Source organism: Rutidosis leptorrhynchoides, chromosome 4, assembly GCF_046630445.1.
Source record: "Rutidosis leptorrhynchoides isolate AG116_Rl617_1_P2 chromosome 4, CSIRO_AGI_Rlap_v1, whole genome shotgun sequence".
NCBI classification, from domain to species: Eukaryota; Viridiplantae; Streptophyta; class Magnoliopsida; order Asterales; family Asteraceae; genus Rutidosis; species Rutidosis leptorrhynchoides.
The window spans coordinates 29215138-29287226 of NC_092336.1; the positions used below are offsets into that span (position 1 = coordinate 29215138).

The window sequence follows — 72089 nt, forward strand, 5'->3', positions numbered from 1 at the left end:
TCATCTGAGTTTGATCAGCCTGCTCACAATTCAGAGAAAGGTAATCTATAGTTAGTATATGTGTGCCAATACATTTAATAGTCAGCTTGGTTTGCAATGATGTCGTATCAATTTGGGTGGCAGAATGTTGTTGGGGGACAAGTCATTTCGTTATGTTTTTGCATAAGTTTGGTTGACTCTAAACAAATTCAATCGAAGGTTTTTTAATCATCACAGATGATAATGCGTGATATATTTTTGTTTGAAAACTCAAATTTCGGAGATTTCTGCAACTGAATAGGATACTCTGCTTGTTCAATCCATTTGACCTTTTTTTTGTGTGAAAATTGCTGAATTCTTGGTGCAATTGAATAGGAGACTCTGCTTGTCCAAAATTTAACAATGATGCGCGAGTTGGATCGCATATCATTATCTTTTTTCTATACTTTTGAGTTCACATAACTGGAAGCACAGATAACTTAATAATCAACATTGCTGTTGAATAAGATCACGTATTGTTCCAAGAAAGAGACATCATCAGGGAGGTTTCATATTGATATGGTCAACATCAGGTAAACGAAAATTCATCAATGTCCATATGTGATTTGCTAAGCTTGAATTCACACTAGTAATGTGTTATTTGTGACTGAATTTGTGAATTGCTTTCAGTGGTGCACATTTGCAATTTACTGGCTTGAATTCGCACTGGTAATGTATTATTTACCAATTAATTTTTTCATATGTTTGCAGAGAGTATATAAATTTTTGTCTTGTCTAGTTAATTGTAAGATTAACAAAAAAGTTATGTTATTTTTTACTTGTAGATCAGAAAAATGGTTGACTCTAAACACTAGTCACGTATTCTTCAGCCGGAAGGTATGTTTTTCTTTTGAAAGCTGTAGTTTGGTTGCATATCTTTATATTATCCAACTCTTAACATTCAATAGTAGGCAATATTCTACTGGCTTTATTAGCATTTTAAGGGAAGGGAGTTATGCCTCATATCATATATATGTATACAACTAGTACCATTACAAGCCGCCGTATATAAATTTACTTTTTTTCTTCTCTTTCCTCAACATGGCAATGATATCAGCCATCACTATTACTGAGAAAATATTCCACAACTCTCGTTTCCTTTTACTCTCACACCTATCAACTACTGCTATTGGAAAATCATGATCCAACTGTTTCTTATACCAAAACCTGATTGGTTATGACTTATGTGGATGGATCATGGATCGAGTACTTGCCCCCACCACACCTTACATCAACCACTTCACCTGCACCTGAACTTGTTAAAAACTGGAATTATCAGACTTGGATTTCTAATGATCAACATGTTAGAATGTTCCTGTGCCCTCAAGTTCTTCAAGTCCAGATTCATGGATAAGTCAAAGTCGATTTCATTTACCACTACGTTCTATCTACTATATCATAAGCCTATTTTCATGATCCCACATCAATCCAAGGTGCACATTTGGTTGGGTGATGTTTATAAGCGTGGTTGTTTCTTCCTTTTGTTTTGAAAGGCAATAATTTGTTAAATAAAAGCAAGACTAGCAAGAAACTAGTAATTACCCGTTTTCCCTCCTTTTTCAAGCTAGCTTTTGGGAGTGAGTTATACACTTTGGTTTATTGCTTGGCATGAGCCTAGTATGAGATAGGTTCTTAACAAATGATATTAGAGAAACTCATCCTTCTAGGCGTGACCAACGAGGACGTTGCCTCTTTAAAGGTTTGGTATTGTCATGATCTCACATCGGTCTAAGGCATACGTTGGGTGATGGTTTATAAGCTTAGGTGTTCCCTCCTTTAACTTTTGTGAGTTAGTTTTACACTTTGGGCTTTGGCTTGGTATGAGCCTGGTACACGAGTCTAGTATGGGTTCATAACACCTCTTTTTGCCATGTACAAGGTGAAACTACACGTGATCTATGGGTTGCCCTAGAACGTGCATATGCACCTCAGACATCTTTCGAGAGTACACTTTGAAGACACAACTTCTCAGACACGTTCACCACTATCTCAACTCTTTTCGGACTCATGGCTTCGGATACGTACAAAGTCGATTTATACTTTCGCTGCCACAATGCTTACAACCGTGCATTTTTTTCTCGACTAAATAACAATAAACCACCTTGAATGTTCTTGGTTCCTTTTATACGCTCCTCGTATGCCTCCTGGTCTCATCAAATAGCATCAAATCCAACTCGAAACATTCTTCTATTGAATACACGATTTGGAGAAAATATACAGTAACTATACAGACTCATAATAGCAAAGGATCAAACGACTTAGCTCATTTGACAGTAGGGTCAAATCATTTCCATAAATAGCATTAGGCTCCTTGCCTTGTTTAGAGGATAAAACCGTTGTAGCAGCTCTATAAATTAAGCCTTTTGGTTTCATCGTAAAAACATAAAAATTTAGTTATTATATACTACACAAAAGATCACTGCAATATTTAAAATTAACACTCACCAAATCAACTCATTTTCAAGGCTCCTTGCCGTTGAGAGTAAAGCGGTCAATTTTGTTTCAAAATCATCAACCGTTTCACCCTCCTTCATGTGCAAATTATCGAGTCCCGTAAGCAAGGTTGCTAGCCGAGCCGATCTCACCCAATTTACTCCTAAATATAGTGTTTTGAGACGTACCATCCCACGCTTACTTTGGGCTGGTGTAACTCTTTATTTGCAATGCCATGTGTATCGGTTGAAACGAATATGCAAGAGCTTGTTTTGACTTCCTTGGATCCGATTATGCACCCAACACCTGGATTCGAACGTCTCCCATACGTTATATGCATCATCATTGACTTTACTTTACTTTGACAGCTAACACAGGATTATTTTTTAGTATCATAGCCGGAATTTTATACGTCAATGAGCCTGGTACCGTCTTTTTAATCCTCCGTTTGACAGCTTCAACCCGTTCCAATCAGACTTGTTTCAATAGCCCTATCCCACCGATAAAAAAAAAACAAGCTACTATCTTTCGATTACGGATCTAGGAACCGCAATCACGGGTGTCACTAGTTAAAAACTAAAAAATAAAATAAAATTTACACTATCCAATAGTATCACTAAAAAAAAAATACATTATCCAGCGTTATCACTAGTTAAAAAACCCAAAAAATTTCCACTGCATCGTGTATTTTACTGATAGTAGATCCGCCCTTGCTATCTTTACGGTTATCTTGTACATGTATCGGTTAGTCTCCTCTTCCGCCCTTGCTATCTTTACGGTAATCTTGTACATGTATCGGTTAGTCTCCTCTTCAACATGTACAAGCTTGATTTCTGACCAAATTTAAACTTAATCTTTATATAATTCCAACTTGATAAGCAATGAATTTTAATAAATCTTGAACCTCCGGAAAGAGTTTTGCACAAGCTTTTGGTCACCCTTTTATTCCGACGATTCACGAACGTCATAACTTGATTTAATTGTTTAATTGTTTAATTATTGTGTATATATATGGATTTATATATATATTTAACTTGAAAATATGATAATTAAATATCTCATTAAGTATATTAACAAAGTATTATATATATATATATATATATATATATATATATATATATATATATATATATATATATATATATATATATTCATACTACTAATTTAAAGAGTTTTCAAACAATATATATATTACTATTTAAATGACGTAATTAACTTATGTTAAAATGTATTTACATATAATGTATTACGAGTGTAAATACATCCTTACAAGTATTGAATATACTTTATAATATACCAATACATATAAAGGATAACTATACTCGTATTTTCGTTCAATTTCCTCAAGAATTCTACTTGCATTCATACGGTATTTTTATCCGTATTATACACAGCTTCTAGAAGTATTTACTATTGGTATATACCAATAGAAATCTGCAATTATTTGTGTAATATGTCATCCATGACCTAATCAATTTAATATGTCATGCATGACTTAATACAATTTAACTTATCTTAGATATTTTCACTAAAAGCCAAAATTATAAGCTTATAAATAAGGATCATTTTAACTCATTTTTACTCCACATTTTCTTAAACTAAAAACACACAATTGAATGCTCTCATATCATACTTTAATCTCAGCAACTTTCCTCTTCATAATCAAGGTAAAATACTTTCAAAATCCTTGTTCAATTCCTTATATAGTTGCTATCTTATTATACTTATAAAACTTGTAAAAACTAGAACTTGTTTTGGTGAACACCAAGCTTGTTTGAAAAACTAATATAATCTTTCTAACTTAACTCTAATAACACTTATTTATATGTATTATGATGTTATATTAAGTTAATATAAGAACTTATAACTTGTACATATGAAGAACACCTTGAAACTTAACATATATCCTTTCATCTCCATTCGGTAAAAAGCGGGTTGTTTTTGGTTGGGAATTAAAAACCTATCTTAGACTTTGAGTTCGAGTCTAAGACTTTAGAAATATGTTAATATATGTAAATAAGACTTCCAGTAAGTGGAAGTATTTTATCAAAAATCATATATTGGGTGGATGCCGGGATTTTTCCAAATCTGTCCACCGACACAAAAAGAGGGTAAAGCTCTAAAAATTACTACTTGGAATGAACTTTTCGAATTGTTTTTGTAAAATTAACTTCTTAAGGAATCCATAGCAATTTGATTCACTTTAAACGGATTTGTAATGAATATTTGGCGAGCAAAACAAAATCTGCTAAAATTAACGTTGTATGGACGAAATTTATATTATAAAAACTATATTAACCATATCCTTGTTAACTTTTCCTATATCCTATATATATATGGACATGTTATCAGTAGTATAACAAAATATTATAATCTTGGTTAATTCTGTGATTGTATATATGTATAATAATATTCTTGGTACGTCCTAACACAATAAGTATACAATACGTTTTGATAAATCCTAAGACAATACGTACACAATACGTCTTAGTTAATTCTAAGACAATACGTATATAATACGTCTCTGGGTTGATGCAAAGACAATACGTATACAATACGTCGTGGGGTAATTCTAAGATTATATATATATATATATATATATATATATATACCGATTATCGGACCGTTGGACTTTTCGAACTATTTGGACTACTAACAAAAGACTACTAACAATGGACTACTAACATAAAATGTTAAAAATTATTATATAAGTATTCTATGAACTTGCTTTATTTTATTCATATGTCGTATTATTATCTGAATCGTTATTATTGTTATAGGTTCGTGAATCCAAGGACGACGGTCATATTTTTAATAAGTTGAAAACTTATTATTAATATACTTTTACTACTGTGAGTATATAGTCCCATTTTTAAACTCTACAAATATTTTGGGATGAGAATACATGCATTTTATGTTTTACGCCATAGACACAAGTACTTAAAATATATTCTACGTTGAGTTGTACCACTTTGCATATCTTCCCTAATAGCTTGGTAACTAATATTTACATGTTGTAAGAACATGTATACGCGAATCCTATTGATAGATCTATCGGGTTTGACAATCCTAACCGAGCTAGTCGCTCTAGTATCGTAAACGGTTGCATAGTACTTCGTTTTTACTACACTTGGTACAGTGTAGGGAGATTTCATAATAAAGGGAATATGCTACATTAATGGTTAAGTATGGTTACCGAAGCGCTCAACAACTTATAGAATACTTTTATACACTTGCGAGTGTACATATATTTATAACTATGAAGTCTTGTGGTCTATCTTTATATCGATGCTAAACCTATATATCTCACCAACCTTTCTGTTGACTGTTTAAGCATGTTTATTCTCAGGTCCTTAAGAAAGTCTTCCGCTGTTGCATTATCTGAACAAGCTGTGCATGGAGTCTCATGTTTTTGTTTAAATGAAGTGTTGCATTCAATAAAACCTTCGTCATGTATTATATTCAACTTTTATGTCACGTGTGTAGTATTTGGAAACTGATGTATTATGGGGATTATTTCTTAAATAATCGCCCACTTGTTTAAAACATGCATTATGTATAATAATGGTGTGCTTTTTATGAAACGAATGCAATAATTTCTAAAACGTATCATATAGAGGTCAAATACCTCGCTATGGGACCAATGAATAACGTACTGCGTTTATAGTGATATGAACGGGTCGTTTCATGATCAACCGTAGAAGCTGATAACCTTGCTCGTTGTTTAATGTTTATTATCTAGCTTGTATATGTTCATAAACATACACAATTAACACGGATATAAATATGATGAACTGTACAGTATGGTGGGGAAATCTCCAACTTTGGTTTGTGGATTCGACTATTCGTTAAGAATAAGATTTATGATGCTATGTGATTAAGTTCACTATGATTTTGGAATCTCAAGTGCTTATCAGTAACACGTTTTTTTTCTTTTACAAACAATTTTGCGATAATTAATTTTCACGGAGTAATTATTATATTTAATATTCTATCAGGATTATTAAATTGGAAATTTATTTTGTGTCTAAATTTAAACTTACAACTTAGTTTAACTTTTTTAAATGAAAGATAATATAATATAATAAAAATGGTTGTATTAATCTTTGTTGATAGTTTGAGACGTAACACTAATTTATATATGATTTTGAAAATGAAATGTGAGGTAAGTCAATTCTGGACTAGAATAACGTTTGACTTTAATGTCCAAGACAGATTAACATCAAATCAGAAAACAACAAGCATACATAATTATATACCTATATCTAAAAGATAATATAATTATATACATAATTATATTATTATTATTATTACTAATAATAGCCAAAGGTGCCAATGTAGTTTTGGCTTTAAAATTGTAGTTTTAATAGCAATTAAGTCAACAAAAGTGGCTGGGTCATGCATATTAAGTTGGGCCTTGGGCCATGGCCCATATACTAGTTACATATAATATACACACATACTCTCACTGTTGTAAACGGCGTCCGTTGCGTCCGTTGCGATGCCCGTTGCGGCGTTTTGGCGACTTAATCGTTTCGACCCGTCCCGTTTTCTTATAAGCCGGTCAAAGGTCAGAAGTCAGGTCAAATGCAGGAAAAATTGGGTCAACGCCGGTCAAAAGTCAGAAATTCTGTTAAAATCGGTCATAAATCGGTCAAATCAATCAAAATTGACTTAGTTTAGTATTCCATTTTGTATTATATTAACGCTAATAGCAATTATAGGTACAAACTTGTCAATGAAGGTTTTTTTAGCTCTAAAATTTGTATAAATATATATTTATATATATATAAGTCAACATTAGTCAACATCCGTTTCGACCCCGTCTCGGCCCCGTTTTTTCCGTTGCGACGTTTTGAGGTCGCTACCGTTTCGGCCCCGTCTCGCGTCTTTTTTAACCTTGCATACTCTACATAACATAAGTACACTTAAAATTTTCATTTATTAAATTATGATTGGATTTGTGAGTTTTATATATACACACATACGTACACTTAAACTTTTCACTTATTTGCAATATGGACCTCTTCCATTTTCAGGATGAAAAGTACTCTAGTACTCTCTTTGTTCTAAGTTTAACAATAATATTATCAGCAATCATCTATAAAATCACAAGAAAAAACACTACTAGTGCACCTGAAGCAAGTGGTGCATGGCCTGTTATCGGCCACTTAAACCTTTTTAGTGGTTCATCCGATCTTCCTCATGTAGCTTTGTCATCTATGGCTGACCGATATGGACCCATCTTCACGGTCTGGTTAGGCATACGTAGAGTTTTGGTGGTGAGTAATTGGGAGATTGCTAAAGAGATCTTCACAACTCATGATGTGGCTGTTTCTGACCGTCCTAAATATCTCGCTGCAAAGATTTTAGGACTAAACTATGCCTCGTTTTCGTTCACTCCTTATGGTCCCTATTGGCGGGAAATACGTAAAATAATCTCTTTAGAGGTGTTGTCTAGTAGTCGGCTGGAGAAGCTTAAGTTTGTTCGAGTGTCTGAACTAGAAAACTCGATTAAAAGCTTGCGTAACTTTTGGAGCGAAAAAAGAGATGAGGAAAAAGGGAAAGTTATGGTTGATATGCAAAAGTGGTTCGGGGAATTAAATATGAATATTATCCTTAAAATAGTTACTGGAAAACGGTTAGGTGAAGATGAGAAGGAGATTAAAAGGCGCCGAGAGTTATTTAGGGAATGGTTTCATTATACGGGGCTTTTTGTCGTGGCGGATGCTTTTCCTTTTTTAGGATGGTTAGATTTGGGTGGACATGAGAGAACCATGAAAAGAATTGCATCTGAACTCGACTCGATGGTGGGGACATGGTTAGATGAGCATCGAAACGAGAGGGCTTCTGATGAGTCTACAAAGGAGAAAGACTTCATTGATGTGATGATATCGGCGGTCAAAGGTGATAACTTGGTGGGTTATAATAAGGATACTATCATTAAAGCCACCTCCATGGTAGGTAACTATTATTAGTTCATGTTCAGTCTATATATTTGGTTGAAAAAAGTCTTGATACACCTAAAAACACCAAACCTGCATACATGACGAAGCGTTATATTTGGCTTCTCTGGATATACGCAAAATTGCAAGATTGTAAAACCACCATTAACACTGTAACGTCACAAGTATGGAGTGTACTTTCTAAGCAAAAAAGTGCAATTTTCCTGTGACATGGCAAAATCAAACCCTCATTAACACTTGTGTTTTGTGTCAAATTCGAGTAAGTTCCACCAGTTTTTTATTTTATTTTTTCTTTTTGATTAAATATAAATAAAATATATATTACATAAAATAAATACATATTAAATAATAATAAAACCTACAATAAATAAAAATTATTATACATATTAAATAGTGGGCTTTGCCAAAATAAAATAAAGAAAAAGGTTTGGGTTTTATCTTCTTCTTCCATACAATTGAAGCAACCACCTTCAAGATGCAGCCATTTTTTTAACAATAGCTTAAAAATAATAATAATAAAAGGATTAAATTAAAGAAGAAAAGGTCAACCAATCGAAAGAAGCCACGTCGCCCTGACGCGTTCGTTTTTTTCCGTCGATTTCATGACTGACGCCCCTAGCGCGTCAGCCCAGACGCTGCGTTTATGGCATCAGATGGTGTCATCGACGGAAGCAGTTTGACGCTCGGTTAATGGTGATCTAATGATCACGAGTCGGGGCAAGTCGGTCGGGACCCTCAAGGGGTGAGTCAGTCAACTCGGAGACGACTCGGGGTTGACCAACGTAGACTTTTAGTAGTGTAATAAATATTTGAAAAACTTTGACTTGACCGAATTTGACCGACTCAGGCCCGACTTTGACCTGACTTTCTAGCGTTGACCGACCTTTGAGGTGTTTTTGTAGGAAATGGGACGGGTTAGTCACCAAACAGACGCATCTCCCGACTAAGCCGACTTTTACAACAGTGTATATACATAAGTAGAGTTGTATTTAGTAATGCTTATTTATGATTCGAGTGGCCAGTTTAATAGGTCCAGCCATTTGCTTATATGATCTGGAGATAACTAGCTAGATATGCATATTTTATTTGTTCTATTTTTTATGCCTACTGATGTACATAGTTATTTATGTAGACTCTTATAGCTGGTGGCATCGATACTATGAGTGTGATGCTTACCTGGACGCTCTCGTTGCTACTAAACAACCGAAGCACCCTCAAATTGGCTATAGAAGAACTAGATATGCATGTGGGAAAAGGTAAACAAGTCAACGAATCAAGCATAAACAATCTTGTATACCTCAAAGCTATAATAAAAGAAGCATTGCGACTCTACCCAGCCGGTTTCTTAGGAGGACCAAGAGCTTTTTCAGAAAACTGTGTTGTAGCTGGTTACAATGTCCCAAAAGGCACTTGGTTACTAATCAATATGTGGAAGCTGCACCGTGATCCAAACATATGGTCCGACCCATGTGAGTTTAAACCAGAGAGGTTCTTAACTCCAAAGCATAAGGACGTAGATGTTATAGGAGCGGATTATGAGCTGATCCCTTTTGGTGCAGGAAGAAGGTCTTGTCCTGGGATAGCTTTGTCGCTTCAAATGTTACCCATGGTTATAGCCACTGTTTTACAAAACTTTGAGTTATCAACACCAAACGATGAAGATATTGATATGACTGCGAGCATTGGAATGACAAATGCAAAGGCGACTCCTCTTCAAGTTCTAATAGCCCCACGCTTTCCAGAACGACAAATAGATGTTTAAAAATGTGCGCTTAATTGTTAATTTCGACGAACATAATTATATGTTATGTGTGACTACTAATGTGTTTAGCATACGTCTTAAGTACCATGGAGTTCATAACTACTAGTAAGTTAATGCCTCTGTTTTTGATTATCTTACTGATCTGGGTAACTAAGAGTTGGAACTTAGGAACTAGTATTTGGTCTTCGACATTGTATCATTATATGTAATAAAAATAATTATTATACATATTCGTGTGCGTGCGAGCATGTGTGTTTACATTAAGCGAATTAGTGTAATCTGTGTAGGTTTGTAGTTTTAATCAGATTCAAGTTGTTTTTTTATTTGGACAAGGTTCTTGTTTCAAACTAATGCAAACCAAATTCAAATTTAGTTTGATTTGGGATGAAACTTGAAAGAAATTTCAAAGCGACAAACTCACGACAACAACACATACAAATGCCAATGTTAGAGGCAGAGGCACAAGAACAACACAAGCCAAAATAGTTCGTTACATACAACCGAAAAACATACTTGCGCTTTTAACTCAATGGCCATAGATATGTGATGGAAGCCTTGGGGTCAAGAGTACCTTCAACGGAACCTTTTTTGGAATAGTCATTCCAGGACTTTCGGTCATGTCCACCGGGAGACCTCCAGGTTGACCCAAATCAAAAGAATGAACAAGACGGGCCAAAGTCAAATGAAGCACTTGAAGCCCAAACGTGACTCCAGGGCAAGAACGTCGACCTGACCCAAATGGCATCAACACAAATTGTTGTCCTCTCAAGTCCACATGTTCATGTTCTGAACCCATAAACCTCTCGGGTTGAAATTTACTTGGTTCAGACCACACTGTTTCATCCCTTTGAATCTTCCAAACATTAACAATTAACCGAGTACCAGCTTTGACATGGTAACCAGCAACAGTACAATCTTCCATGGCCTCCCTTGGTCCTAGTAGTGGGCCTGCCGGATAAAGACGCAAAGTTTCTTTGATTACCGCTTGAAGAAAAGTGAGGTTTTTGATGTCGGATTCCTCTACTTGCCTATCTTTACCTACGTGCTCGTTTAGTTCCTGTTGCAGTTTCTTTAGAATGTTGGGATGGTTTAGCAATAACGATATCGCCCAAGTTAGTGTCCCAGCCGTAGTGTCGCTCCCTCCAAGAATCAATGCCTATTGTATCATATCAATCATAAACACATAGAATGTTTTAACGCGTGATCATTAGCTATCAACAGTTATTGTTTTAAAAATATGTTTAGAAGAAATATCTTAGGCCTAGTGGTATCTGGGTAATCCTTCCCGATTACGGGTTGAAATTTCATTTGGTATGATTCTATGGGTTTAGGATGTGACAATGTGTAAACGGATAAAAATTTTCTAGTTTAGGCTACCCGGGACGGCTAGTATTTTTACTCAGATGTACGCGGCTTAACTGGGTTATCCTGTGACAGTTTCCAACCTTTTCTTTGACGACCTCTTGTAAGGATATCAGGACCTTAACCGCTAGACTATCTTGTGATGGTTGACGTGACACTGTATTTGTGATGGTTGACGTGACACTGTATATCGCTCCAATAACTTAAAAATGTAAATATTACTTACTAAACATGTAGACTTGATGCTAGTATCCACATCATGCTCAGTACTTGAAAGTTTCCCTTCTTCTGCAAGTGACAACATCACATCTATAAAATCCTTTTGTTCATCTTTCTTTTCTTCTAAATCAAGTTTCCTTTTTCTCTTATGTTCATCAAGCCACCCTCCAAGCACCAAATCAAGATCTTTTGCAGTCTTCTTCATCTGCTTTTCATATCCTTGTAAATCCAACCACCAAAGAAAAGGTATCGCGTCAGAAACAACAAAAATCCCAATCAACCGAAAGAAATCGCTTATCGCCTTTTGACACCTTTCCGCCTCATCTCCACCACCTCCAACACCAAAGTACCTTTTTCCAGCCACCATCATCACAACTATATTCAACATCATATGTTCTAACCATTTATTCAATTCAACAACCACCGGTTTACACGAATTTTTCATCCATAAACTGTACAATTCGTTAATCCCAGAGTTAATCTCTGAGGCTCGAACATCTTTTAGCATCTCAAGGCGTCGGTTAGAAAGAAGCTCAAGAGTCGCGATTTTTCTCATTTCGCGCCAAAATGGAGTGTAAGGAGCGAAACCAAACACAGCGTAATTATATCCCATGTGTTTAACAGCGGCGGTTTTAGGCCTAGACGCAAGTGCTTTGTCATTCATAGTGAAGCAGTCTTTTGCTACTTCCCAATTGCTGACCACAAAAGCGCGACGTGTACCTAGGCGGATGTTGAAAGCGGGCCCGTATTTGTCTGCCATGGCTCCTAATGTACGATAGAGAAGTTGGTCACCACCACCAAGTAGGTGCAGGTGTCCGATGATCGGCCATGCCCCACCAAGTTCGGGAGCTTCATTCGCCGCTGATTTGGATTTGGTTCGAAGCGTAAATGTGTAGAAGAGGGACAATAAAGAAATGAATAGGAGAAATAGTTCGAGTGAATAACTCATTTTGTAGGTCTGTAAGATTTTTTTTTGATGTGGTTTAGAGAAGATATGACGAGATTATATATAGAGGAGCACGAAGTACACGCATATAAATTAATGATTCAGTCACATGTATTTAAAGGTTTGAGATTCTTTGACATATGCATTTTTAGGGATGAAGTGATGAAACATGCCTTAATTTCATAGTGTCATGAGACTTGAGGCTTGGTTTGGTTGAAACTTGATGTTCCATGTGAGGTAGGTAATATAAAATAAATTAAATTAAAGATTAAAATTATATAAATATAAATAAATTATTAATTTACAATTGTCTATCAATTTATCTATTTATAATGGGGGATGATTCTAACACACCCTTTTTTGATCCTCACACACCTATTTTAACCTTTTACTCTTCTAATAATACTCCATTTTTTTAAATTGGTGTGTGAGGATAAAAAAGTGTGTGTGAGAATCATCCCCCATTTATAATATCATATAAATCTTTAAAATAATGATGTCATAAATAAGGATTATTTAAGTTAAATTTTTTTTTAAAGTAAATAAGAAAAATCTAAGCCTCCATGATGATGTCATTAATATAACTAATTGTATTTAATAAAATATTAACTGTTATAAAATATCTAGATTGTGTTATAAAATATCTAGATTGGATGTTAATTTTATTATTATTATATTTCTTGCATAGTAATATTTTATACTATAAATAGACATGTATGGTAACCATTTAAGGTGTACCATTTCTCTTGAAATATCAATATCAATATTTCTTCTCTCTTTCTTCTCTCTTTTTCTCTCCTTGTTCTTATAACCATTAAAGGTAGTTATAAGCCTACTGAATTATAACACGTTATCAGCACGAAGTGCTCCATATAATCAAGGTTTATCTAAGCAAGCACAAATCACTAATCAAGGTAAGAAATTCTTTAACGATATCTTCTATTATTTATTAGTAAGGTCAATGGCGGAGCTAGTAGGGGGACTTTGGGGTGCCCAGCCTCCGCTAATCGTGTTAAGAATATAGAGTACTAATTATGTATATGGCGAAAAAATATTTGAAGTCCGGTCCTGGGAATTGCAGGTGGGGTTTGGTAAAAGATTTAATAGACACGATGAGTTTTTATTATCTTTTTGTTAAAATCCCTTAACTAGTGTATTCCACACTCTTTTACTCCCTCAAATTTTATAATATAAAAATTAAACCCCAAATGTTAATGTATACATAAGTACTCCGTTTTTGTTATAAATGAAACAGAAATCTAAATGTCAATATATCACATATTTCAACCTCATATAATTTTATGTTGTTTACACTAAAAATCTAAGAGTCAATTTTTATCACTATGTCTCACATGTAAGTTTACACTAAAAATAATTTCTCAATTTTCGCTTTTCAATTATGATACTTTTTATGTTGTTCGATATAATTTTATATTTCTATTTAAAAGTAAATGAAGCCTCCCTTAACGGAAATTCCTGGCTCCGCCTCTGAGTAAGGTAAATATTATTATCATCATAAGTAAAATTATATTTCTGCAATCTAACTTTTACTAACTTCACTAACATTTATATTTATGTTATTTAAGTTATATATATGGTCGGTTATACCACCTGAATTATAATTCCATAATCTAACTTTTACTAACTTCACTAACATTTATATTTATGTTATTTAAGTTATATATATGGTCGGTTATACCACCTGAATTATATTTTCTGTAATCTAACTCTTATTAACTTCACTAACATTTATATTTATGTTAATAAGACCTCATGATTGTACGCAACACGTCATTTGACAACACGGTACTTTATGTACGCAACACGTCATTTGACAACACGGTACCATGGGTCAAGATTAATTCCGATCAATACGAATACGATGGGGTCTTTATATGTTATCTAACATTTATGATTACTTATGCAATTAATCATTATTTATTTCATGCATACTAATGTTTATTCTTAAATTTATAATCTTAAAAGTTAAAATAAAATAAAAAGGTAGTTTGTATTTTTATTAAAAGTAAATCTTAAAAGTTAAAATAAGAAAAAGTAGTTTGTACTTTTATTAAAAGTAAATCTTAAAAGTTAAAATACAAAAAGTAGTTTGTATTTTTATTAAAAGTAAATCTTAAAAGTTAAAATAAGAAAAAGTATTTTGTACTTTTATTAAAAGTAAATCTTAAAGGTTAAAATACAAAAAGTAGTTTGTATTTTTATTAAAAGTAAATCTTAAAAGTTAAAATAAAAAAAAAAGTAGTTTGTATTTTTATTAAAAGTAAATTTTAAAAGTTAAAAAAAGGAGATACAAAACACACATACACAAAATGCTATTTTTCTTTCTCATTTTCAAGTAACCAAAATACTTGAAATCTATAATTGGGTTCGGTTTTGGTGGAAATAAGGAAGAAGAAAAGATCCGTTAAGTAGAAGGTATAGATCGAAGCAAGGTTGGAACTTTGGGTGTCTACCGTTTAGAGGAACTCTTCTTTGAGTTTTCAAATTCGATTTTCAAAAGGCTACAAAAGTTGTATTCTAATCTTCTCTCGTTCGATTTCGTTAATTTGTTTTGTTTACTAAAGTTTTGTACAATGATCCGTGGAAGAGTATGATTTTATAAAGTTTTAAAAAATGCTTCCGCTCGCTTTGAATTAGTATCATACTCCAATAGGTATTTGGTTCACTATCTAAACAAATTTGATTTACATAATCCATTTTCTTAAAAGAATTCACACTATTTATTTTATGATGAGAGATTATATGTGTTAATTAAGATGAAAGAGAAGTATAAAGAAAAGAAACACTGCATATATACTTATAAACAAACCAAATAAAAAGGGTACACAAACAAAGCATAGTAATGTAAAACTATTTTCTAATGCCTAATTGTCTAATAATAAAAGGGACACTAACTTGTCTAATAAAAGGAACTCTGATTTGGCGGTACAGAGCCAAACCTTCTAACCTTGAAGATAATGTTCAAATCTTAGAAATGAGACGAAGATTGTTTCAAAGAATGAGACAAAGATTGCTCGGTGTAATTGACTTTCAAAAATAGAAAAAATAAGTAAGGAAATGAAAATGGACATAAATTATTTATGTGTATACAAAGAGCCATAAGCATTATATTAGACTGTTTCTAACCGTGACGGTGACATCAAAGGCAAGTGATGTACTTTTTGGTGATGTGGCAAGGTCAAGAGACGAAGTTAAATAAATGGGGAGTTAAAAAAAATAGTCAAATTGTTTCAACGAACAAGGGTTCAATTGGATGTCTCTTAAAAAAAAAAATCCAAATTTCCAGTTATTTGATTTAAAAAAAAAATCCACGGGTACGGGTGATGGATCCAATGGATCCGCATCCACGACCCGCGGGTGCTATCCCTAATTGTGACAAGTACGAATCAACTAAAAGTCTAAAAGATAAATGCTCTTATAGGGATCAAATGTTTACAATAATTGCCTAAGCTAGATATGAAACAAATAGTTCATCAAAAAAAAAAAATATGCATCTAAAGCTTCTACTGAAAATTAATGTGCAAGGTACAACATATAACTATATGGTCAAATTCATTTGAGCCTTCGGAGTCACAAGTATATGATGTATATATATTATTCAATTAACAAAATAGTAAATCGAAATTAATTCATATGAATAGTAAAACGAAATTAATTAATTTACTATTCACATAAAAAACGCATATTATAAAAGCGCATATGATGAAAACCGCATATGATGAAAAGCGCAGCGTATATGATAAAAAGCGAATATGATGAAAAGCACATCGCATATGATGAAAAGCGCATATGATTAAAAGCGCATATGGTAAAAAACACAGCGCATATGGTGAAAAACACAGCGCATATGATTAAAAGCGTATATGGTGAAAAGGATATATGATAAAAAAAACACATATGGTGATTTATATAAAAAAAAAAACACATATGGTGATTAATGGAAAACACATATGGTGATTAATGAAAAGTATATTGTGAAAAAGAATCACAAATATTTCTTGAAAGAATTCAAGGTAAGATATATGAACCAATTCATCCATCATGTGAACCATTTTGATATTTCATGGTTCTAATAGACGCATCTAGCGGATGGTCTCATATTTGTATGTTATCAAGCCGTAATATGGCATTTGCAAAGTTTCTTGCACAAATTATTAAATTGAGAACACATTATTCTGATTACACCATTAAAAGGATGAGACTTGATAATGCTGGTGAGTTAACATCTCAAGCATTTAATGATCATTATATATCTACAGGGATTGTTGTTGAACATCCAGTTGCTCATGTGCATACACAAAATTGGTTTAGCTAAATCAATAGATAAACGCTTGCAGCTAATAACTAGACAATTGATAATGAGTACAAAACTATCAATATTTATATGTGGACATGTAAATTTACATGCTGCGACATTAATTCGCATTATACCATGTGGAAGTCATAAATATTTTCACTTACTACTTGATTTTGGCCAAGAGCCAAATATTTTCCACCGTAGAACATTGGTTGTACAGTGTATGTTCCAATTGTATCACCACAACACAATAAAATGTTTTTTTTCAAAGAAAGATGGTAATATATTTTGGATATAAAACATCTTCAATCATAAGATATACTGAACCCATGATGGGTGATGTTTTTACAGCACGTTTTGCTGATTGTCATTTTAATAAAACATTGTTCCCTAGATTAGGGGGTGAAGTAAAAAAAAAATAATAAAATGATGCTTCATGATGTGAACATCAATTAAGGTATATTGAACTCGCACAAAAGAATGTGAAACGAAAGTTCAAAAAATAATGCATATGCAAGAACTTGCAAATTAATTACTTTATGCATTTACAGATAAAAAAAAAAGGTGACTAAATCATATATACCAGCGATAAATGCTTCAGCTCGAACTGAAATTCCAAAAGCTGGCAATAATGTCACTGTTGAGTCTTTGCCACGCATCAAACGTGGAAGATCAATTGGTTCCGAAGATAAAAATCCTCGAAAAAGAAAATCAGCTGATAATGAGGTAAAAGAAAGTGTTCAAGAAGAACCACAAATCAATATTCCTTCTGCAGAGGATATTGATAAATGTAAATACTAAAATTGCGATAAATTATGCAATATTATGGAACCGAAATGAAATTAAAATCTCTATGAGATATTTTCATATAATGTTACAATGACATCATGAATAAAGATGATGATCTGGAACTAAAATCTGTCATTGAATATACAAAATGGACATGATTGAGCTCAATGGAAAGGAACAATACGAGCTGAATTAGAATCGCTCGATAAAAGAAAAGTTTTCGGATCAATCGTTATCACTTTTAAAGATGTGAAACGTATGGGATACAAATGAATTTTTATCCGAAAAGAAATGTGCAAATGAAGTTACAAGGAAAACTAGACTTGTAACTCAATATTTCCCACAAAGACCATAAATGAATTAGGAGGAAAACTTATCCTCCTGTAATGGATACAATTACTTATTAGATACTTAATCAACCTGGTAGTTATTTAAATGCATCTCATGAATGTTGTTACTACTTATCTGTATGGATCACTTAATAATGATATATATGAATATACCTAAAGAGTTAAGGTATCATAAGCATCTAATGTAAAACCCAAGGGAATATATTCCATTAAATCACAAAGATTTTTAAATGGATTTATACAAACGGGACGTATGTGGTATAACCGATTAGATGACTACTTGATAAAAAAAAGGGTATAAATATAAACTTATTTTGCACGTATGTTTTATAAAAACAATGTTCGGATATGAGATCGTAGTTGTTTATGTCAATGTTCTTAACATCATATTGTAAGACCCGAATAATTGAAGTGTACATATGTGTATATAAGTGTAATGTGCGGTACTCGAATCGGGGTTGGTAGTATATATTTTAAAAAGGCAAAAGAAGCTGGACTGGGAGGGTTGCGCGCCGCGCGGATTGGTGGCGCGCCGCGCCATATGACTGTGGCAGATTCTCCCTTTCTTTTAAATTAGATATTTTGTGGGTATTTTGGTAAATTCACCTCGGGGCCGGATTAAAGGCTTGGAGAGCAGATTTGGTAGAGCCATAACTCCACTTTTACCAACCTTATCTTCCCCAAATCAATTTTAGAGAGAGAGGTAAAACCTTGAGAGAGAAAGCTCATTGTGAAGGTGAAGGAGTTCGTTTCGGGTTTTATCGCAAGTCCTAAAGTTGTTCATCTCGTCATTATCTTCGTTTTGGTAGTTGTGGTATGCTCTAATCTTAATTCCTTTGTTTATTTTGATTTAGGGCTAGGGTTTGAGTCAAAGGTGAACATAAAACCCACTTTTGGTTAATTTTGGGTATTCTTGGGTAATTTGGGTCATATAGACTCAATATTGAGTTAACTAGGGTTTTGGAAGTGTTAATTGATGTTAGAGAACCCTAATTAGCTAGTAAGAGGGTTAGAACACCATGATTTATGTAAATGGGTGTAAAAGGGTTAGTGGTTGACCCAAAAATGGGTAGGTTGACTTTGAAAGTGCCAAATGGGTCAAATTGAACTTAAGCTAATTAATATGTGTAGTTGAAGCCTAAAACTAATGTTAAAATGTGTAAAGAACCTACTTTGGTTAATGATAGGGTTTTGTGATGAGTTAACCCGATTTTAGGGTTAAGGGTGCAAATGGGTCGGATTTGCACCATAGGTCAAATTGGCTCTAGGAGTGAGCTTTAGAGTGTTGACCAACTTGAGTTATGATTTTGATATTGTGATAAATGTAATAGGTGCGTTACATTGAAGTGTTCAAGCTCGGTTATCTTTCGACAAGAGATTTTGAGGTGAGTGGAATATCTATATATGTATGTATATGATTTATGTACCGTGTTGATGGTGTCACATAGCCGTTTTGTGACCAAGGTTGTGGGACTTAGCCGTATTAGTCCATGTTTTGTACTAAGGCACATAGCCGTGTTTGTGCATTTAGTGGCGAGTAATAGCCGTGTTTTACTCCCACGTTGTTATTTGAGTTACCCGTACACATAGCCGTGTTGGTGTACGAAAGCGTGAGTAATAGCCGTGTTCTACTCACATTGAGCAAGTGATGCCATAGCCGTTTTTGGAACACTTGAGGGGTGATGCCATAGCCGTTTTTGGAACACCTCGGGGGGTTAGCATGCCATAGCCGTTTTTGGAAGCTAACGAATGTTATGAACATCGATGACTTGTTTCGCGAAGTCGTTCCCTAGCGAAGAGATTGGTTAACCATGATTTATTGTTGTTCATACTAGCATTTGATTATTGTTATGAGTATTTATGCTATGATTATTGCTAGTGATACGTTTGGTGATACTAGCTTGCTTATCGAGATTTGTTATGTGTTATTTGATATCGTGGATGCGTGTGGGTAAGTTGTATATGCATGTATATATATGTTTTACTCACTAAGCTTTGCTTACCCTCTCGTTGTTTACTATTTTTATAGGTTCCGGTGTGGACAAGGGTAAGGGCATCCGGTTGGATTAGAGATCCCGTCTTGTTTAGTGACGCTTTTGGGATGTGATGATTTTGGAGTTTGACCGAGACTTGGGTAGTTTAACCCCAAACACCATGCTCGTTGTATCGTTTGGCAATTAAACTTTTCGTGGTCGAAACTCTAATTTGTATTAAACATTGTATTTTAAACTTAGTGGCGTTTTGGGCACGTGTGGGCCCCACCTTGTAAAACTTGTTCATACCTTAGTTATGTGCTAGTTTTACATATATGAATGTATGGTTAAAAGCGTTTTGGCTAAAAATGTCGAGAACTAGTCAAACATTTTCATTAAATTGACTTCCGGGGACAGCGGGCTGTCCAGGTGGTTTGGCGCGCCGCGCGGCCACCTGGCGCGCCGCGCAGATGGCCTGCACCAGAAATTTTTTTTTTTGTTTGAAATTTCGTCGTGTTTGGTCGGTTACGGTTTGGGTTGTTACAAGTGGTATCAGAGCATGGTCTAAGGGATTTAGGTGACTTGAGATAGGCGCCTAGACTTAGACTTTGTGTGCGTGTTTATGCGGGACTTGTAGGACTTTGGGTCGGATCGGTATGATTAGTGCATAGGTTTATGTGAACTAATCATGCGCTATTTGTTTGTGTTGTGTTTAGCAATCATCAAGCGAGATGGACGTTGTACTAGCGAGTTAGCGCGACGTGCTTGCGTGGTAATGACTAGCTACCATTACTATGGGTGCAAATCGGGTCAAACAAGCAATGTACGACGATTGTTGAGCAAGATGGGGTAGTGTGGTGTATACGTATGTAATTGGGTATAATTGTCCTTTCGTTTCATGGTTTAACCTAATTCGTTTTATAGAATGAAGACGAGAAACGGTCCTGATCATGAAAACGGGAGTACAAGTGAAGACGCCGAGTTCTCGACCAAGGTCGAGGCCGTCTTTAAGAAGTTGAAATCGGATTTTCTTGCGGATGTCCGAAGGGTCTTCCAAGAGTCGGTCGATGGGCAAGTGACCGAAATGATAAATGAACGATTGAAGGCCACTATTGAAGAGGCCCTTGATGCTAGAAACGTTTATCCTCGAGGTGAAGGGGGTGATGGAAAGAGAGACTTCCACTACAAAAATTTTAAGGATACTCAACCTCCGACGTTTAATGGGGTGAGGGATCCGTTGAAAAGTACTTGTTGGATTTCGGACATCGAGGGGGCCTTCCGTACCGCGGAGTGTCCTCCCGAGAAGAAGGCGAGGTTTGGGTCTAGCATGTTACGTGAAGAAGGCAAGTTGTGGTGGGATGATAAAATCAATTTGTATGGCGAGGAGCAATGCATGGGCTTGACGTGGGAGGAGTTCAAGAAAGAGTTTTTCAAGGAATACCGAACTTCATCCGATCTTGATCGAATTCGGGACGAGTTGCATCATTTGCAACAAGGTTCCATGGATTTAGTTACCCTCAAGTCTACATTCTTGGCAAAGACTCGTTTTTGCCCGGAGTATGTGGGTGATGATCATAAGCTTATGAAAGATTTTTATCGTACTTTGAATGCCGACTACAAGAGCAAGATTAGCCGGGGTATGGCTAAGACTTTCGATGAATTGTTTGAGTTGGCTCGGGGTTTTGAGCCGGAGGTGCCTAGGAAGAGTGATTTTGTTTTCTTGAAAAGGAAGTTTGAAGGTTCGAGCTATTCGAATTTTTCAAACAAGAAGTCTAGGAAAGGCACCGAGAGCGTTAATAGTGTGAAGAAAGGTGGCACGGGTACTTTTGCGCCCACTTGTTTTAATTGTGGGAAGTCGGGTCATTACGCCCGTGAATGCACGGCCAAGACGGTTACGTGTTTTAATTGCGGTAAAGTGGGGCACAATGTAACGACCCGACCAAAACCGTTATTGACGGCGCCGTTAACTTAGGTCCCGTTGCGTGGTCGTAGTCCCTATATGAGACTCGTTTGACCAAAATTATGTCGCATTCATTTGAAAGGCACAAGACTTGCAAGTTTAGTTTACAAAACCATTCGACAGCAAGTCTAAGTTTACAAAAGTCATAAAGTATAAATGAAATAACTTGCGACATAATATAAGTTGAAAAACACCGTTGCTATAAATAGCGTAAGTATGTAAACAAAAGTTTGAATCCAAAAGTGCTATCCCTAGCGTATGTATGTATGTATGCTTGACCCCAAGCAAGAAATCAGAGTGTATGCATGTATGCTTGACCCCAAGCAAGTATGAATGTACGCGGAAGCATGTATCAAATAGCCATGTATGAACCTGAGAAACATATAGAAAACTGTCAACGAAAAACGTTGGTGAGATCATAAATGTATTTGTAAAAGTATATTTTGAATCACAAGGTTTAGTATCAAGGCGTATACATCTCTAAAGATGTGTTTGTAAACCATAAGATTTAGTATAAAGTGAATATCAAGCGTATACATCCTGAAAGATGTTGTCTGTATCACGAGCACCCAATTACCAAAACTTAACTGAATCTTCCCTCTGAATTTTGAATATAGTGTTAGAACATACACTATGCACGTTGAAATTATATTTCATCCACTAACGGTAGCGAACCGTCTGAATGAGGGTTCGTTAAACCCGTATGGCCACACAACATAATCACTCGCTTACACTTACACCCTGCAAGTGGAACTAATGATAATTGGATTGAGGACTTTTGTTCTAACTCGTCTGTATCTTTGTATTCGTATTTGTGTTCCAAGTATAAAAGTATGAAAAGTATATATACATGTGAAATGTTTATAATTATGTAATGTATATGTTTCTCAGCCCACGATTTAAAAGAATAAAATTTGTTGAAAAGGTGGGACTATGATCTCACCTCGAGTGCACGAGTATAAAAGTACTTCACAAAGTAACGTATGCATGAAAGTTGCTTAGCCTTGACCTAAACAAATAAGTTGTATCAATTAACCGGTTACGACACAAGGTCGGGTGAAATGTGTTCAATTAGTCCTATGGCTCGTTACGACTCGAATAGTATAGCATGTGAATCACGTTGTCAAGTTTCATGCAAGAATCAAGTATAAAAGCATGTTAGAACGATTGTAATAAAGTTTGAGTTGACATTTCAAAACCTTACCATTAGAAAGGAAATCTTATTACGTTTCCAACGATATTTGATTCATCGAAAACGGAGTTACGGTCAAAAAGTTATGGCCAAAACAAGTTTGCTGAAGTTCGGATGAAACAGGCAATTGTCGCGGCGCGACAAATTGCTCCGCGGCGCGACAAATGCCTATTTTGAAGGTCAGAAAGCCTGAAAAACATGTTCTAAAATCACCCTTTGGGCCACGGCGCGACAAATTGCTCCGCGGCGCGACAATGGCCGTGGCCTGGTACCAGGTCAGTTTCAAATGTTCAAGTCTTGGTCAAAACTTCAAACAACCATAAAACGCAAACCGTAAACAACTAGAAGACGTATCTTATACCGTTGGAAAGCTCTTTTGACAAGGAACACAACTAAGCACTTATCATCAAACAAAAACAACATTTTCCATAACCGATTTCTCGTCAAGTGATCGTTTAAAAGTCCATTTTCAAAGTTTCAAGTTCATCAATTGCATTTTAAGTTTCGGGAATCCAATTCACACATATGATATGCCGTTTTGAAGGTAATGAAGCATACATTACTACTAAACACTAACAATTAACATTCCATGGCATTTAAACATCCAAATGTTCATGTCAAGAACTATCAAACCCTAGTCAAACATCACAAAATCATTAATCGGGTTTTTGAAGTTTTCTTAATCAACCTACACATCCAAACGAAGCTAGTGATACTAGTAACACAATTAAAACATGCACTTTAACAATCTAACAACATTAACTCATCCAAAATCAAGGATTAAGCAAACCCATTTCAAATGTTCAAACTAGTTACTCAAAACAACGAATCGAGCAAACAAAACATATATTCATGTTATACACGAGCCATAGACACTAACTAACACCATTTCAAGTCAAAAACACGAATTTATAGAAATCTAGAGTTTTTAGAAAGTTACCCAAACGAGATGAAGTTGGTATCAAATTGTAGAGGATGAAGAGAGGATTCCAAATATGTAATTTGTTTTGAAGTTTGCTTCCCGATCCGGATTTAGATGATGATTTATGTTTGTGTTCTTGAGAGAAAAAAAAGAAAGAAAGAAGGAAAAAGAAATGGATGAATGAGGGGTGGAGGTGGTGAGTGGTTGACTAGTCAACTACTAGCCACCTCTTTGGTCAAGTGGCGGAACTAGTCCCTCAAGTTTCAGAGCGGGTGCGGGAATTAACCAAACGAATATTTTTAAAACGCAAGTTAACGAGAGATGTTATAATTAAATGACGGAATTATTGTGAACGTTAGTCAACGGAAACTACGAATTTAAATAACGAAAGGTATTATTTAAAAGAAAAAGACGGTGTTAAAAATAAATTTAACGGAAAAAGGCGGGATGTTACATTATCCACACCTCAAAAGAAATTTCGTCCCGAAATTTAGTTGGAAGTAGTAGTCGTTGTTTCTTCCTCGAGATCTTGCGTTGTCGGTTCTACGAATAAGTGAAGGTACTCCCTTGGGTATTTCAACGAACTTTGACAGTCGGGATTTCACGTCGTCTTAGAGTTTGGGTTCACGATTCATGGTTTCGACCGGCCCTCCTAGGAATGAAGTTTATCGTCGATAGTGAGTTCATCAAAGAAGATAACAAGTTCTCGTTTCGCAAAACACGTCTTTGAGTTGATACATCGAACGTAGGATAAACGGAGACCCAAAATGAGTCGGAAAAGTCTAAACGGCTAGCGACGGGTCCAAAACACCCCAAGAATTTAAAGGATCAAAATATCGCGGATTTAGCTTCCTACGTGTTCCCGAAACGGATTGCACCTTTCCAAGGTGCGACTCCTAACGTGACGCGGTTTTCCCACGTGGAATTTGAAATGTTTACGTCTAACATCGGCGTAGCTCTTGGTGATTACGAGTCGCGTAGGGTTTTACCTGAATATGAATAAATTTTCTCGGTTGCTCATGAATAAACTCGGCCCCGGTGAATTGATCATCGTTTACTTGGTTCGACAAAGGAGAATGACGTTTCCGGTCACATGTGGTTTCAAAAGGAGTGATGTTAAAACTCGAATGAAAATCATTGTAGTACGAGGATTCGGTTAAAGGAAAATACTTTTCTCAAGTAAATTTGAAGTTGGTAATACAAATTCGTATTATGGTTTTCAAGACTTAAATCGTATGTTTGTTCGGTCCGTCGGGTTATGGTTGATGTGCGGTACTCATGTCTAAACGTGGTCCCGAGACTTCTTGTGAGGCACTCCAAAATCTAGAAGTGAAACGAGGATCTCGATCCGAAACGGGGTATATTTCCCTAAGGCATATTGAACACGTTTGCTAGGAATTGAAAACGTTAGCTAGGACAAGTTTCTCAAGAAAATTCGCGTCGCGGAAGATTCGTCGGTTTCCAAAAACGTTCGTCGGAACTATTCACCCTCGAGGTGAATACTAGTATAACGTGGCGAGTCTCCCTCCATTGAGAATTTAAAATGAAAGATTTCCTGAACCAGAATTACGAGTATAAGGCGAGAGAAGTTTCCGCCTCGATGCGAGCATAACGAGTAAATTGTAGTTAGTCAACAAGACTGCGCGAGGACGAGCTAGTATACCCGTGTGACATATGGTTGAAGTCGAATGGAATCGGTAATTCATTCGGAAGCATAAATATAATTTGACAATAATTTAAGGTGTGTTCCCGGTATGGTTGTTATAAATATTCTCGGAGTTTTCGGATGTCCGAACATGAACGGATGAAGTCATGTACATGGCACATGGTGGTGTTTAGGTTGATCGAGCCTAACCACCATCACGTGTCACTAGAACTTTGGTATGTCTTACCATAATATAACCACGTTGATCGAGTGTCGTTATATTACGCTAACTCATACCTCCATTCCCACATCACTCTATAGATTCAAGTTCGTGTCATCGCGAAAATCTAAAATAAACAAAATGTAACGACGTCTCAAACGTGACTCGTATTAAATCGAAAGAATTGGTGCAACTCTGAAGATGCGTTCCCCGAGGGAAGTGTATAGTTGATTGTTTACGTCAATGTGGTTCGAGTCAGACAATATGTATTTAGATATGAAAAGAGTAACGAGTCATGATAACAAGTAGTACGCAACCGTAGTGATAAACAGTGATGACGATACTCATCTAGAGTGGTGGTGGTAACTTTACAATACTCATGGATAGTAAGCTAAGACGGGGTGGATAACAACCAAAGAATTAGAGTTCCCGAGCTAGAGTGGCTAACGAAGTCGCGGTCATCCGTACGCGTATGAATCTTGAATTCACGTGTGTTACCAAAAAGTGGCGGAATACGAGTTCGTAGGATGAAGGTTGGGTACCATTAAAAAGTTTGCCTAAGAATGATTCAAGTATAATGCACAAGTAGTCAAGTAAGTGCTATTTATAGCAAATGTATGTCAGAATGCAAATGCTAACTATCCGGTTGTAGTCTAGACTCACTAATGCGTCCTAACGACTCTGTTAGACACACTAATGCACGTCCTAGTTCCCTACAACCAACGCTCTGATACCATCTGTAACGACCCGACCAAAACCGTTATTGACGGCGCCGTTAACTTAGGTCCCGTTGCGTGGTCGTAGTCCCTATATGAGACTCGTTTGACCAAAATTATGTCGCATTCATTTGAAAGGCACAAGACTTGCAAGTTTAGTTTACAAAACCATTCGACAGCAAGTCTAAGTTTACAAAAGTCATAAAGTATAAATGAAATAACTTGCGACATAATATAAGTTGAAAAACACCGTTGCTATAAATAGCGTAAGTATGTAAACAAAAGTTTGAATCCAAAAGTGCTATCCCTAGCGTATGTATGTATGTATGCTTGACCCCAAGCAAGAAATCAGAGTGTATGCATGTATGCTTGACCCCAAGCAAGTATGAATGTACGCGGAAGCATGTATCAAATAGCCATGTATGAACCTGAGAAACATATAGAAAACTGTCAACGAAAAACGTTGGTGAGATCATAAATGTATTTGTAAAAGTATATTTTGAATCACAAGGTTTAGTATCAAGGCGTATACATCTCTAAAGATGTGTTTGTAAACCATAAGATTTAGTATAAAGTGAATATCAAGCGTATACATCCTGAAAGATGTTGTCTGTATCACGAGCACCCAATTACCAAAACTTAACTGAATCTTCCCTCTGAATTTTGAATATAGTGTTAGAACATACACTATGCACGTTGAAATTATATTTCATCCACTAACGGTAGCGAACCGTCTGAATGAGGGTTCGTTAAACCCGTATGGCCACACAACATAATCACTCGCTTACACTTACACCCTGCAAGTGGAACTAATGATAATTGGATTGAGGACTTTTGTTCTAACTCGTCTGTATCTTTGTATTCGTATTTGTGTTCCAAGTATAAAAGTATGAAAAGTATATATACATGTGAAATGTTTATAATTATGTAATGTATATGTTTCTCAGCCCACGATTTAAAAGAATAAAATTTGTTGAAAAGGTGGGACTATGATCTCACCTCGAGTGCACGAGTATAAAAGTACTTCACAAAGTAACGTATGCATGAAAGTTGCTTAGCCTTGACCTAAACAAATAAGTTGTATCAATTAACCGGTTACGACACAAGGTCGGGTGAAATGTGTTCAATTAGTCCTATGGCTCGTTACGACTCGAATAGTATAGCATGTGAATCACGTTGTCAAGTTTCATGCAAGAATCAAGTATAAAAGCATGTTAGAACGATTGTAATAAAGTTTGAGTTGACATTTCAAAACCTTACCATTAGAAAGGAAATCTTATTACGTTTCCAACGATATTTGATTCATCGAAAACGGAGTTACGGTCAAAAAGTTATGGCCAAAACAAGTTTGCTGAAGTTCGGATGAAACAGGCAATTGTCGCGGCGCGACAAATTGCTCCGCGGCGCGACAAATGCCTATTTTGAAGGTCAGAAAGCCTGAAAAACATGTTCTAAAATCACCCTTTGGGCCACGGCGCGACAAATTGCTCCGCGGCGCGACAATGGCCGTGGCCTGGTACCAGGTCAGTTTCAAATGTTCAAGTCTTGGTCAAAACTTCAAACAACCATAAAACGCAAACCGTAAACAACTAGAAGACGTATCTTATACCGTTGGAAAGCTCTTTTGACAAGGAACACAACTAAGCACTTATCATCAAACAAAAACAACATTTTCCATAACCGATTTCTCGTCAAGTGATCGTTTAAAAGTCCATTTTCAAAGTTTCAAGTTCATCAATTGCATTTTAAGTTTCGGGAATCCAATTCACACATATGATATGCCGTTTTGAAGGTAATGAAGCATACATTACTACTAAACACTAACAATTAACATTCCATGGCATTTAAACATCCAAATGTTCATGTCAAGAACTATCAAACCCTAGTCAAACATCACAAAATCATTAATCGGGTTTTTGAAGTTTTCTTAATCAACCTACACATCCAAACGAAGCTAGTGATACTAGTAACACAATTAAAACATGCACTTTAACAATCTAACAACATTAACTCATCCAAAATCAAGGATTAAGCAAACCCATTTCAAATGTTCAAACTAGTTACTCAAAACAACGAATCGAGCAAACAAAACATATATTCATGTTATACACGAGCCATAGACACTAACTAACACCATTTCAAGTCAAAAACACGAATTTATAGAAATCTAGAGTTTTTAGAAAGTTACCCAAACGAGATGAAGTTGGTATCAAATTGTAGAGGATGAAGAGAGGATTCCAAATATGTAATTTGTTTTGAAGTTTGCTTCCCGATCCGGATTTAGATGATGATTTATGTTTGTGTTCTTGAGAGAAAAAAAAGAAAGAAAGAAGGAAAAAGAAATGGATGAATGAGGGGTGGAGGTGGTGAGTGGTTGACTAGTCAACTACTAGCCACCTCTTTGGTCAAGTGGCGGAACTAGTCCCTCAAGTTTCAGAGCGGGTGCGGGAATTAACCAAACGAATATTTTTAAAACGCAAGTTAACGAGAGATGTTATAATTAAATGACGGAATTATTGTGAACGTTAGTCAACGGAAACTACGAATTTAAATAACGAAAGGTATTATTTAAAAGAAAAAGACGGTGTTAAAAATAAATTTAACGGAAAAAGGCGGGATGTTACACACAAGAGGCCGGAATGCCCCGAGTTGAATAATGATCATGTTAAGAAGATTGAGAAGGCGGCGGGGTCGGCTAGAGGGCGAAACTACTTGATGACGAACGATGAAGCCAAACAATCCAACGAAGTTGTTTCAGGTACTTTCATGGTTAATTCTAATCCGGCAAGGATTCTTTTTGATAGCGGTGCAAATTTGTCGTTTGTGTCTCCTAAATTTGTGCCTAAACTTGATAGTCCGCTAGCTAAGTTAAGTCGTCCGGTAGAAGTCGAAATAGCGGACGGCAAGACGGTGCTAGTGGTGGATGTGTGTAAAAATTGTGATGTTGTTTTTGGTGCCGAAACTTTTAAAATTGATCTTATTCCAATGACCTTGGGCGACTTTGATATCGTTGTTGGTATGGATTGGCTCGATCGTTATAGAGCCAATATTGCATGCCATAATAAGTGTATTCGTGTGAAGACCCCAAGTGGGGGAGAAATGATTATTCATGGCGATAAGAGAAGAAGACCGATGCCGATATGCACTTTTGCACGGGCACGTCGTTCCGTTGTTACCGGTGGCATGGCTTTCCTTGCTTATGTTGTTGATACTCGTAATGAGCCACCACCTATTCGTGAAATTCCGGTAGTTAATGAGTTTGAAGACGTTTTTCCGGATGAGTTACCGGGTGTTCCGGCGGAAAGACAAGTCGAGTTTCGCATTGAGTTGGTTCCGGGGGCTACTCCCATTGCTAAAACTCCTTATCGTTTAGCACCAACGGAAATGCAAGAGCTATTGAATCAAATTCAAGAGTTGCTAGAGAAGGGTTTTATCCGACCGAGTGCTTCGCCGTGGGGCGCTCCGGTCTTATTCGTGAAAAAGAAAGACGGTAGTATGCGCATGTGCATCGATTACCGTGAGCTAAATAAAGTGACGATCAAGAATCGTTATCCGTTACCTAGGATTGACGATTTGTTTGATCAACTTCAAGGCGCGACGTATTTCTCCAAGATCGATCTACGGTCCGGCTATCATCAAATGCGGGTCCGTGAGGAAGACATTGAGAAAACGGCTTTCCGAACGCGTTATGGGCATTATGAGTTTGTGGTTATGCCTTTTGGTCTTACGAATGCACCGGCGGCATTCATGGATCTTATGAACCGGGTGTGCCAACCTATGTTGGACAAGTCGGTTATTGTGTTCATTGACGACATACTAGTCTACTCGAAAAGTATGCACGAACATGAACGTCACTTGCGCGAAGTTTTGAAGACGTTAAGAAAGGAGAAGTTGTATGCAAAATTCTCTAAATGTGAATTTTGGCTAAGAGAGGTCCAATTTCTTGGCCACATTGTGAACGAAGGCGGTATCCAAGTGGATCCGGGGAAGATTGAGACGGTGAAGAGTTGGGGACGACCGACTACGCCTACGGAAATCCGGAGTTTTCTCGGATTGGCCGGTTATTATCGTCGGTTTATCCAAGATTTTTCTAAGATCGCTTCTTCGTTGACGAAATTGACGAGGAAGAATGCGAAGTTTGTTTGGGAGAACGAACAAGAAATTGCTTTTCAATTGTTAAAAGAGAAGTTATGTCAAGCTCCGGTGTTAGTGCTACCGGAAGGTGTTGAAGACATGGTGGTTTATTGTGATGCCTCCTTAAATGGGCTCGGGTGTGTTCTTATGCAAAGGGGTAAAGTCATTGCTTATGCCTCTCGACAACTAAAGGAACATGAAACGAGGTACCCGACTCACGATTTAGAGATGGCGGCGGTAGTGCATGCGTTAAAAATTTGGCGCCATTACTTGTATGGTGTCAAGAGTACGATTTATTCGGATCACAAGAGTTTGAAACACCTTTTCACTCAGAGGGATTTGAATTATCGTCAACGTAGATGGATGGATGTGGTGAAAGACTATGATAGTGAGATACTTTATCATCCGGGTAAGGCGAATGTGGTCGCGGATGCGTAAAGTCGAAAGACTCAACATCCGGCGATCCGTGTAGCATCGTTACGTTTGATTATCACTAACGACTTTCTTGAAAAGATGGGTGAAGACCAAATAGAGGCTTATGTTCACGATAAGCACGCGGAGCGAATTGTTGGCCAATCGGAGTTCATTACTATGGGCCCGCGGGGTTTATTGTCGTTTCAGGGAAGGGTGTGGGTGCCTAAGATGGGTGATTACCGACGGGTGCTACTCGATGAAGCACATAAGTCGAAATACTCCATTCATCCGGGCGCGACGAAAATGTATCATGACTTGAAGAAAGATTATTGGTGGCCGGGCATGAAACGCGATGTTGTAAAATATGTTGAGCGATGTGTTACTTGCTTACAAGTTAAAGCCGAGCACCAAAAGCCGTATGGTAAGTTGCAACCGCTAGAGATCCCGAAGTGGAAATGGGAGCACATTTCCATGGATTTCATCACTAAGTTACCTAAGACGGCAAGGACTCAATATGATTCGATTTGGGTTATAGTGGATCGGTTGACGAAAAGCGCTTTGTTTCTTCCCATTAAAGAAGCAATATCGTCGGAGACCTTGGCTAAGTTGTTTATCAAGGAAGTGGTCGCTCGTCATGGGGTTCCTATATCTATTATCTCGGATCGAGATACCCGTTTTACATCTCGATTTTGGGAGAAGTTTCATGAAGATATGGGTACACAATTAAAGCTGAGCACGGCGTATCATCCCCAAACGGACGGTCAAACCGAACGTACGAACCAAACTTTGGAAGATATGTTACGGGCGTGCATTATTGATTTTGGTGGTAGTTGGGACGAGCATTTACCCTTGGTGGAATTCTCGTACAATAATAGCTTTCATACTAGTATCGGGATGCCACCTTATGAGATGCTATATGGGCGAAGATGTCGAACTCCCGTCTGTTGGGGAGAAGTGGGTCAAAGGGAAATCGGGAGCACCGATTTGGTTCTTGAAACGAATAACAAGATTGATACTATACGAGAACATTTGAAGAAGGCTCAAGATAGGCAAAAGTCGTATGCCGATAAGCGAAGACGAACGATCGAGTTTCAGGAAGGCGATATGGTGATGCTTAAGGTTTCGCCTTGGAAGGGTATTATTCGATTTCGAAAACGGGGAAAGTTAGCTCCTCGATTTATTGGGCCATTCAAGGTTTTAGCTCGTGTTGGCGAAGTTGCTTATCGATTGGAATTACCCGAAGAGCTTGTGGGGATCCATAATACATTCCATGTTTCCCACCTCCGTAAGTGTCTTGCGGATGATTCCTCATGGATGCCTTTAGACGAGATCGAACTAAACAACAAGTTAGAATATGTTGAAGAACCAGTCGCCATACTCGATGAGAAAGTTAAGAGGTTGAGACATAAAGAAGTGAGGACTTTTAAAGTCCAATGGCGGCGTAGCAAGGGTTCCGAGTTCACTTGGGAGCCCGAAGAGTTCATATTGGTTTATCTTCCCTCGTGTCATGCGGCTTGGATTGCGAGGACGCAATCCGAATAAGTGGGGGAGAGTTGTAAGACCCGAATAATTGAAGTGTACATATGTGTATATAAGTGTAATGTGCGGTACTCGAATCGGGGTTGGTAGTATATATTTTAAAAAGGCAAAAGAAGCTGGACTGGGAGGGTTGCGCGCCGCGCGGATTGGTGGCGCGCCGCGCCATATGACTGTGGCAGATTCTCCCTTTCTTTTAAATTAGATATTTTGTGGGTATTTTGGTAAATTCACCTTGGGGCCGGATTAAAGGCTTGGAGAGCAGATTTGGTAGAGCCATAACTCCACTTTTACCAACCTTATCTTCCCCAAATCAATTTTAGAGAGAGAGGTAAAACCTTGAGAGAGAAAGCTCATTGTGAAGGTGAAGGAGTTCGTTTCGGGTTTTATCGCAAGTCCTAAAGTTGTTCATCTCGTCATTATCTTCGTTTTGGTAGTTGTGGTATGCTCTAATCTTAATTCCTTTGTTTATTTTGATTTAGGGCTAGGGTTTGAGTCAAAGGTGAACATAAAACCCACTTTTGGTTAATTTTGGGTATTCTTGGGTAATTTGGGTCATATAGACTCAATATTGAGTTAACTAGGGTTTTGGAAGTGTTAATTGATGTTAGAGAACCCTAATTAGCTAGTAAGAGGGTTAGAACACCATGATTTATGTAAATGGGTGTAAAAGGGTTAGTGGTTGACCCAAAAATGGGTAGGTTGACTTTGAAAGTGCCAAATGGGTCAAATTGAACTTAAGCTAATTAATATGTGTAGTTGAAGCCTAAAACTAATGTTAAAATGTGTAAAGAACCTACTTTGGTTAATGATAGGGTTTTGTGATGAGTTAACCCGATTTTAGGGTTAAGGGTGCAAATGGGTCGGATTTGCACCATAGGTCAAATTGGCTCTAGGAGTGAGCTTTAGAGTGTTGACCAACTTGAGTTATGATTTTGATATTGTGATAAATGTAATAGGTGCGTTACATTGAAGTGTTCAAGCTCGGTTATCTTTCGACAAGAGATTTTGAGGTGAGTGGAATATCTATATATGTATGTATATGATTTATGTACCGTGTTGATGGTGTCACATAGCCGTTTTGTGACCAAGGTTGTGGGACTTAGCCGTATTAGTCCATGTTTTGTACTAAGGCACATAGCCGTGTTTGTGCATTTAGTGGCGAGTAATAGCCGTGTTTTACTCCCACGTTGTTATTTGAGTTACCCGTACACATAGCCGTGTTGGTGTACGAAAGCGTGAGTAATAGCCGTGTTCTACACACATTGAGCAAGTGATGCCATAGCCGTTTTTGGAACACTTGAGGGGTGATGCCATAGCCGTTTTTGAAACACCTCGGGGGGTTAGCATGCCATAGCCGTTTTTGGAAGCTAACGAATGTTATGAACATCGATGACTTGTTTCGCGAAGTCGTTCCCTAGCGAAGAGATTGGTTAACCATGATTTATTGTTGTTCATACTAGCATTTGATTATTGTTATGAGTATTTATGCTATGATTATTGCTAGTGATACGTTTGGTGATACTAGCTTGCTTATCGAGATTTGTTATGTGTTATTTGATATCGTGGATGCGTGTGGGTAAGTTGTATATGCATGTATATATATGTTTTACTCACTAAGCTTTGCTTACCCTCTCGTTGTTTACTATTTTTATAGGTTCCGGTGTGGACAAGGGTAAGGGCATCCGGTTGGATTAGAGATCCCGTCTTGTTTAGTGACGCTTTTGGGATGTGATGATTTTGGAGTTTGACCGAGACTTGGGTAGTTTAACCCCAAACACCATGCTCGTTGTATCGTTTGGCAATTAAACTTTTCGTGGTCGAAACTCTAATTTGTATTAAACATTGTATTTTAAACTTAGTGGCGTTTTGGGCACGTGTGGGCCCCACCTTGTAAAACTTGTTCATACCTTAGTTATGTGCTAGTTTTACATATATGAATGTATGGTTAAAAGCGTTTTGGCTAAAAATGTCGAGAACTAGTCAAACATTTTCATTAAATTGACTTCCGGGGACAGCGGGCTGTCCAGGTGGTTTGGCGCGCCGCGCGGCCACCTGGCGCGCCGCGCAGATGGCCTGCACCAGAAATTTTTTTTTTTGTTTGAAATTTCGTCGTGTTTGGTCGGTTACGGTTTGGGTTGTTACACATATGAACAAATAAAGAGATCTATGAAATCATTCAACTTCTAAAGAATTATTTTGAAATGAAAGATCTTGAAAAAACCAAGTATTACCTTGGATTGCAAATTGAGCATATGCCTAATGATTTACTTGTACATCAAACAACTTATACCGAAAAGATTTTAAAACATTTTTTTTAAAGACAAACTCATTGTTGTTAGATCACTCAATATTGACACTGATCTATTTCATCCCTGCGAAGATCATGAAAATCTTAACAGATCGGAAGTTCCATATTTTAGTGCAATTGAGGTTCTTATGTATCTTATAGATTGTACAAGACCTGACATTTCTGTTGCAGTTAATTTGTTGGCAAGATTCAGCTCAAATGACAATGGAGCGGGATCAAACACATATTTTGATACCCTTGAGAAACTGCTGATTTAAAATTATTTTATTCTAACGTTTCAAAACAAGATTTGGTTGATTATGTATATACAGGTCATTCATCAAATCCTCATAAAGATAAATCTCAAACTCGATATGTATTCCTAAATGGAGGTATCACAAAATCATGGCGTTCTTAAAACAAACACTTGTTGCAACATCATCAAATCATGACGAAGTGATTGCATTATATGAAACTACTCGAAAATGTGTTTGGTTGAGATCAATGACACAAATCATTATTGATTCTTGTGGACTAGAACGCTATAAAAGACTAACAACTATCTTCACCAACAACTATATATGAAGATAATGCAGCTTGCATAATACAAATGAAAGAAGAGTATCAAAAGTGACTGAACAAAATATAAATACTGACGAGGCGCCAAAGCCATAGACGGTCTTAACGGTCATAAGTTTGATGGGAAAGAATGGTATATTGGTAAGGCTCAGAAAAGACTACAAGGGAATAGGAATTGAAACAAGGGTTTGAGCAAACCATGAAGGAGACTGTAGACAAATCACAGGGGCTAAACTTGTACATAAAAGATTTAGATGATACAGTTTCAAATGAAAACCTCAGATTCTTCTCATATACTCAAGATCTCGTAAAAGACAACCAGATTAAAATGAGATACGTTCAATCAACAACTCTGCTGATCTTTATACCAAAGCACTGCCAACTGCTATTTTCAGAACACACGTTCATAATATTGGCATGAGGCATGTTCAGAAGATGTAACAACTCAGGCGTTGCCTACTTGAGGGGGAGTCAACTCTATGCTGCACTCTTTTTCCCTTAGCTAAAGTTTTATCCCAATGGGTTTTCTTTAGCAAGGTTTTTAACGAGGCAGTACTAGTTATTCTCTAATAAAATTGTCATCCAAGGGGGAGTGTTATAAAATATCTAGATTGTGTTATAAAATATCTAGATTGGATGTTAATTTTATTATTATTATATTTCTTGCATAGTAATATTTTATACTATAAATAGACATGTATGGTAACCATTTAAGGTGTACCATTTCTCTTGAAATATCAATATCAATATTTCTTCTCTCTTTCTTCTCTCTTTTTCTCTCCTTGTTCTTATAACCATTAAAGGTAGTTATAAGCCTACTGAATTATAACATTAACATGTTAATTGTATAATATATAAAGCATTATCAACAATCTTATTATTACAAAAACACCCCCATGATCATATATACAATATTTAAGGCACTATATACAACCTTATGGTAAAACACCCCATGACTATATATACAAACTTTAAAAAAATTGTAGAATCTTTTATAAAACACCCCATGAACATATGTACAAATTTTAAAGCATATTGTACAACTTTTATATAATAATTGTATTTTAATTTTTGAAAAAATGTCAAGAGTCATTTATTATTACTAATAATTATTATTAAAAAAATAAATACTCAAATTTAAAGCAAACTTTATTATTATAATTATAATTATAATATTATATTTTTATTATTAATATATGGGTTTCTTTTTATGGATTAATTACGTTACATATGTATGCGAAATACATATCTCAATAAAAGGCTGTAATATAAGCTTTTATAACAAAGAAAATAGTAATTGTGTGGAAATTGAAAGAGGGTGGTGGACTGATGAGAGAATAATTGTAGTTCATTTATTCTGACCGAATTAGGTATATCAATATGTTTGTAAAAACAACGACAAGTTTCTTAGTCGGAATCTTAGTTCCACGGTTCATTAAACTAATTGACTTTAGTATTTACATTCACTTAATACCTAAAACATATTATTAAACTGTATCGTGTAAACAAACCCGTGAGTCATTCACTACTGTTTTAGAATAGTCTATTCATGTCATTAACCCATATACTAAAATGTAACTCGTTTGACGACATCGGTTGACATCATCTATTTTATCTTTTTTAAGTTTTATTTTTTAAACACCCATATACTAAAATGTAAACAATAGGAACGGTACCCGGTTTGATGATGTCGGTTGACGTCATCTATTTCTTTCTTTTTTCTTTTTTGTTGGTAAACATGTGTTTTTTTACTCTCTTCAATTTGTTTCCTTTGCTTTAATTTCCTTTTTGTCTATCGAATTTTACAATTACTCTTATCGCCGCAATGCGACGGCACCCTAACTCGTTCAGCACCACTTTAACACTTTAAAATATAGTGACTATTGAACTTATGCTATCCATGAGACCTTTCTAAGAATAACACGAACTCTGTATATTAGTTAATCAAATCAAAGTATTGATTCGAAATGTAAATGTTAGAAGTGATAACTCATGTTCTCATTTACTTCTTCAGCGGCGAAAAAGTCGGGACGGAATTTGGGAACACGGTGAGAAGGAGCCACGAACATCACTAACAAGGGAATAACCCACTCATTCGAATACGCGCTTTCGGACGGAAATCTGAAACGCATTACAGTGACCCGATCATTAATTATCCCGAAGGGCAGGCGGAGCGAACCGAAATCCTGAAAAATTGGTCGGTAAAACCTCCCGGGGTCACTATAAATCGGGTAAATACCCTCAAACTGGAATGTTTTAATTTTAAGTATTATTTTTTCATTATACGGAAGTATCAATTTATGGAAAACATTATTGGTGAAAAAAGAGCCCAACTAAAATTAAAAATTAAAACATCCAATAAGCCCAGTGTAATCGATCAAAAATTCATGTCGTTTTCGTCTCTGGATCTATTGGATTTTGCAGGCGAGGTAAATAACGATGACGATGTTTCATTTCTTCAACTGTGCGATCTTAACGTTTGGACCTGACGCCGTTTACTATTCCGCTACTCCTCTGTTAGTTTCCGTCAATAATTGACCTAATTAATGCCCATAGTATAATTGAACAACATTGACTGTTAGATAATGAATAATTTTTCAGTTAACATATTTCGTGCCGCAATGTTGATTACGTGATGTAATTAGAGTGTTAAAATTAGGTTATGTAGTAACACTCAAAATGATTATGTTACTACTGTTACACTGTATTTTGTCATAGCTTTAACATGTTCTGATAGATATATGTATATTGATATTGATGTGTGTGTGTATATGAGATTTGGACGTTTTAACTTTGTATTTTTGGAGCTTATGTAGATAAATTGAACAAATGCGATTGTTGAGAAAATGGTTACGTAGCACTTTCAACTTTTGGATCCTTGATTTAATTATTTTTCAAGAACTTTGTTGTGGATTTTACTTTTTTAGTAATCATCATTTGAACTAGTTTAATGAAGAAATTTACTGATATGATATTATGATAGCTTCAAATACTGAATTGTTTATTCGGAGTTTAAAAAGTTAGGAAGGCTTCATTTGTATGAAATTGAAATATGGAAATCCTATCATGGTTCTGTTTTTATTTTAGAAAATCTTGCATTAACATAGAAAAGGATAAAAGCTATTTTAGAAAACATTGTTCTCTAAGGTATGTTTAGCCAACTAAGTTGCTGATACCTTGAACATTGTTATTCTTTACATGTTGATCAAATCGAAAGAATGGAATGTAGGTCAAATTTGAGAGTGGTATAAGGTGCAACAAAGTAATACAAATGACAGATAACTTTACTTGTAAAATTGAGCTAGGAGGGAATGGGCTAACTACGGTGTTGATGATTATAATAATGAATATAATGCAGAAGCAGAAGATATTTATATGAAAGTTACCCCAACTATGAAACTTAAAGATGTATTGTTCTCCCTGGAAATTGTACATATTTGCCCGCCCCTACCTAAGTTATAACATGTTATCTGACTAGTGCTATCTTTTGAATCAATAGAAAGAAATTAAGGATATCATATCTAGCCATCCTTTACTGTAATTTGAATGTCTTTTAGTTAATCGCATTGTGGTGCTATTCTTATTACATATCTTAGTATGATACAATTGGCACTTTAGTCAAAACTGCACTTGTCTATCTTGTCATGGCATTAGTGAAGGTATGATTCATATTCACTAACATGTAAATCACTAACATGTTATCTAATTATGTCGTTTACATTTGGTATTTGGGCAGCTTGTTTGTTTAGCTACATTTCTTAACGTGTCTGAAAGCGACATTTTTTATCCATCGTAGGTAACTTTTTTTTTTTTTTTTTTTTTTTTTTTTTTTTTTTTTTACTTTTATTCATTTAGCAAGTGTTAAATCTGTCGTATAGCGAGTTTTGGATTTTCTCCACTTTAAATCAACTTGTACAATCTTTCTTAAGTGAATGATTAATAAAATAACGAAACTCATTAGTTAGAAAGTATATGAAACTATTATTTTGTAAATATTTAAGTAATACTTAAGTTGTAAATTTTTCTGTTTTTTTTTTAATTTTTTAAATGAGGCATTTATGCTCCCCCCCTAAGTTAACAAGCGCCAAAAGGTCTTGCAATACTTGCTACACCATCTTGTCATTCTAATACACACCTATTTAAACATCTTTACTTTGAATACATGCAATCTACTTTTTTAAAATACAACGGTAAGTTTTTTGTCCTTGTGAGCAGTTTGCAACTCTTACTGCAGCTTAAATCAATGTCGAACACAATTTCCCTTATAGTAGTTGATCATTTTTTATTACTCGTACTATCTGTACCATCAGGATGCGCTTTTGCTGATTCGGTTTTACATAGGTTGGCACCCCTTTGGGTTGGTGCCAGAGGACTTGAATTCACTTGGGATTATGTTCTGCAAGGCCTTGAAGCAAATACAAATTTAGTATGTTCTCTTTTAAAACACACACATCTTTAAAATTTTGATGAATAATATTTGACAGAAGTACATTACATACATACATTATTGTCCTGATCCTTGATTATTTAGTTGATTTGAGCTTAGAATGTGTGTTTTGATTAATTCAGATGTTGAGTTTATCACTTGCTGCATTGGGATCATTGATGTGGCTAAGGAAGAACAAGCCCAACACATTGATTCCTATCATATATGCATTTGCAGGAATTGTGGCAACAATGCCTTCCATCACAAGGTCTGTTGCCTTTTTTATTAATAAATTTATTAAATTATTAATAATTAATAAGTAATTAATACGTAGTAATGAATAATGGTTGTTTGTTGTTGCAGCTATCTGAGGTGGGGGTTAGGATGGAATCTTCCAGAAGTAGTGAGTTTTCAACTTATTACCTCCTTGATCTTGGCTTTACTCAGCTAGCAACTCTTCTCAGCATGTCAAAAACCTTCTAACTGATTTCAATACTTGAGGGATTGAAGTTGCTTGCAGTGAGTTCTTAAAGGACTATTCTTGTACAAATGTAGACATCAAATTTATCAACAAATTACAACACCCAAATCTTAGTTGACCTTCCCTGTTACTAAGTTTCATATCATAAACTTAAACTTTATATAACAAATTGCATAACCAAAATTCAATATTCTATCATAACCACAACCATACAATCTTCAAGCTGGCCTAAAGAACTTCAACTTCAATCCATTATCAACAATGCTCCAAATACCTCCGATCGTAAACGCCACACTAAACGCGACACCGAGCCACCCAAGTGACCAATTGAAGTACCAGTTGAAACTATACTTTGCAGGCTTCTTGATTAGGACCCACATGAAACATGGGTAAGCAAACGTCACTGGTAGTGTTAGACCACCTAAGAGCCCGGCTAGACTCGAGAGAAATGGTAATGCTACCCCAATAAAAAAGTTAATGAACCCGTAAACCACACGAAAACCTGACCGCACCCAAACTGAACATGGTCTGTTTGTACGGTGTGTGTAACTAGCTTCAAAGTTATCGAAAACGGGCATTGAGTAGATTTGGAAGCTACTTAAACAGCTGAAGACGACTAGAAGAAACGTTGTTGCAAGTAACCATCTTGATATGTCATGTTCATGGAAGCCAAATAACGCGTTCAGGATCCCACTTGGTGGCATCTGAAAATTGATTTAAATTTGAATTTAGGTTGTGTGTTCAAGTCTCATTTTTAACAGTATAAAAAAAACCACTTACCTGGTTTCCGTAAGCCCAAAAACCGCCAATGGCTACAGGGAATAAACACATAGCGATGAAGAAGTACGCGACCTTTGCTCCTCTCCACATTGGCACGTGAGCAGGGTGCTTAAACGTTGATGGCATCGTTGACTACAAAATGTTGTGAAATACTTGGTAACATACATTTTGACTTTTGAGGTCAATCCAATTTTAATTTGAACTACAATTTAGTATTGATCTGTCACTAAATTATTACCAAAATCCTGTAAACATATACACTGTTTTGAATGTCTATTTATCCTGAATCAGCATTTTATTGAAGTGTTGAATGATGAAATGAATTTTCTGGTCAAAGTATGAAAATTTTGACCTTAAAAGTCAAAGTTACCTGAATCTCAAGGACAAGATTGTGGCCTCTAAATGCAAATGCTATGATACCAAGTGCATTAAAAACCGAAAATACCGAAGAGGTGAACGAAGGTAAGGGGATAGGTTCATAAGAGATGTTGGGTGGTCTTTGTTGGCTAACCGAAAGGAGCCAAACCATGGTTGAGTAAACAATGGCAGTAATGGCTCCAACTAGAGAGAGTCCGGCTATGGAGTTAAGGTTCGGAAGTTGAGACAACACGATGCATAAAGACGTGAATACAAGATACCATTCGACTGTTGTCAACGGATTTGATGTACAAGTTTGCCCACAAACAATTTCGAAGAAAAGTTTCATGGTTTCCCCTCCTACAAGAATCAATGCAGTCGCGGTCCCTGCAGATAAATAGGCCGTTGGAAATATTGAGAGCCATGCTCCTAATCGATTTCCTGAACAAAAATCAACATAAATACTATTAGAAATGCATAAACGTTACATTGCTTAAACGAGTCATAAGAATAGGATTAGATCGCGTCAAGATAATAAGTCTTACCAAATGCTGCTTCTGCAAGCTCGACGTATCGATTGTACCTCTTGCCGGGAATTGCTTCATGAAGCTGTACTAAGATCCACAAGGTGTATAGTTGCCAAATGTAGGCTATGGTTAGTGAAATGATACCCCAACTCCTGCATACACAATTGCCATATTTTAAGGTGATGGAAGTTTTGACTGTTTCGGTTATAAGTGTAAGTCACACACCAGTTTTTGATCCATACATACTTTTTACCATAAAACTTACAATAATAACCTTCAATTTATCTTGAAACTTGAACCTTTATTATTGTAAGTAAGGACATAATAGTCAATTAAGTGATGGATCAATATTGAGTGTGTGAGTATCATCCCCTAAGTGTAAACAGGTAAACATAAGTTTTTTTTTTATGACAGTTAATCGGCAGGGAGAAATTTTTTACTGTGATATATACGGTCTAATCTGTTTATCCTTTTCTAACTTACTTGACCACCCGTGCAGTGAAGTTTAAACTCGAAATCTCTTATGACGATAACACCAATTATTAGGCTATCATTATGATGGTTTGTTTCGGTTAAAAAGTGTATTGCTAGCTATAAATAGACCCTATGTAAACTGTACATTGTATGCACGAATTTTATCAATAAAATACTCTCTAGTTTGGTCCGTGAATTAAAATAATTACATCGGTTACAAATAACCGCATTATATCTCGTGTTGATTTTTCGTGTTTTACTTTCGTTTGTCGCTGTGAGTGGGTAATTGTGTTTAATCACCAACGTTGTTTGGGTCCAGTTAATCATTACACCATCTTGATCCGTTTGTTACAACATCTTGAGGGTGTTTACTCCGTATTATAAAGGGGGCAAGGGGCTATGTAAAAAGATGACTTTTTATTCAATACATTCTCTTCTTTTCCAAAAAAATAATGTATAGCTATCTATTCTTCTAAACAAGCTCCAAAATCTGGAGCCTTTTGTCGGCCCTACTAGTTTATATAAGAGACAAAATCAGTAAATCATCCATTATATTGGTCTTTAACTTTAATATATTGCAATACTTAAATGGCATGCCTTCAATTAGAGAGAAAAATAAATTTCAACCTTTTTTTGGTCAAAAACTATGATGCATGTAGACCCAAAAAAGGCTAATGATGTTTTACGACAACACGGCATGTCTCCGGGTGACGTGGCAAGACAAACAAAAATTAAAGTACAATTTTTAATTTCACCAACGTAAAAAAAATACTACAACAACAACAATACCCAATTTCACTAAAGTAGAGTATAGGGGAGGTTAGATGTAGACAGTCTTTCCTCTACCCTAGACACGGATACCTATCGGTCCGCGGGTAAAAGAAGTCGTCCCTCCCTATACTATAGGGCAGAGAGGCTGCTTCCCAAGGACCTCCGGCCAGAAGAACCGATGTTTTTAGGTGGATATTTACGGTAAATACACTTACACACATCAATAACCGTGCATGAGTGTAAAATGTGTAATACACCAAAAATCGACCCCCCATGAATATTACTCCGTATCACAATAGAAAGGAAAAAAAAAACAAAATGTTATCTAAGTATAATACTTTTATTAATACAAATATATCCACTTGTCTTGATTATGCATTTTACGGAGTACTATCTTTTTGTTTTGAACTTTGAGCGATTACAAATTAAGATATTAAAAGTTGCCCCTGGCCACCATTTTACCAACTCCCAAAATGATCCACAAAAATCTTGAATTAAATAAATTTGAAATGTAATTACGAGACCCAAAGTTTTAATGTACATATTTAGATCTTAAGATAGCACGTACTTATGAAAGTTTAGGCAACAAATATGTTGATGTAATATGATAAAATGACAGAGAAAACATGAAAAGAAAGCAACTCAGATTCATGTGTATTGAAATTGGTCATAGAATTATATAAATATAGATAGATATAGATATATACAAATTCACGGACAACTAATTTTGCCTGATAACTAGACAAATTAGTTGACTCAACTACAGTTATAGGATTCAGACAAATTTTGCCTGAAACGTTTAAGTGTTCCCTCTTAAAAATTTTATAATCGTGAATTTATACATATGTTTTTTTGTATTTGTAAATATTACATTTACATCTTTATTTACCTCACATCATATAAACGTTTCAAATCTTTAACATTACGTTTCAAATGTTCTAAAACATTTCAAGAATTTATTAACTTCTCCAAAACTGTAGTAATAATCTTACGAGTTCATATCTCGACGTCATTAACGAATTAATTGTCCAAACAAAAACAAGAATACAAAAGACTTACCACCCGAGAAACGAGAAAGCGACAGGCAAAACGAGAGCCTGAAATCCAACCCCAGCATTAAGGTTATGAAACGCAGCGTAATGTGCATTACCATTTCGCGACTCCGTTATTGGAAGCCAAGCATCTTGTGGATTAAGTTTAGTCAAGTGACCAACTTCTTCCAAATAACCTTTCATGTTCACCAAAACCTTTTTCATAGGTGTCCCAATGGGACTCAAAAACCTCGGTGAAATAAAAGACGTTGGAGTCCACGCTGTTGAGGACTTCCCGCCTTCTTTTGAATGCGGCCTAGGTGACCGATGTCTAGAAGGCGTGAGTATCTCTGGCGTGGACTCATGAGGAGTGGCCGGAATCGAAATTAACTCCGTTTCAGGACGCTCTTCCATTGATTATTAATTTTAATTTTTTTTTGGATATAGTCTAAGTGAATGGAATGGTATGAAAGTGAAGTGAAATGTAACTTAAATAAATAAATGTGTGTATGGTGTTATAATCATAAATAAGTATTCAAAGAATGTTTTTAATTTGGTGTGAAAGTTCGTGAAGGGGTGATCGTGACCGTAAAGAGTGGGGGGATTGAGTGACAAATCTCGAGACGGTTATAATGAAGAATAAGTGTGTGTCGGGAAAAAGTTAGAAATTGGAGCGGTAAACGTGATGATATGAAATTATGGAGTTCGAGTTCAGGCGTGAGTTGGTAGAACAAATAAAGTTTATTTTATCGTTAGTGTTGTTTTAAAGTAGATAATAAAGATAAAGATAATAAAGCGTTGTATAAAGTTGGTCAGAATAAGTTTATTCGATTCTATTAAAATGTACTCCTAGGATTTGGGTTGCTTTTGATTTGATTGGAGCGTTGCTTATGAACCAAATTGATATGGAGGTATTTTTTTTTTTTTTTTTTTTTTTTTTTTTTTTTTTATTTATTGAAAAACAAGGTATATATTATACTCACAAAACTTAGTACATTACATACTACATAGATCGAGTATGGCATAACAAGAACCATATTCGATGAAATACACATATTTGGGTTTGTGAGACTATCAAACCCAATCACGAATACAAAAGCTATAATCGAATTACAAAATATTTAGATATACACATGGATTACTTAGCCAAGTCAACCAATCGAGTTTCCTTCCATGTAATCGGTTCGAAATCCACTCGAAGGATGTTTCTTGGATCTCATTTAACGCAATCGGAGAGCTCCAACTTTTATCCCGAAAAACCTTGTTGTTTCTATTCTTCCACATATAGTACGAACATACCCATTCCGTTGCTTGCCAAATTAATTTCCCGATAGTAGATGTTTAGGTCGGGGTATTCCCTCGAAGAATCTCATGAAGACTAAGATTCGAGAAACTACCAAAACCCCACCATCTAAAAACTCGTTCCCAAAGTTCCATTGAATGCTTGCAAAATATAAAAGCGTGATCCACCGTTTCGATGTCGTCGTTGCATAATGGACAAAGAACACTATGTAGGTCAATGCCCCGCTTATCAAGCTCGAACCTAACCGGTAGTCGTTTTTTGATTGCTCGCCAAACGAAAACCTCCAATTTCTTAGGCACGAGCTTGTTTCTTAGGTTCTCGCGTCCCTGTGCTCAAAAGGATGGGTAAGTTCGGTTTGAGTGTTCATCGATCGAGTGAATCTTTATGCTCCGGGGTGGTGAGAGAGGAACTACGAGCAGAAATCAGTAGTCACTCTTCGACTTAAAAAACAATTGGAAAATGAAAATGAATTACAGAACTTAGTGAGTGAGCGGTTGTTCACGTCAAGAATCAAAGTTGTTGATGTAGTTGTTATTCTTTCTTTTTTTTCATCTTGATCTTTTTTTTTTTACGAAAATAATGAAAACTTATATAAAAACGAGGTCATTTTCCAAAGAAAAACGTCCTAACACGGGATTCAAAATAACGGGAGAAACGGAGAAGCTCGCACCTAAAACTCAACAATCAAAACGAAAACTATCTATAAACGAGCCTCCCTAGCAACTCGAAAAACCTTAAAAATAAACTAACCAAACAAAACCGAACACTAAAAGATAAAAACGGGAACCAAACCTAACGTACAACTCGAGACGAATCATGATGATAATTTACATATCTCGATAAAATTTGTGTTACAACATATCTTCGTAATATATTACGTGGATTGTTAATCGTTATAACCAGGGGCGGAGGGAGGGGGGATCAAGTGGGGTCAGCCGCTCCCGACGATCGAAATTTTTTTAGTGTATTTTGTGTTAAATTTGACTTTTTTTTCAATTTTTTACATTTTGCCTCCATCAAAAAAAAGTTTCTGGATCCGCCCCTGGTTATAACTGCAAGTTGTTGACGTTAAAGAACTATCAATGTAATTTTTATCAAACTTTAAATTTATTTAATAATTATTAATATCTAATTTATTGTTATTAATAATATTTTGGAATAAATTAATTATGCTAAATTATCTTAATTTTATGAGATTCATTCACACTTTCATGCTTTTGGATCTTATTATTTATTGATTTTTTTCAAGTGTAACCCCTAAGGTTATAATAAAAAATTAAATTATGCATAGATAATTATTCATTAAGTGAGTACTCAGGTGATTATTAAAAATTAGTGGGTAGTTATAAGCAATATACAACTAATTATACATTAAGTGAGTACTCAGGTGATTATTAAAAATTAGTGGGTAGTTATAAGCAATATACAACTCAAAGTTATATGTCCTAATTTCTTAAGTATGACTTTAAAAACAACACTTATAAAGTTTCTTACATTATTATTAGAATAATGCTAAGTAGAGATCTACGCTTACTTGGACTTTCAAATGGTGTGGATCCCGTCAGGCTGTCATTAACTCTAGCATTGCTGGTTTTTATGAGTTTTGGACTTTGTATTTTTTTTTGTAGAAAAATAAAATATTGGGCCATGAGCAATTGATCACGTTGCTCTCCTTTTGAACCGGCCCGTCATTAACTCTAACATATTGCTAGTCAAAGAAAAGTTACATTTTGAATTTTTCACAACAAATTGAATTTTATAGCCGTAGAAATTTTTATTAACAAAATCCTTAAATATTATTATACTCGTATTAGTTACTCCGTATAGAATTTTTGGAGGCACCTTCTCCCTTGTTCCTGTGGGGTGTCTGCTCCTAATTTAGATACGAGTATATGGTTAGATAAGTCATTAAATAGCACAACTAGAAAGCACCGTAACGTCCATTTATATTTATCTTTCTTTTACTGCATGCATTGTTTTTCGAGTATTTATAATTTATTATTAAAATCAAATGTATACACCTTTAAAAGTGCAATGGATTTGTAATCATACAGCTTTATAGAGTTTAATACATTTGTAATTACTACAACTTTTTAGAGTTTAAGGGGTTTTTGTAACTTATACAACTTGTTCTATAGATTTAAGGGCAAATGTGTGACGATCTGGAAATTTCCGACCAAATTTAAACTTAATCTTTATATGTTTCCGACACGATAAGCAAAGTCTGTAATGTTGAAATCTCAAAAATTTTGAACTGTGTTCATGTAATCAATTACCATTTGACCATGCTCGACGATTCACGAACAATAAAAATGTATATATAACTAATTATATTAACGAACTACTATGAGATTTAGTTGTTATGGAAAATAACTTCAAATAACTAAAACTAGTTTGTAATATATAGAGCATATTGAAGATAAATGATTTCAAACATAAGTCGTCAGCAATAACAAAGTATTAAATGTATAATGTTATACTTTAACTTCATTGTTTTAATATATATAATTAACATAGTTATCTATGTAATAAGATTTGATATTTAAAAACATAATTATATATTTAGTAGTTGGAATACATATATCTATACATAATTAGAACTATATGTATATTGTTAAAATGTATAAATATTAAATGTATATAATATATATTATGTAAATAAATAATACCATATAAATAAATGTAACTATAAGTTAAAATATAGATATCATGTTAATGTTGTTATTATTACTTTTATTATTATCAGTAAAATAAATACCAATATTAATATCAACATTATGAAGATTATTAATTTAATACATACATATAAAATTTGTTACATTTAATTTGTTATATTATTATTATTTGCTAATATTATCATTATTAATATTATTATTAATATTATTATTATTATTATTATTATTATTATTATTATTATTATTATTATTATTATTATTATTATTACTTAATATTAATATTAATATAATGAAATATTATTATTACTATTCTTAATATTAATATTATTGTTACTAAATTTATTAAAAATTTTATAATTAATAACAACCTATTAATGTTATTATTTATTATTATTATAGTTATTAGAAAATAACAAAATTTATTATTATTATCATTAATAATATTATTATCATTTTTATGATTATTAGTATTATTATTATTATTATTATTATTATTATTATTATTAATTGTATATATATATATTAATTATTAATATAAATTTAATTATAAATCAAGAAATCTAGTACGATCTTCTTTAATCTCAATCAAGCTGTGTAATCGTTTGTTTTTATTTGATAATTGGTACGAACAAATTCTTTTAGTCCATAAGCAAACAAATTCGAGTCCATAAGCAAACAAATTCGATTAGCCATTATAATCAACTTGTAATTTTTTTTTACTTTTTTATTATTTTTTTATCTGTGATCGAATTATCTTGTCTTCAATCAGTTAAAGGTCTATTTCAATTCACATTACGAATCAATTATGAACAGATTAACTGTTAAATCATGTATCCACTCAATTATATATACACGCCTCTGCAATTCAAGGATTAAAAACATAAAATATAAAAATAAAATACGTCTTCTGCTCTATTCTTGAACTCGATTTACATTGGCTTGATTTCAAAATTAATTTCAAAATGTAAGATTGAGGTGTTGTTAGTAATTCCTTATGCAAACTTTCTGTAAATTTTCAAAGTCCAATTCATCATATCTAATTCATATTCCTTAGTCAAAGTTTCGAGTTGAAAAAGTCAACTGTTGTTCTTCGATTAAATTCAAACTTTCTGTTAAAACTCAAGTGAAATTGAAGTTTGGGAAAGATTATAGGAAGGTTTTAAAACATAGTTCATGAAGAAATTGTAAGCTAAAACATTCTTAAACTCAAACTCACGATTTATTTTATTTTTTTTATTAGCGACTGCAGTAGCAGCACATTTTTTTTTCTCTTTTGTTTTGAATTAATTCAAAAGCTTTTATGGTTCGATTATACTTTGGATGAAAGTCCTAAAAACGTTTAGATAATTGATTTTCATATTGGTTTGATTCTGAGTCGATTTGGTTTTAAGGAGGATGAAGAAGAACAATTAAATTATAATGTTTATATATAATTATAACGCATAATAAATCAGAAAAACAATGACAGTCGAGTGGTTAGGAGTGTTTGCATGTATTCGAGAGGTTTCGGGTTCGAGCCTTGTCATGGGCAATTCTTTTTAGGAAAGCATTTTTAAATGGTATATATTTTTATTTCATTTCCATTATCATTATAATTATAATTATTATTATTATTATTATTGTTATTATTATTATTATTGTTATTGTTGTTGTTGTTGTTGTTGTTGTTGTTGTTGTTGTTATTATTATTATTATTATTATTATTATTATTATTATTATTATTATTATTATTATTATTATTATTATTATTAAGTATTAGTATTATTATCAATAGCATTATTATTATTAAGTATTATGAATATCATAATTATTATTAGTATCACCATTAGTATTATTATTTGTTGAGTCCCCAAAATAATTAAGGATTTAATTATGACAAAACTTTAATTTATTTGCACTAAAATGTTATGTGCATCCAACACAAGTTTGTTTATGTATAGACAGCAGATATTGCTGTGTCGAGTGTAGTTTGCTGCTCAGTCTAGTCTACTAGCACAAGGTAGACAGTGTTCTTCAATCAGCACAGGATGTGTACTCAGCAGTCAAGAATATCAAGTGTCTCAGCAATGAAGAACCAGCACAGCTGGAATGCAGCTTACTATACAAGACAGCTATGCTCCATTATAAGCATAGTAGTTTCTAGAGTGGTCTACATCAATTGTACTATTCAACAGAAGTCAAAGACAAAGTTGAACAGAAAAGGACACGCGTCGGCGGCTGACAAGTGACCTTACAAGACCACGTGGAAATGCAGAAGTTTAACGCATGTGCAGACATGGGTTATACTTTGTCAACACCTAGGGAACACAACATTCTATTTGTTTAATCAAATAGTGGTGCCAAACCGAATTGAGGTGTTCCTGCAAATAGCTACCAAAGAGGAAAGAGGAGAGCATGCTCTCTGATGCAGTTGTCCCCACAAGTACAGACATCCTATGTACCAGTAGACAATAGAACCATTACACGGTTAATAGGACTACTATAAATTGTTATATTCACTATTGTAACAACTAGTGGTGTGGGTTTTATTTATTTAAAGTCCAAAACGTGTAATAGCTTTTAGTTTACCTCTTATCTATATTCTAGGTAATCTGTATCAACCAACTATCATTCCGCCAAGGATAGTTGTGATTCTTTGTGATTCAATCAATAAAGAATAACCGTTGAAAATTACCTGTGACTCTATTTAATTTACATGCTTGAATACTAATCGTGTTTAACTGTTAAGTTAATTAAAAGAAATTGTATTCACCCCCCTACAATACTCCTGTTGTTATCAAGGGACCAACAACTGGTATCAGAGCTTTAGTCTTGATAATTAATATCTTGGATCTGAATTCTCTCATGGCTGCATATTCAAATACAGCTTACCTTGAAAATGGCTCATCCAATAGACCACCCAAATTCGATGAAGATGAGTATGAAACTTGGAAGGCAAGATTCATGCTTCACCTTGAGTCTATTGACCTACTCATGCCTGGTATTGCCACAGATGGTCCATTTGTTTCCACTGAGACTATTGGTAGTGCTCCAGCTACAGCTGACACTCCTGCTGTTCCTGGCAGAGAGGTAATTCTCACTCCTTCTAGATGGGATGCTGAGGATAAACGTCGTGTTGGACTTGACCCTAAAATCAGAACCCTGTTAGCTATAACTTTGCCTAACCCACTGTTCAAACTGATTAAGGTTATGTTGGACTATCTAGATGTCACCTATGAGGGTATGGGAGAAGTAAGGCAGAACAGAATGATTGCTTTGAAAAGAGAATATGAAATGTTCTTTGCCTACAAGAATGAAACCCTTAAGCAAACCTTTACTAGGTTTAACTCCTTGATTGCAGACCTGATCACTTTGAATGTCACCTATACTGAATTTGGACAAGTAAACAAATTCATCGATTCACTGCCTACTAAATGGAAATCTGTTACTGACCCTTTAAGAACCACTCAGACCTTAAAGAACTTTAACACGTCTTCTCTCTACAGTTCACTATGGAACCATGAGAAAGCATAAGCTAAATTTGAACTAACTTGAAAGAAAACTTTAGGTCTGCCCCCACCACTTCAAAATCTTCTAAGATAGATGATACTGCTCTTATTGCTGCTGCTAAAAAGAAAGCTCAAAAGGCTTTACTGGTTCAAAAGTTATTGGCAGAAGAAGAGACAGCTGAGAGTGATGTGGATAGTGGTACTGGGTCTGAAGAAAGCAGTGATGGTGAAAGTGATGTAGAAGGGTTTGCTGAAGGTATGGCTTTGCTGGCTAGGCAGTTTAAAAGGTTCAATCGTAATAGAATCAGCAAGTCATACAAAAGGAGTAAGAAACTGAGTGTTAGGTATAGCAGCAAGTCAGTCAACGGTCCTAAATCTGAGTGTTATAATTGTGGGAAGGTTGGACATTTTGCTGCTAAATGCATGTCCAAGAAACCTTCAACTTCACATGCTAACTCTTTCTCAAAAGCTGATAAGTACAAGAACAAGTACAAAGCTATGAAAGCTCAGATGAAGGAAAGTGCTAAGACTGATAAGAAGGGTAAAAAGCCAGAAAAGGTTCTAGTTGCTGAGCATCATGATTGGGATGAAACCAGCTCGTCATCATCCTCTGATAGTGATACTGATGATGATGGTGCTGGTTATGCTTTTGATAAAAAGCTGTGTTTAATGGCCAAGGAGGTCAAGGAGTCTGATGAGGATGATAGTGGTAGTAAGTTTTTGGCTGATATGAGGGAAGCTGATCAGAAAAGAGATACACCTCAATGGAAAACTGAAATGATGTATAAGGTTGATAATTTTTGAACTTATACTGATGATGAAAAACCTAAATGTTTGACTACCTAAGAGTTGACTTATGTAGAGGCATCAAACTTGAAGAAGTTTTGAAAACTGACAACAAATCTTTAAAGGAGAAACTTAAAAGTAAAAATGATGAAATTAAAATCTTGAAAGATGATATTTCCAAACTTGAAAAACAAAACTTTGCTTTAAAGTCTCTTCACGTTGAGGCAGCAGAAGTCAAGAACCAGCTGGATAATCTTAAAAAGGTTGTCGCTTTGTGGTGTACATCTGCTCAACGCACAGCCAAGTGTGTTAACGAGCAGGTGCCTGCCCAAATTAAAGTTTTCTTTGCTGGTGACTATGCTGCTACTGCTATTGCAGAAGTTACTTTCATGGACCCAATTCTTGAAACTGATCCAGAAGCTGTCTTGCCAAATACTTTTGCCAAGATAGTTAAGGGTAAAAAGGTATTGACAAATAAGTTTGTTAGACCTGCTGTGTCCCCACCACTTGCCATGAAAGAGATTTTGGAGGATGAAGTTAGAGCAAGAGAAGCCAGTACCTCAATTGATGAGACTACTGACCCCTCAAGCATCTACTACATGACTCCAAAAGAAAGACGTATTAAAAGGGAAATCACTGAAAATAATCTAAGAAAAATTAAACCAACTGATTCCCCTTCATGTTCGAGTTCCAATTGTGCTGAGCCAGCTGATGACAAACTTACTGGTTATCCAGTAGCTGTAGACAAGCCAGTCAAACGAAATACTGGCAAGTCCAAGGCAGCAGGTAAAACTTCTTCTAGCTCATCAGCTTTAGTAGACAAGCCAGTAACTTCCCACGCTGGCTCGTCAAGTGATAAAGGCAAAGCAATACGCCATGACCATGGTACTGGTTCTAAGAAGAAAGCTGCCCTTAAAGGAAAAGCAAAAGTGGACTCGAATGATGAGCTGTCTATCACTGAGATTATGACAGTCAAGCTTGACCAGCTAATTGAGGCAGTAACCAAAAGTCGACCTGATCTTACTGCACCCATTTACTCACTGTATGACCAGTCACCGATACCAAATGTGAGAAAATGCTACAAATGTGGCAGCAAGTTTCACTTAGCAAATCGGTGTACTCTAACCCTAACCCCATCTGCTGCTGCTTCTTCAAGTAAACCAGCAGACAGAAAGAGATCATCAAAGATGACCCTTCCAGAACCCATCCTTAGATGGGTTCCCAAAAAGAACTAATCTCTTAGCTACTGTGCAGGGCATTCAAAACAAGCAAATCTGGTATCTCGATAGTGGTTGTTCAAGACATATGACCGGATGTAAGTCCCTACTGATGGACTATCAAGAAAAGGATGGTCCAGTTGTTTCGTATGGAGATAATTCATTGGGTTACACAAAGGGTTTTGGTACTTTGACAAATGGGAATGTCACGTTCTCAAATGTTGTATATGTCGTAGGGCTTAAACATAATTTACTCAGCATAAGCCAACTGACAAGTAAGAATAAGATAGTCCAATTTAGAAGGAAAATTGGCACTATTTTTGATAAGACAGGGAAGCCACTGTTGACTGCAAAACATCATGAAAACATGTATCAAATTGACATGAACACAGCAGTCACAACAACTGATACTTGTTTCTATTCAAAGGCAGCAGACAACCTGAAGTGGTTATGGCACAAGAGACTCTCACATCTCAACTTCAAAGACATTCACAAATTATTCAGTAGAAGTTTGGTGTCTGGGCTACCCATTATGTCTTATGTAAAGGACAGATTGTGTCCTGGCTGTGAAAAGGGAAAACATCACCATGCCTCATTCAAATCAAAGCAAATCTCATCTGTTGAGAAACCATTTCATTTACTTCATATGGATCTATTTGGTCCTGTTAACGTGGCCAGCTGTAGTGGGAAGAAGTATACACTGGTTATTACTGATGAATATTCTAGATACACCTGGGTATTCTTTTTGAAGCAAAAGAGTGAAGCTGCTGATGAAATTATCAAATTTATCAAAAGAATGGAGCTTTTAAATGGGCAACTGGTGAAACTGCTAAGAAGTGATCATGGTACAGAATTCAGAAATGCTACATTAGAAGAATTTTGTGCTGACAAAGGTATTTCATAGAACTACTCAACAGAATGGTATTGCAGAAAGAAGAAACAGAACTCTCATTGAAGCAGCAAGATCTATGTTAGCTGAGTCTGGGCTGAAAAATTCATATTGGGCAGAAGCTGTGAACACTGCATGTTTTACCCAGAATTGATCTTTAATAGTGAAAAGACATCAGAAAACTGCTTATGAAGTTCTCAAAGGAAGAAGACCCTCAATTTCATTTCTTCATGTATTTGGCACTCCCTGTTTCATTCTAAACAATAGGGATCAGCTGGGCAAGTTTGATGCTAAGGCTGATAAAGGTATATTCTTGGGATATTCCAACATGTCAAAGGCATATAGGGTTTTCAATAAAAGAAGGGGTTGTTTTGAATAATCAATTAATGTTACATTTGATGAAACTACCCCAGATTCATCTCCCAGTCAAGAAGATGAAGAGTTATTGTTTGAAGAGCCTACTCAGCAAGCTCTTGATGATGATGAAGAACCAGCTGCAAATCCCTCACCAATCCATGTTGCTGGGTTCTCTGATGATGAGATGGAACACTCTGTTCCATCTGTGTCTAAACCAAGTGGACCTACTGGCTCTACTGAAGTCCTACAACTTGAGCATAGGTCTACTGGTTCTGAAAGATCACAAGCTGGTACTGGTTACATTAATAATGAACAGCTGTCTCCAACTGCTGCTCATACCTTTGAACCAGCTGATGATCAAGATGTTGTATATTCCACGATAAGCTCACCTATTTATAACACTAGATGGACAAAAGAGCATCCAATTGAGTAAGTTATTGGTAATCTGGCTAGTGGTGTTAAAACAAGAAGACATGTAACCAGCAACTTTTGTATGCATGTAAATTTTGTGTCTACCATTGAACCTACATGTCCTGATGAAGCAATCAAAGATCCAAACTGGGCAGGAGCTATGCAAGAAGAGATCTCCCAGTTTGATAGAAATAAGGTTTGGACATTGGTACCTAAACCTAATGATGAAACTAAGAAGATTATTGGTACCAAGTGGGTTTTCAAGAACAAGATGGATGAAGACGGGATTGTGATCAGAAACAAAGCTAGATTGGTAGCTCAAGGATTCAAACAGGAAGAAGGATTGGATTATGGAGAGACATATGCTCCAGTGGCTAGGATGGAAGCTATCAGATTGTTCTTGGCATATGCTACTAAGATGAACATTAGGGTATTCCAGATGGATGTTAAATCTGCATTTCTAAATGGGAAGCTGCAAGAAGAAGTTTATGTCAAACAGCCTCCTGGTTTTGTAAGCAGTAAATATTCAGACCATGTCTACAAGCTAGACAAAGCTCTTTATGGCCTCAAACAGGCACCAAGAGCATGGTATGAGACACTTCATGTGTATCTCACTGGTATAGGTTTTAAAGTTGGAACTCTTGATACCACTCTGTTCTCAAAAGAGACAGATGGTGATCTCTTGCTGGTACAGATATATGTGGATGATATTATTTATGGATCTAAAAATGAGAAACATTGTCAATATTTTTCAAAACTTATGTTAAAGACATATGAAATGAGCTTACAAAGAGATTTGCAATACTTTTTGGGATTGCAAATTAAACAACTTGATGATGGAATTTTTATAAGTCAGGATAAATATATCAAAGATATGTTAAAGAAATTTGGTCTGACCTGTTTAAAGGATATAGGGACCCCAATGGCAGCATCTATTAAAATGGATGCTGATCCCAATGGTGAACCAGTCAATATCACTGAATATAGAGGTATGATTGGATCCCTACTTTATCTCACAGCCAGCAGACCAGATATTATGTTTGCCACATGTCTCTGTGCCAGATATCAAGCAGATCCTAAAGAGTCACACTTGCTAGCAGTAAAAAGGATATTTAGGTATCTAAAAGGTACTGCTAAACGTGGTCTTTGGTATCCTAAAGACCAGGATTTTGAGCTAATTGGGTATTCAGATGCTGACTTCGCAGGGTGTAAAAAAGACAGGAAAAGTACTACTGGTGGTTGCCAGCTACTGGGTGGTAGGCTAGTCAGCTGGACAAGCAAAAAGTAAAATACTGTGTCCACATCTACTGCTGAGGCAGAATACGTTTCTGCTGGTAGTTGTACTGCTCAAGTACTATGGATGCAAAGCCAGCTGAAGGACTATGGTGTTCATGTTACAAAGACTCCAATCTACTGTGACAACACAAGTGCAATTGCTATCACCAACAATCCTGTGATGCATTCAAGGACGAAGCACATTGACGTTCGATATCATTTCATAAGGGATCATGTTCAAAAAGGAGATGTGGAGCTACATTTTATTTCAACAGACCAGCAGTTAGCAGATCTATTCAGAAAGCCCTTAGATGATGATAATATTAAATTAAACTAACTAATATTAAATTAAAACCCTAATTCTAATTAATTAATAATAATAATTAAAAAGTAACCCTAATTCGTTGGCTAAGGTACCTGACCTGTCTAATCAGCTCATGCGATCACATGAGCTGAGTGTTTTAATACCATGCGGTCGCATGGCTTCGGGTACCAGGCCATATTATGGGCTGCTACAGTACCAGACCCGATTGCAATTACTTTTTATATTTTTTTTCTGTTTTTAATTTATAAAATATTTATATAAAAGAAATAAAAACTTATACTTTAAAAACTAAAAGAAAAAATAGAAATACTTTATAATTTTAAACAAACTCTTAAAAATATATATATTTTGTTTTTTTCTTTTTATATTTTTGTATTTTTAATATTTAAAACGTATTTTTACAAAAAGAAATTAAAACTTAATACAAATTCTTTTTTTTTTATATATAGCGTTTTGCTTCGGCTTTTAAGACGATTCCTCGACAGCGGCGCCAAAAATACTTGATGTGTGCAGCAGCGTATACGAAATAGTTATATTTTTATTATGAAATACTATTAAATACGATACAATTTTACACAAGTTATTTATTTATTTATAGAGTGGATATACCTAAACCTTGCTACAACACTTATAGGCAGTGTACCTAATCGTAGAGTAGTGTAGTTTTTAGTAAGTCCGGTTCGTTTCACAGGGATACAGTAAACAAGTTTAACGCTATAATTATTTTTAAACTCTATATATATATATATATATATATATATATATATATATATATATATATATATATATATATATATATATATATATATAAGTAGTATTATTATTATAAAAGGGGGTTTTTACCGTTTAATGACCGGTTTGTCGATTTTAAAACTTTAGTCACAATTAAAACTTAATGTAAAATATTAAATATAAATATAACTTAATTTAAAGCGTAAAGTAAATAACGATAAATAAAAATGCGATAATTAAAAGTATGATAATTAAAATGACAGTAAATAAAAATTGCGATAATTAAAAATGCGATAAGATATAAAATAAAGGAATTATGCTTATTTAAACTTCCGTAATCATGATGTTCGACGTGTTGATTTTAGTTTATTACCATGGGTTAATTGTCCTTTGTCCTGGATTATTCGATATGTCCATATGGTTTTGTCCATAATAGTCCATCAGTCATAAATATAAAGTGCGAGAGTCTTCGTCAAATTATCCTTATACCCGAAGTCAAATATTCCAACTAATTGGGGATTCGAACTGTAACAAGGTCTTAATACTTTGTTTAATGAATACACCAGGTTATCGACTGCGTGAAATCCAAGGTTTTACTACTTTGTTAACAATTACACCAATTACCCTTGAATGTAATTCACCCCTATTTCAACGGTTATGGCATAAGAGACTCTCACATCTCAACTTCAAAGACATTCACAAATTATTCAGAAGAAGTTTAGTGTCTGGGCTACCCACTATGTCTTATGTAAAGGACAGATTGTGTCCTGGCTGTGAAAAGGGAAAACATCACCATGCCTCATTCAAATCAAAGCAAATCTCATCTGTTGAGAAACCATTTCATTTACTTCATATGGATCTATTTGGTGCTGTTAATGTGGCCAGCTGTAGTGGGAAGAAGTATACACTGGTTATTATTGATGAATATTCTAGATACACCTGGGTATTCTTTTTGAAGCAAAAGAGTGAAGCTGCTGATGAAATTATCAAATTTATCAAAAGAATAGAGCTTTTAAATGGGCAACTGGTGAAACTGCTAAGAAGTGATCATGGTACAGAATTCAGAAATGTTACATTAGAAGAATTTTGTGCTGACAAAGGTATTTCATAGAACTTTTCTGTTGTGAGAACACCTCAAAAGAATGGTGTTGCAGAAAGAAGAAACAGAACTCTAATTGAAGCAGCAAGATCTATGTTAGCTGAGTCTGGGCTGAAAAATTCATATTGGGCAGAAGCTGTGAACACTGCATGTTTTACCCAGAATAGAACTTTAATAGTGAAAAGACATCAGAAAACTTCTTATGAAGTTCTCAAAGGAAGAAGACCCTCAATTTCATTTTTCATGTATTTGGCACTCCCTATTTCATTCTAAACAATAGGGATCAGCTGGGCAAGTTTGATGCTAAGGCTGATGAAGGTATATTCTTGGGATATTCCAACATGTCAAAGGCATATAGGGTTTTCAATAAAAGAAGGGGTTGTTTTGAAGAATCAATTAATGTTACATTTGATGAAACTGCTCCAGCTTCATCTCCCAGTCAAGAAGATGAAGAGTTATTGTTTGAAGAGCCTACTCAGCAAGCTCTTGATAATGAAGAAGAACCAGCTGCAAATCCCTCACCAATCCATGTTGCTGGGTTCTCTGATGATGAGATGGAACACTCTGTTCCATCTGTGTCTAAACCAAGTGGACCTACTGGCTCTACTAAAGTCCTACAACTTGAGCATAGGTCTACTGGTTCTGAAGGATCACAAGCTGGTACTGGTTACATTAATAATGAACAGCTGTCTCCAACTGCTGCTCATACCTTTGAACCAGCTGATGATCAAGATGCTGTGTGTTCCACGATAAACTCACCTGTTCATAACACTAGATGGACAAAAGAGCATCCAATTGAGCAAGTTATTGGTAATCTGGCTAGTGGTGTTAAAACAAGAAGACATGCAACCAGCAACTTTTGTATGCATGTAAATTTTGTGTCTACCATTAAACCTACATGTCCTGATGAAGCAATCAAAGATTCAAGCTGGGCAGGAGCTATGCAAGAAAAGATCTCCCAGTTTGATAGGAATAAGGTTTGGACATTGGTACCTAAACTTGATGATGAAACTAAGAAGATCATTGGTACCAAGTGAGTTTTCAAGAACAAGATGGATGAAGACGGGATTGTGATCAGAAATAAAGCAAGATTGGTAGCTCAAGGATTCAAACAGGAAGAAGGATTGGATTATGGAGAGACATATGCTCCAGTGGCTTGGATGGAAGCTATTAGATTGTTCTTGGCATATGCTGCTAAGATGAACTTTAGGGTATTCTAGATGGATGTTAAATCTGCATTTCTAAATGGGAAGCTGCAAGAAGAAGTTTATGTCAAACAGCCTCCTGATTTTGTAAGCAGTAAATATCCAAACCATGTCTACAAGCTAGACAAAGCTCTTTATGGCCTCAAACAGGCACCAAGAGCATGGTATGAGACACTTCATGTGTATCTCACTGGTATAGGTTTTAAAGTTGGAACACTTGATACCACTCTGTTCTCAAAAGAGACAGATAGTGATCTCTTGCTGGTACAGATATATGTGGATGATATTATTTATGGATCTAAAAATGAGAAACATTGTCAAGATTTTTCAAAACTTATGTTAAAGACATATGAAATGAGCTTACAAAGAGATTTGCAATAATTTTTGGGATTGCAAATTAAACAACTTGATGATGAAATTTTTATAAGTCAGGATAAATATATCAAAGATATGTTAAAGAAATTTGGTCTGACATGTTTAAAGGATATAGGGACCCCAATGGCAGCATCTATTAAAATGGATGATGATCTCAATGGTGAACCAGTCAATATCACTGAATATAGAGGTATGATTGGATCCCTACTTTATCTCACAGCCAGTAGACCAGATATTATGTTTGCCACATGTCTCTATGCCAGATATCAAGCTGATCCTAAAGAGTCACACTTGCTAGCAGTAAAAAGGATATTTAGGTATCTGAAAGGTACTGATAAACGTGGTCTTTGGTATCCCAAAGACCAGGATTTTGAGCTAATTGGGTATTCAGATGCTGACTTCGCAGGGTGTAAAAAAGACAGGAAAAGTACTACTGGTGGTTGCCAGCTACTGGGTGGTAGGCTAGTCAGCTGGACAAGCAAAAAGTAAAATACTGTGTCCACATCTACTGCTGAGGCAGAATACGTTTCTGCTGGTAGTTGTACTGATCAAGTACTATGGATGCAAAGCCAGCTGAAGGACTAGGGTATTCATGTTACAAAGACTCCAATCTACTGTGACAACACAAGTGCAATTGCTATCACCAACAATCCTGTGATGCATTCAAGGACGAAGCATATTGACGTTCGATATCATTTCATAAGGGATCATGTTCAAAAAGGAGATGTGGAGCTACATTTTATTTCAACAGACCAGCAGTTAGCAGATCTATTCACAAAGCCCTTAGATGATGATAATATTAAATTAAACTAACTAATATTAAATTAAAACCCTAATTCTAATTAATTAATAATAATAATTAAAACGTAACCCTAATTCGTTGGCTAAGGTACCTGACCTGTCTAATCAGCTCATGCGATCACATGAGCTGAGTGTTTTAATACCATGCGGTCGCATGGCTTCGGGTACCAGGCCATATTATGGGCTGCTACAGTACCAGGCCCGATTGCAATTACTTATTATTTTTTTTTCTTTTTTTAATTTATAAAATATTTATATAAAATAAATAAAAACTTATACTTTAAAAACTAAAAGAAAAAATAGAAATACTTTATAATTTTAAACAAACTCTTAAAAATATATATATTTTGTTTTTTTCTTTTTATATTTTTGTATTTTTAATATTTAAAACGTATTTTTACAAAAAGAAATTAAAACTTAATACAAATTCTTTTTTTTTTATATATAGCGTTTTGCTTCGGCGTTTAAGACGATTCCCCGGCAGCGGCGCCAAAAATACTTGATGTGTGCAGCAGCGTATACGAAATAGTTATATTTTTATTATGAAATACTATTAAATACGATACAATTTTACACAAGTTATTTATTTATTTATAGAGTGGATATACCTAAACCTTGCTACAACACTTATAGGCAGTGTACCTAATCGTAGAGTAGTGTAGTTTTTAGTAAGTCCGGTTCGTTCCACAGGGATACAGTAAACAAGTTTAACGCTATAATTATTTTTAAACTATATTTGTATATATATATATATATATATATATATATATATATATATATATATATATATATATATATATATATATATATATATATATATATATAAGTAGTATTATTATTATAAAAGGGGGTTTTTACCGTTTAATGACCGGTTTGTCGATTTTAAAACTTTAGTCACAATTAAAACTTAATGTAAAATATTAAATATAAATATAACTTAATTTAAAGCGTAAAGTAAATAACGATAAATAAAAATGCGATAATTAAAAGTATGATAATTAAAATGACAGTAAATAAAAATTGCGATAATTAAAAATGCGATAAGATATAAAATAAAGGAATTATGCTTATTTAAACTTCCGTAATCATGATGTTCGACGTGTTGATTTTAGTTTATTACCATGGGTTAATTGTCCTTTGTCCTGGATTATTCGATATGTCCATATGGTTTTGTCCATAATAGTCCATCAGTCATAAATATAAAGTGCGAGAGTCTTCGTCAAATTATCCTTATACCCGAAGTCAAATATTCCAACTAATTGGGGATTCGAACTGTAACAAGGTCTTAATACTTTGTTTAATGAATACACCAGGTTATCGACTGCGTGAAATCCAAGGTTTTACTACTTTGTTAACAATTACACCAATTACCCTTGAATGTAATTCACCCCTATTTCAACGGTTATGGCATAAGAGACTCTCACATCTCAACTTCAAAGACATTCACAAATTATTCAGAAGAAGTTTAGTGTCTGGGCTACCCACTATGTCTTATGTAAAGGACAGATTGTGTCCTGGCTGTGAAAAGGGAAAACATCACCATGCCTCATTCAAATCAAAGCAAATCTCATCTGTTGAGAAACCATTTCATTTACTTCATATGGATCTATTTGGTGCTGTTAATGTGGCCAGCTGTAGTGGGAAGAAGTATACACTGGTTATTATTGATGAATATTCTAGATACACCTGGGTATTCTTTTTGAAGCAAAAGAGTGAAGCTGCTGATGAAATTATCAAATTTATCAAAAGAATAGAGCTTTTAAATGGGCAACTGGTGAAACTGCTAAGAAGTGATCATGGTACAGAATTCAGAAATGTTACATTAGAAGAATTTTGTGCTGACAAAGGTATTTCATAGAACTTTTCTGTTGTGAGAACACCTCAAAAGAATGGTGTTGCAGAAAGAAGAAACAGAACTCTAATTGAAGCAGCAAGATCTATGTTAGCTGAGTCTGGGCTGAAAAATTCATATTGGGCAGAAGCTGTGAACACTGCATGTTTTACCCAGAATAGAACTTTAATAGTGAAAAGACATCAGAAAACTTCTTATGAAGTTCTCAAAGGAAGAAGACCCTCAATTTCATTTTTCATGTATTTGGCACTCCCTATTTCATTCTAAACAATAGGGATCAGCTGGGCAAGTTTGATGCTAAGGCTGATGAAGGTATATTCTTGGGATATTCCAACATGTCAAAGGCATATAGGGTTTTCAATAAAAGAAGGGGTTGTTTTGAAGAATCAATTAATGTTACATTTGATGAAACTGCTCCAGCTTCATCTCCCAGTCAAGAAGATGAAGAGTTATTGTTTGAAGAGCCTACTCAGCAAGCTCTTGATAATGAAGAAGAACCAGCTGCAAATCCCTCACCAATCCATGTTGCTGGGTTCTCTGATGATGAGATGGAACACTCTGTTCCATCTGTGTCTAAACCAAGTGGACCTACTGGCTCTACTAAAGTCCTACAACTTGAGCATAGGTCTACTGGTTCTGAAGGATCACAAGCTGGTACTGGTTACATTAATAATGAACAGCTGTCTCCAACTGCTGCTCATACCTTTGAACCAGCTGATGATCAAGATGCTGTGTGTTCCACGATAAACTCACCTGTTCATAACACTAGATGGACAAAAGAGCATCCAATTGAGCAAGTTATTGGTAATCTGGCTAGTGGTGTTAAAACAAGAAGACATGCAACCAGCAACTTTTGTATGCATGTAAATTTTGTGTCTACCATTAAACCTACATGTCCTGATGAAGCAATCAAAGATTCAAGCTGGGCAGGAGCTATGCAAGAAAAGATCTCCCAGTTTGATAGGAATAAGGTTTGGACATTGGTACCTAAACTTGATGATGAAACTAAGAAGATCATTGGTACCAAGTGAGTTTTCAAGAACAAGATGGATGAAGACGGGATTGTGATCAGAAATAAAGCAAGATTGGTAGCTCAAGGATTCAAACAGGAAGAAGGATTGGATTATGGAGAGACATATGCTCCAGTGGCTTGGATGGAAGCTATTAGATTGTTCTTGGCATATGCTGCTAAGATGAACTTTAGGGTATTCTAGATGGATGTTAAATCTGCATTTCTAAATGGGAAGCTGCAAGAAGAAGTTTATGTCAAACAGCCTCCTGATTTTGTAAGTAGTAAATATCCAAACCATGTCTACAAGCTAGACAAAGCTCTTTATGGCCTCAAACAGGCACCAAGAGCATGGTATGAGACACTTCATGTGTATCTCACTGGTATAGGTTTTAAAGTTGGAACACTTGATACCACTCTGTTCTCAAAAGAGACAGATAGTGATCTCTTGCTGGTACAGATATATGTGGATGATATTATTTATGGATCTAAAAATGAGAAACATTGTCAAGATTTTTCAAAACTTATGTTAAAGACATATGAAATGAGCTTACAAAGAGATTTGCAATAATTTTTGGGATTGCAAATTAAACAACTTGATGATGAAATTTTTATAAGTCAGGATAAATATATCAAAGATATGTTAAAGAAATTTGGTCTGACATGTTTAAAGGATATAGGGACCCCAATGGCAGCATCTATTAAAATGGATGATGATCTCAATGGTGAACCAGTCAATATCACTGAATATAGAGGTATGATTGGATCCCTACTTTATCTCACAGCCAGCAGACCAGATATTATGTTTGCCACATGTCTCTATGCCAGATATCAAGCTGATCCTAAAGAGTCACACTTGCTAGCAGTAAAAAGGATATTTAGGTATCTGAAAGGTACTGATAAACGTGGTCTTTGGTATCCCAAAGACCAGGATTTTGAGCTAATTGGGTATTCAGATACTGACTTCGCAGGGTGTAAAATAGACAGGAAAAGTACTACTGGTGGTTGCCAGCTACTGGGTGGTAGGCTAGTTAGCTGGACAAGCAAAAAGCAAAATACTGTGTCCACATCTACTGCTGAGGCAGAATACGTTTCTGCTGGTAGTTGTACTGATCAAGTACTATGGATGCAAAGCCAGCTGAAGGACTAGGGTATTCATGTTACAAAGACTCCAATCTACTGTGACAACACAAGTGCAATTGCTATCACCAACAATCCTGTGATGCATTCAAGGACGAAGCATATTGACGTTCGATATCATTTCATAAGGGATCATGTTCAACAAGGAGATGTGGAGCTACATTTTATTTCAACAGACCAGCAGTTAGCAGATCTATTCACAAAGCCCTTAGATGATGATAATATTAAATTAAACTAACTAATATTAAATTAAAACCCTAATTCTAATTAATTAATAATAATAATTAAAACGTAACCCTAATTCGTTGGCTAAGGTACCTGACCTGTCTAATCAGCTCATGCGATCACATGAGCTGAGTGTTTTAATACCATGCGGTCGCATGGCTTCGGGTACCAGGCCATATTATGGGCTGCTACAGTACCAGGCCCGATTGCAATTACTTATTATTTTTTTTTCTTTTTTTAATTTATAAAATATTTATATAAAATAAATAAAAACTTATACTTTAAAAACTAAAAGAAAAAATAGAAATACTTTATAATTTTAAACAAACTCTTAAAAATATATATATTTTGTTTTTTTCTTTTTATATTTTTGTATTTTTAATATTTAAAACGTATTTTTACAAAAAGAAATTAAAACTTAATACAAATTCTTTTTTTTTTATATATAGCGTTTTGCTTCGGCGTTTAAGACGATTCCCCGGCAGCGGCGCCAAAAATACTTGATGTATGCAGCAGCGTATACGAAATAGTTATATTTTTATTATGAAATACTATTAAATACGATACAATTTTACACAAGTTATTTATTTATTTATAGAGTGGATATACCTAAACCTTGCTACAACACTTATAGGCAGTGTACCTAATCGTAGAGTAGTGTAGTTTTTAGTAAGTCCGGTTCGTTCCACAGGGATACAGTAAACAAGTTTAACGCTATAATTATTTTTAAACTATATTTGTGTATATATATATATATATATATATATATATATATATATATATATATATATATATATATATATATATATAAGTAGTATTATTATTATAAAAGGGGATTTTTACCGTTTAATGACCGGTTTGTCGATTTTAAAACTTTAGTCACAATTAAAACCTAATGTAAAATATTAAATATAAATATAACTTAATTTAAAGCTTAAAGTAAATGACGATAAATAAAAATGCGATAATTAAAAGTACAATAATTAAAATGACAGTAAATAAAAATTGCGATAATTAAAAATGCGATAAGATATAAAATAAAGGAATTATGCTTATTTAAACTTCCGTAATCATGATGTTCGACGTGTTGATTTTAGTTTATTACCATGGGTTAATTGTCCTTTGTCCTGGATTATTCGATATGTCCATATGGTTTTGTCCATAATAGTCCATCAGTCATAAATATAAAGTGCGAGAGTCTTCGTCAAATTATCCTTATACCCGAAGTCAAATATTCCAACTAATTGCGAATTCGAACTGTAACAAGGTCTTAATACTTTGTTTAATGCATACACCAGGTTATCGACTACGTGTAATCCAAGATTTTACTACTTTGTTAACAATTACACCAATTACCCTTGAATGTAATTCACCCATATTTCAACGGGTCCATTGACTATTAATCTATCCCCGTGTCTGGTAAAATGAACAATTATTCTAATTTATAGATATCCCGCTCACCGTACCCGATTAAGCGTATTTGGTTATATATAGATACGTCAAATTGTAACCTTTATATTAAATTAACGAGGTATCGTTTAGTTAATATAAAGCCCATTAATAGTCCATAGCCTAATTTCCACAAGTGTCGTTCTTTTGTCCAAACCCCAATTATGGTACAAAGCCTAATTACCCCATCTTTAATATTTAGCCCAACATCACGATTACTTCGGCTTAAATAAGCATAATAATAACTTAGCTACGAGACATTAATTTAAAAAAGGTTGAACATAACTTACAGTGATTAATAATAGCGTAGCGTTACACAGACAGAATTTTGACTTACACACTTACAACATTCTCTAACATAATCTTATTATTATTAATCTTAAATTAAAATTAAAATTAAAATTATAAATATAAATAAATATATATTTGTGAGAGAGAGATTAGAAAAAAGGGTGCAAAATTCGTCGACCAAACTTTGCAATTTATAGGACCTGAGCTGATACAGTATGCCATGCGACCGCATGACATTTACACTGTCTGGCCATGCGATCGCATGGCCACCTTTTACTGGTTACAAAGCTTCCAAAACGTGGGCTGCTGCGTATTTATTTAATATATAATATAATATATATAATTTTATATAATTAATTATATATTATATTATATTCTTGTACTCCGTTGACTTGTAATTTTAGCTCTGTTGCGTTGCGCGTTGATAGTTGGTTCATGTCCCGGTTCCGAATTTTCGAACGTCCTTGCGTACAATTTAATATCTTGTACTTTGCATTTTGCGGCTCGTACTCTTGTAATTTTTAGACGTTTCTCATCAATAAATTGAACCACTTTGATTGTACTTTGTACTTTTTAGCTTTTTGGTCGTTTGCGTCTTCAAATCATCGAATCTGTCTTTTGTCTTCACCTTTTATTATTTAAACGAATATCACTTGTAAATAGAATAATTGCAACCAAAAGCTTGTTTTCTTGAAGGATAATGCTATGAAATATATGTTCGTTTTTAGCATTATCAAATATTCCCACACTTGAGCGTTGCTTGTCCTCAAGCAATATAGAACTTGAATATAGCTTTACAAGAATCACTTCTTTATTCTTCACACTTTGTACATCAGTGATTTCTATATGGCGGTATGAACAATGATAGTAACGTTGTGGTTTACATTCCCACATGACTATGAAAATTTAGATCCTTTAAGGAAATTGGATCTTTATGAAAACATTTGATCTTTTTGAAAATTCAATCTAGCTTTTACCCTAGATAAGTTTTCTGGAATAACCCTTCACTGGTGTTTGCAAATTGTTTTTGTGGGTTTTGTGGGTTTCAGATTTGAAAATTTTAGCTTAAAACTTGCGGTTTTGTGTCACCCACTTGCTAACCTTGTATTAGGAAAGCAACACGTCCAGTATACTTGCTCCGTATATTACCTTTCGGTAAACTACCGTCCGGTTGTAAAGGAAAGCGTTGAACAAGCAACTGTTAAGGCAATGTCCCGTGACATGCTGATAATTCTGATCTATATCGTGTCGGATGCAATTACTATCCTTTGTAGGAGCAATAGTAAAGATCACCCTATAGTTTTTCGGTCTGGTACAAGGTCCTCTCTTCGACCATGCTATGCAACCACCTTTCTTACGGTTGACACCCGATTTGGTTCAGGTGACCTAATGAATTCCAGGTGAATTCCTAGGATTTTACGTTCAATGGTAATGAACTCATTGAAAATGGGTTTTCAGAAAACAAACCGGTTTGTAATTTTGATCAAAATATTTTCTCGTTCAAGCTCGAGTTTAGATATCATTGAATTCCATGAGTTTGTAATTCTCAATCTTTAAAGTCAATCTCAAGGATTGAGTAATATCAGGCTTAATAGCTGATTTTTGATCTTTAAGAAGATTATCCTTTTCTGGGGATCTGATTCATTAGTCTTATAAGCTAATTTGCACGGTGCCCCCAATGTACGAGACAGATCCTCTCATGGTTAGGATAAGTCTGATCACTTGGCGACCCTGTTTGATGATGAGATCCGTGGATTTCCAGCTGATTTTCGAAAAAACTTTTCAAGGTTTTTCGTAGACTCTACAACTGGTCTGGACGACAACTTCCTGACCTAAATCAAGAAGCGCGTGTCTTTTTCGTTGAAGACTTTACTTCCTTTTAAATCAAGTGGCACATTTCTTTCAAATATATTATAAGAAATTGGGTAAAACTAATAAAATTGTTCAAAACAAAAGTATCTTCAATTATTTGTAAAATATGTGATATATGTTCTAAATAACTTGGTAAATTTTTCCCACACTTGACTTTTATTTTCCTTTCTTTGCCTTTTTATTTTCCTCTATTTCATTTTAAATGAATTCAAGCGTTTTGAGTTGTTTCTCAATTTATGTTCTTTCCGAGGTAACAATAATTTTGGTGTTAACACCTAGTTTTATCGTTCATAAATATGTATAAACATAATTTTGAGTTCATTTAGTTGAAAATTTTGAAAATTTTTACTAGAATTGGGTAGTCAGTATATAAGACTAGGGCTGTTCTTTATTATCAGAGAGCACTAGATTCTAATACAACTACTGCGTTACTAGTATTTTTAATGGTAACCAAGTGTTTAAATTTAAATTTTTAAAAATCTGAAAGAATTTAACCCCTTCCCACACTTAAGATCTTGCAATGCCCTCATTTGCAAGAAATCAGTACAATTTAAATTATTGAGGGTGATTAGCGTAAAAAATGATTAAATTTTACCAAAGTTTCCAAACATATTGGCGTTTGTTTGTTGAATGATAAATGATGTACATCATTTGTTCATTCCGTCTTGTTGTTACATCACATTTGTTTTTTGTTTTGTCGTTAAAATTAGTAGCTTTTGCTGAACTTAATGCCAGTCTTTGCTAGTTCGCTGTTTTACCCTGTTGTGTACAATTGACAATATACATACATACAAATAATAACATGCATGGTAATTTGAAATGGGACTTAACATCCCACTTTCAAATTATAAACACGAAATATTAGTAACAAAAAAAATGTTAAAAATTACATAAAAGTATCACAATATTATATGTTTTAAACATAAGTAAATAAAAATAATAAAAGATAAAAATCACCAACGGGAACTGTATCAATCTGGATGGGGGTTCCAGTTCATGTCGTCGGTTGAGTTCCAAGGTTGGTTATAGGTGTACTGATAGGCTTGGTTGGGGTCGTAGAGAGTAAATGTGGTCGCATATCAGGCTGGTGTGGCGGATAGTAAGCAGGTCGGGTCGGTACGTAGTTATTTGGTACCTAAGGTGATAGCTGGCTCATGATCTGATGCTGATGATAGTGTCATCTATCATGCTGTCGTTGCCTGGAATGCTCGTACACATTCTCGGCGTGCCACTGCTCGTACTGACTATTCTAGCTTCGTTTGTCATTTCTACCTCATCTATACGCTGGTAAACATCAGTAACAGCCTCCCTAATGACATCCCTAATGTCATCCGCTTCCTCTATTTCCTCATCTAAACCTCTCTCTACATGTGGATGAGGGCCCTGATATGGTACTGCCTGATTGCGTCTGCTCTTTAATACCTTTGTACCCTGATAGACCCGCAATCCTAAAGTCTCAACATGTTCCCTACACACCTTCAGTAGACCCCCTTGATCCCTATCTACGCCTAAATACTCTCCAATGAGAGTAACAAAAATACCTCCTCCTATTATTCCCCCGTCCTGTATACCTTCTACCATTTTGGACAGATAAAAACCAACACAGTAGGGGATATTAACAAAGCTTCTAGTGTTTCGAATACACTTAAGGTAAAATAAATCGTGTAAGGTTATTTTTTTCTTTATTGTTACCTCTTTGTGTAATCGAATTAGCTAAAAATCTATGTATAGTACGAAGCTCGGCTTTGTTAATATCTAAATAGGAGTGTCTTCCTCCCTGCGTAAAAACATTATAATTTGACATACGCCTCCAGACGGCGTCAGCGTCAAAATTCCTATCTACCCTTTCACCATGATAAATCAAATTTGTACAATCAGGTAGTAGTAATTCAGCGGGAGTATAAATCTGTAAAGCCCTGGCCATGTCTAGCATGGACATCCTATACATCCTTCGGCCAAGTAAAAATCTAAGAAAATTCCTATCGTCTAATCTAACTACATCCGTATCAAGTGATATAATACTCATAAGCTCAACACACCATTCTTTATATACAGGCCTACGAATGGTGAATAAACGTTCCCAATCGGGAAAAGAAGAGTTGACATACCTTTGGATTAGATTCTGCCTAACTGCATTAGCTAGTTGGACCCTTTCCAAAGGCTCCCAATCGATTACCCTCGGTACTTCTACATTTTTCGTTACCAGTTTAAATTTGTTACTTTGGTACGTCGGGTAATCTCTCCAACTTCGATCAAATCTCAAATTGGGATGCAAAAGCTCTTCATGAATCGCTAGGTGTTCTATTATTGGATGAATCGGAAATTATACGTAGGCATTAACATATTCTTGTTTCGGATCATAATATGGTATGTGTTGATCATTATGATATTGTTGTTCTTGTTGTTGTTCCTGTTCAGGTTCTGGTTCATATTCTGGCTCATATTGCATTTCTGGCAGTGGTTCGTTTTCAGGTTGTCTGGATGATGATGAACCGCCAGATTCGGTATATTTCTGCAAAACACATTAAACACAAAATTTGTGCATCCAAATATGCATTAGTGTTAGCAAAATAACAACTTGAAACAATTACAATGACATGTTTAATCCATATTAAACTCATGCTCATTTCCATATTTTTATCAATTCTACACTTTTTCAAATAAGCATATATGAAAATGTTTACAAAGTTCATAAGCATTCAACTCAAATAACATGTCAAAA

The 72089-nt window shown here is 35.1% G+C and overlaps 4 protein-coding genes across 4 annotated transcripts; 2 read left to right on the forward strand and 2 right to left on the reverse strand.

Moving 5' to 3' along the window:
* Positions 1–7421: 7421 nt before the first annotated feature.
* On the forward strand, positions 7422–10414 carry LOC139904643 (cytochrome P450 CYP82D47-like). The gene is made up of 2 exons (XM_071886577.1): positions 7422–8411; positions 9550–10414. Exons 1-2 carry the CDS (start codon positions 7470–7472, stop codon positions 10177–10179), a joined length of 1572 nt encoding a protein of 523 aa, XP_071742678.1. The 5' UTR covers positions 7422–7469; the 3' UTR covers positions 10180–10414.
* A 199-nt stretch (positions 10415–10613) lies between these two features.
* LOC139843266 (xanthotoxin 5-hydroxylase CYP82C4-like) lies at positions 10614–12709 on the reverse strand. Its single transcript, XM_071833334.1, has 2 exons — positions 11768–12709; positions 10614–11335 (listed from the first exon to the last, which is right to left on the reverse strand). Exons 1-2 carry the CDS (start codon positions 12707–12709, stop codon positions 10706–10708), a joined length of 1572 nt encoding a protein of 523 aa, XP_071689435.1. The 3' UTR covers positions 10614–10705.
* Positions 12710–38183: 25474 nt separating this feature from the next.
* Positions 38184–40652, forward strand: LOC139845441 (uncharacterized). Its single transcript, XM_071835698.1, has 6 exons — positions 38184–38270; positions 39341–39403; positions 39481–39536; positions 39960–40170; positions 40314–40438; positions 40534–40652. The coding sequence occupies exons 1-6, from the start codon at positions 38184–38186 to the stop codon at positions 40619–40621; spliced, it is 630 nt and encodes a 209-aa protein (XP_071691799.1). The 3' UTR covers positions 40622–40652.
* Positions 40653–40692: 40 nt separating this feature from the next.
* On the reverse strand, positions 40693–45005 carry LOC139843511 (lysine histidine transporter-like 8). Its single transcript, XM_071833610.1, has 5 exons — positions 44620–45005; positions 42334–42467; positions 41802–42229; positions 41432–41563; positions 40693–41355 (listed from the first exon to the last, which is right to left on the reverse strand). The coding sequence occupies exons 1-5, from the start codon at positions 45003–45005 to the stop codon at positions 40870–40872; spliced, it is 1566 nt and encodes a 521-aa protein (XP_071689711.1). The 3' UTR covers positions 40693–40869.
* Between the last annotated feature and the right edge of the window lie 27084 nt (positions 45006–72089).

Excerpts from the sequence above, each read along its gene's own strand:
- LOC139845441 (XM_071835698.1), top strand. The coding sequence starts at position 38,184 with ATGACGATGTTTCATTTCTTCAACTGTGCGATCTTAACGTTTGGACCT. Across the intron at positions 39,537-39,959 it reads AGCGACATTTTTTATCCATC|TTTGCAACTCTTACTGCAGC; the intron begins GTAGGTAACTTT and ends CCTTGTGAGCAG. Across the intron at positions 40,171-40,313 it reads TTGAAGCAAATACAAATTTA|ATGTTGAGTTTATCACTTGC; the intron begins GTATGTTCTCTT and ends TGATTAATTCAG.
- LOC139843511 (XM_071833610.1), bottom strand. The coding sequence starts at position 45,005 with ATGGAAGAGCGTCCTGAAACGGAGTTAATTTCGATTCCGGCCACTCCT. Across the intron at positions 42,468-44,619 it reads GCTTTCTCGTTTCTCGGGTG|GAGTTGGGGTATCATTTCAC; the intron begins GTAAGTCTTTTG and ends TTGTGTATGCAG. Across the intron at positions 42,230-42,333 it reads GCTTGCAGAAGCAGCATTTG|GAAATCGATTAGGAGCATGG; the intron begins GTAAGACTTATT and ends ATTTTTGTTCAG.
- LOC139843266 (XM_071833334.1), bottom strand. The coding sequence starts at position 12,709 with ATGAGTTATTCACTCGAACTATTTCTCCTATTCATTTCTTTATTGTCC. Across the intron at positions 11,336-11,767 it reads GCATCAAGTCTACATGTTTA|GCATTGATTCTTGGAGGGAG; the intron begins GTAAGTAATATT and ends ATGATACAATAG.
- LOC139904643 (XM_071886577.1), top strand. The coding sequence starts at position 7,470 with ATGGACCTCTTCCATTTTCAGGATGAAAAGTACTCTAGTACTCTCTTT. Across the intron at positions 8,412-9,549 it reads TCATTAAAGCCACCTCCATG|ACTCTTATAGCTGGTGGCAT; the intron begins GTAGGTAACTAT and ends TTATTTATGTAG.